General features: G+C 42.7%; 5 protein-coding genes across 11 annotated transcripts; 4 read left to right on the top strand and 1 right to left on the bottom strand.

The window, feature by feature from the left end:
• Positions 1-470: 470 nt before the first annotated feature.
• On the top strand, positions 471-2509 carry cxcr4b (chemokine (C-X-C motif), receptor 4b). Its single transcript, XM_056431686.1, has 2 exons — positions 471-522; positions 862-2509. The coding sequence occupies exons 1-2, from the start codon at positions 517-519 to the stop codon at positions 1984-1986; spliced, it is 1131 nt and encodes a 376-aa protein (XP_056287661.1). The 5' UTR covers positions 471-516; the 3' UTR covers positions 1987-2509.
• Positions 2510-5384: 2875 nt separating this feature from the next.
• dars1 (aspartyl-tRNA synthetase 1) lies at positions 5385-32779 on the top strand. 2 transcript variants are annotated; one of them, XM_056432270.1, is made up of 18 exons: positions 5387-5510; positions 9737-9839; positions 12285-12314; positions 12662-12719; positions 14072-14164; positions 15384-15486; positions 19046-19148; positions 19563-19643; positions 23870-23929; positions 25997-26108; positions 27717-27851; positions 29456-29603; positions 30332-30478; positions 30723-30765; positions 31125-31205; positions 31754-31865; positions 32040-32111; positions 32243-32779. In XM_056432270.1, the coding sequence occupies exons 1-18, from the start codon at positions 5488-5490 to the stop codon at positions 32332-32334; spliced, it is 1596 nt and encodes a 531-aa protein (XP_056288245.1). In that variant the 5' UTR covers positions 5387-5487; the 3' UTR covers positions 32335-32779. The 2 variants fall into 2 exon arrangements, with proteins under 2 accessions (XP_056288254.1, XP_056288245.1); XM_056432279.1 differs by lacking the exons at positions 32040-32111; positions 32243-32779 and adding an exon at positions 30930-30991 and having other exon boundaries at positions 5385-5510.
• A 458-nt stretch (positions 32780-33237) lies between these two features.
• Positions 33238-36624, bottom strand: LOC130205164 (protein lifeguard 3-like). Its single transcript, XM_056432351.1, has 11 exons — positions 36351-36624; positions 36173-36240; positions 35978-36042; positions 35816-35869; positions 35610-35660; positions 35429-35468; positions 35240-35277; positions 35025-35112; positions 34625-34720; positions 34464-34517; positions 33238-33407 (listed from the first exon to the last, which is right to left on the bottom strand). Exons 1-11 carry the CDS (start codon positions 36622-36624, stop codon positions 33258-33260), a joined length of 978 nt encoding a protein of 325 aa, XP_056288326.1. The 3' UTR covers positions 33238-33257.
• Positions 36625-37874: 1250 nt separating this feature from the next.
• pnkd (PNKD metallo-beta-lactamase domain containing) lies at positions 37875-47802 on the top strand. Of its 2 annotated transcripts, XR_008833886.1 has the most exons (10): positions 37875-38032; positions 38601-38716; positions 39003-39115; positions 39723-39781; positions 40118-40210; positions 41114-41277; positions 42911-42997; positions 43135-43250; positions 44387-44619; positions 46430-47802. XR_008833886.1 is itself a non-coding variant. In XM_056432336.1 (9 exons), the coding sequence occupies exons 1-9, from the start codon at positions 37875-37877 to the stop codon at positions 44558-44560; spliced, it is 1080 nt and encodes a 359-aa protein (XP_056288311.1). In that variant the 3' UTR covers positions 44561-47802. The 2 variants fall into 2 exon arrangements, 1 of the variants encoding a protein (XP_056288311.1); XM_056432336.1 differs by having other exon boundaries at positions 44387-47802.
• A 488-nt stretch (positions 47803-48290) lies between these two features.
• gmppaa (GDP-mannose pyrophosphorylase Aa) lies at positions 48291-57149 on the top strand. 5 transcript variants are annotated; one of them, XM_056432294.1, is made up of 13 exons: positions 48291-48395; positions 48854-48951; positions 49065-49168; positions 49571-49763; positions 49951-50010; positions 50112-50239; positions 50381-50395; positions 52192-52326; positions 52624-52721; positions 52805-52851; positions 52997-53089; positions 54397-54565; positions 55559-57149. In XM_056432294.1, exons 1-13 carry the CDS (start codon positions 48356-48358, stop codon positions 55657-55659), a joined length of 1281 nt encoding a protein of 426 aa, XP_056288269.1. In that variant the 5' UTR covers positions 48291-48355; the 3' UTR covers positions 55660-57149. The 5 variants fall into 5 exon arrangements, with proteins under 5 accessions (XP_056288269.1, XP_056288275.1, XP_056288291.1 ...); XM_056432300.1 differs by lacking the exon at positions 50381-50395; XM_056432316.1 differs by lacking the exons at positions 54397-54565; positions 55559-57149 and adding an exon at positions 53594-54390.
• The last annotated feature ends 2609 nt before the right edge of the window (positions 57150-59758 follow it).

Genomic DNA, 59758 nt, shown 5'->3' with positions numbered 1-59758 from the left:
AAATTATATGTTGTTGTAATGTCAAAATGTTTATCAAAACAATATATCAAAGATTTTTACAAAGGTATTTCCTTCCTCTTGCATTGAACCACCATGAAGAGCAAACCCAATGAATCTAAGTCTTGTGTCATTAAATACATGTTTAAGTGGCCCCATAACAATGGCACCTCTCAAACAACAGCCCTTCGCCATGTTGGCGGGTTTCAAGGTTGTTTTTTGAAGGTGACGAAATAACATGCACTTTTTTTGTTTTGGACAAAAAAGTTGCACCATGACGTCCTGACTCACCCCAGGCTGAGTCGTTCGTTTTTATAAGACGACCCGTTTTTGGTATGGAGCCGAGTGCATCCTGACGCTCCTCCTCATGGGGAGGGGGAGGGGTCAAGCGCACCAGTGGGATACCCATATATATCGGCCTATATCAGTTGTTTGCTTACAGACAAGCAACTGATCCCCCTGCCGCACGCACACACACTTACACGTTACGTTAAGCTGCGTTCTCAACGAGTGGTAAATATGGAGGTGAGTTGCTTTATTGGTATTTTTAGGACTGTTAGGTATTTTTAGGACTGTTAGGACTGTGCTTGAGGCTGTTTAATGGCAATTAATGTCGATTTATTTTAGGTTAAATTATGTTTCACTCCTGTTTACAGTGGTATATAATTAACTATATTCATTGTATCATTGCGTTGAAATAAATACATTCAATGATGAAGATTAACTTGAGGGAAGTTGAATTTAAACTAAACTCTAAAGTTAGCAGAATGCACCTTTAAAAAAAGAGAGGAATTCTGTAAAGGAATGTAAAAAACGATCTAAATCTCAATTCTTTTTTAACTTTTTGATTCTTTTCTCTTTCAGTTCGACATATCTTTTGACTTCTCTTACAATAGTACTGACAACATCTCTGAGGAGTCGGGAGACTTTGACATGGACGGCGAGGAGCCATGTGACAGAGTGGTGAGAAACCACTTCAACAAGATCTTCCTCCCAACAGTTTACGGAATTATATTCGTCCTGGGAATCATTGGCAATGGATTAGTCATCGTGGTCATGGGTTATCAGAAGAAGGTGAAAACAATGACGGACAAGTACCGGCTCCATCTCTCCGTGGCGGACCTCCTGTTGGTCCTCACGCTGCCCTTCTGGGCTGTGGATGCAGCAAAAACCTGGTACTTTGGGAGTTTCCTCTGTGTGTCGGTGCACATGATCTACACAGTGAACCTGTACAGCAGCGTGTTGATCCTGGCTTTCATCAGTCTAGACCGATACTTGGCAGTTGTGCGGGCCACCAACAGCCAAGCCACAAGGAAGCTGCTTGCGAGCAGAGTGATCTATGTGGGGGTGTGGCTGCCTGCAGCTCTGCTGACTGTACCTGACCTGGTGTTTGCCAGGCTGCAAAATAGGGAGTCATCAAACTTCCCCTTTTTAAACGAAAGCATGGAGTCGACAGACTCCAGGATAGTCTGCCAGCACATCTACCCGATAGAAGACAGTCGCAAATGGACAGTTGGTTTCCGCTTCCAGCACATCATAGTGGGCTTCATACTGCCCGGTCTGGTCATCCTCATCTGCTACTGCATCATCATCTCCAAGCTGTCGCAAGGCTCCAAGGGCCAGGCTCTGAAGAGGAAAGCGGTGAAGACCACGATCATCCTCATGGTTTGTTTTTTCTCCTGCTGGCTGCCCTACTGTGTTGGCATCTTTTTGGACAACCTGATGATGCTGAAAGTGATTTCTTCCCCTTGTCAACTGCAACATGCGGTGGAGACGTGGATTTCTATCACAGAGCCACTGGCCTATTTCCACTGCTGCCTCAACCCCATCCTCTATGCTTTCCTGGGAGTTAAGTTCAAGACATCAGCCAGGAGTGTACTGACAGCCAGCAGCAGATCAAGTCAGAAAGTAACTCTGATGACCAAAAAGCGAGGGCCAATTTCCTCTGTCTCAACTGAGTCTGAGTCCTCAAGTGTTTTGTCAAGTTAACAACGAGTCAAACTGCCTTTATACTCTCAGGAGTACAAAAAAAACTAAGCTTCAATTTCAAAGAACTTACTACATTTTGTACAGATGAAAAAAAAGAAAAGAAAAGAAGAGTTGTATACTTTTTGATTTGTTCGCAATTGTGTTGTCATTGCAATTTGTGCAAGTTTGATGTTCCTCAAAGCAGATAGTGTCCGCAGGCAGTGCCTCATTTCCATTCACTTAGCTTTACAAATTAAAATCTATTTTCTCTGTTTTCATCTTTACAATCCGCGCTGCTGTATCAAAGCTCAGGCATACAATGCCCTCCTCTGTTTTCATGGATGGTCGCTGCTCGTAGAAACCTGTACATAGTTTGTAGAATGTGTGTGTTCGCACTTAGACCGTGTGATTATTTGAAAGCTATTATTTATTGCCGTCATTCACACTGGATGTTTTGTTAAAGAACAACACTTTATGCTGCTTCTCTTTTTTTTACCATTTGTAATCTGTTTTATGTAAATAAATAAAAGAAATCTGTGCTTTTCATATTGTGTGGTGTGCATTTTTACCTTAAACCAGCTCCTCCCTCCCTGAGGGGGTGGGGGGTGAGTTGTGTGTGTTGGAGGGAGAGAATGTGGGGGAGGGGGGGGGGTCAACCCAAATGTCTCCACCTGATCTGGCTAGAAAGCAGAAGGAGGACTGAGCAGACCAGCCCTGTAATTGCAAGAACATCTGTGCACTTTTACATCTTAAGCAGCCATGACACAAAAGCTCACATCTTTGGTTATAATTAGCAACCATATGGCTCCTTAACAAAGGAAATAGCATGTTAAGTTCTCCTTTTAGTTCCAGTTTTCTTTTTTTCAGTTTGCAAGATATACTGCCTCCATTATGATTGGCTTGTAAACAAGCATCCTCATTCACTTTACACAGTGGGTCAGTGGGTCAATTTAGCAATTTCCCTGCTCCCAAAACATAATAGTATTCAGGACACAGGTTATATATTCTGAAGATGCAAATGGTCAAACACAGTCTTTGTTTAGCACTCATGCAATAAATCATTGGCAATAAATCTGGTGGAATTACATATGACACGATAAGACGTAAAGTTGACAAGTTTCGGACACGCTGACATCAATCTTTTTGTGGTCACTCCTATCTTCACTACGTACTAGACGTAATCTGGGTGGACTGGTGACAGCATGATGGTCAAGTTGGAGACCAAAGGGAGCTGGCAACAATAGATGTCAAGGAGAATGGAGTCGTTAAATGGCCACTGAGAAATGTAATGCTGGCATCCATTCAAAACTCCAATGGAGGGACATTTCCATTACTTTACATGTAAAAAGGTGTGAATTGCCCCCATCAGGCCACAAGGCTAATGGGTATGTTGGTGCTCTGGCCTCTCACAGAGCAACAGCATTAAACAAAAGGTTCTTTTTCAGTTGGAAATGTTCTCAGATGTTTCAGAATTAGCTTAAGAGCTGCGCTGCCTCTGTCTGTGAAGGGACCGATCTGTGATTAACACTTCGAGTGTTCAGATGAATGCACTTCAGCTGCTTCTTTCACCGGCATCAGGATGGGGTCGTTAGAGGCGTTATGATCATACCAATGACCATTCACACAGAATATGCAGGGCTAAACCGGGAACTGATTACAATTGTGGATTATTTCATGTCAGATGTCTCAAATACAAATGGTTGAAATGTACAGATATTAAGAATTATTTCAAAAATAATAACTGTTGCAAACTCAAAAGGGTCGAAAAATATATAAATTAAACTCGAAACCCTTCTTAAAAAATTGCCCTCGAGATATAAAAGCTTTATAAAGACAACAGGAAGGACGTTGTTCACAAACAACACAACAACATGAAGCCATTTCATTTGACTTCACCACATTTTAAAGTTATTTGTTTTTATGATTTTACTGATTATTTTGCTCCTGTGGATGTATTGCATACCCTTTTCTAAACACATAACCATTATCACCATACCAAAACATAATCCTTATATCCAAAGTGTCCACTTGAATGCAGAAAGAGTACTCACAGCCCCTTTGGGAAAAAAACCCTGGGTTGCAAGAAGGTGTCCGTTCATTTATAATTATAAAAGTGTCTCTGTGGGATGCGAAACTATTCACTGGCCGACAACATATATTGCCTCCTCCGTATAACGTGTTTATTTCAGACTTTTTAACACGATAGTATCCTCATGAGACAGCAGCCATCGCTGCATCAAATTCCAATGCAAATTTCTTGCAAAATTCCAACCTTTCTGACATCAAATATATTTGTTAAAACAAACTCATGTGATTGTGTTGAAGAAGTGAGGAGTCTCTTGTTTGTTGTGTGGGTTAAAGGGCAACGCTGTTGAAAAGAACAGGAACTGCTTTCTATTGGGGGTTCATTACCAGTCTGCATCTAAGTTTCTAACTGCAACATGAGACCATTGTCCAGAATCTGTAGGGTCTCATTTAAGTTTTGTTATTGAGATATCTTAAACTTACGAGAGGTAGTATAAGTACCAGTAAGTGCAGAGATTGGTTTAAAAGCCTATAGCTATGGATGAAAGGTAAATAAATACCACAGGTTCCTTTTGGGCATTGACCTGCTCCACTAATGGCTACATTGTTTTGGTTGGAAAGTGAGTAGCAGGAAGGCTGTTTCCTGCATCAGGAGCTAACTGTGGCCAACAGCCTGAGAAAAGCTTTGATGACCCCTCACTGTATTCAAACCACCAACACTCTATGCTCGGCCATTCCTGCAAAGGTCACTGAACTTAGTGCACTCGACCAAAGGCATGGCATAGGGGTGTTTGAATGCATGTTGTTGCACGTGGGAATTTGGATTTACTTACTTCCGATATTTAACGTTTTAAAATACTTTAGAGCCCAGCCTACAATTTTCTTAAGGTGGTCGATGAGCTATTCTTTTATTGTTGGTCATTTGTGAATTATATATATATTTACAACTATTTATTTGTGCTACCTGTATACATACCAGTTATATCAATGCTTTACCTTTATTTGTCCAGTTGTGTTATATTTTTTCCTAGCTGTTATATATATATATATATATATATCTTCACATCTTCATATATATAAAAAATATCATGCAGTCACTTGATTTGGATTTTCTGAAGGCTATGTCCTTTTTGTCATGCTATTCAGATATGTCATTCATCAAAATAGCCTACTTATTTCTATTTCTCTATCCCATTTCGTCGCAGTAAATATAAGTATGATCGAATTGACCAGAGATTGGGTTAAAGCCATTTTCCATGAGTTGTTTCGATGATTGTGTCTATCCCGCGGGCAGGCATGACCAAGTAAGGCAGTCGGAACTACTCTTTAAAGACATTCGTTTCGAGCCGAAACCCAAAGCATCCGGTATGCGGTGCTCCGTCAAAACAAGTCCTTCCTTCCGGTTCACGTCCATGCTCCGAACAGCTGATGTGGTCCTCCTCTCTGTCAAACAGCCGTGAAACACGTTGTCCACACTCTCCAAGAATATAGCTCGACATGACTCTAGAGGAAGCCCAGGGGTAAGAATAGTGGGGAAGGTTGTGCGTGTCGTAGCCAACGTCTCGCTTAGGCGCGTTTACGAGCGCGTGCGAGCGGTAGTGGGGATCGCCGCTCGCTCGCGTTACCTGCGCGTGCAGCGGATTGCATCATCTGACAGTTTCAAGCCATCGTGAAGTTAAACTCACGTGAACAACATGTTTAAATAGTAAACGGTATGAAGCTTAACGCGAGATTAGCCCACACGTCCAGGTGTCGCGGGAGGGCTTTGTTCTCTTCACACACGAAAATACGTGAAAGAGTCGTTCAGTTTCTGCTGGCCTTCTGAGTTTGTTTTTATACATATGTAATGGACGAGATGTTTCAAAGTCCCATAAGGTGTCTTAAACTCTATTATTATGAAGAACACTAATCATGTTTACTTATTCGACGTTGTTCTGAGTTGCTGACTCAAAAGCTTGAAGGGGGAATTAAGTAATTACGTCAAATATTGCTAATATCCATCATTGTTAACTGACTCTTATTATTCGGATTAACATCTTGAGTCATAGTCCTGCCGGCAATTGCTGGTTTACAACACCAGATTCATATATATACAAAGTACTCTGCAAATCCCAACCTGTCAGGTCACTTAAAGCACATTCCAGTGCTGTGCTCCTGTCATTCCGCCTCTGGTCGTGGACAAAGACGTTTTCTGATTTAAAGTTGGAGTTCTAGACAGAAAGATATGTTTAAGCACTGAGTGACTAGATAAAAAAATATTCTATGATATAAATACACACAATGTTTGTCTGGCTAGTTATATGTGTGTTACTTCATTGTTATGGTACAGAACAGCATTATAACAGAATATTTCAAACCAGGTGTGTGTCTGTATGTACACTACCGTTCAAAGGTTTGGGATCACCCAGACAATGTTGTGTCTTCCATGAAAAATCACACTTTTATCCATCAAATGAATATAAAATATAGTCAAGACATTGACAAGGTTAGAAATAATGATTAATATTTGAAGTATTAATTTTGTTCTACAAACTTCAAGCTCAAAGGAAGGCCAGTTGTATCGCTTAGATCACCAGCATAACTGTTTTCAGCTGTGCTAACATAATTGCACGGGTTTTCTAATCAGACATTAGTCTTCTCAGGCGATTAGCAAACACAATGTACCATTAGAACACTGGAGTGATAGTTGCTGTAAATGGGCCTCTATACACCTATGGAGATATTTCATTAGAAACCAGACGTTTCCACCTAGAATAGTCATTTACCACATTAACAATGTAGAGAGTGTATTTCTGATGAATTTAATGTTATCTTTATTGAAAAAACAGTGCTTTTCTTTGAAAAATAAAGTCATTTCTAAGTGATCCCAAACTTTTGAACGGTAGTGTATGTATATATACTCTCAGAAAAAAAATTAGATTATTGATGAGTTTTTTTTTTTTCTGTATTTGCAATAAAAAAAAAAAAAACATTCATTTCTTGGATTTTACAAAATCAACTGAAATATTGCAAGCTTTTTATTGATTTATTGCTGATTATGGTTTACAGCTTAAGAAAACTCAAATATCCTATCTCTAAATATTAGAATATCATGAAAAGTATATACTAGTAGGTATTAAACAAATCACTGATTTTGTCTAATTAACGAAAACACTGCAAGGGTTTCCTGAGCCTTGACAAACACTCAGCTGTTATAAATCTTTTTACTTGGTCTGAGGAAATATTAAAATTTTATGAGATAGGATTTTAGAGTTTTCTTAAGCAATAAAAAAATAAAAGGCTTGCAATATTTCAGTTGATTTGTAATGAATCCAGAATGCAATTTTTTTTTTTTTTTTTTTTGCATTACAGAAAATAAAGAACTTTATCACAATATTCTAATTTTCTGAGACAGTCCTGTATATGTTTCAACAATTACTGGAGAATTGAAGCAAACTTAGTTAACAACATTGCTGCCCTGGCTTGCATGTTAAAGTAAAGAGCTTTCTTTTTTAGGTTGGTGTTCTTTGGATGACTAAATCCTCATAAGCTTCATTTTGTGTGTGCAACTGTTCCATCCATGTATTGTTGTTATGAATACACCTGTTCGGCAAGTGTCAACATTTGTTATTCAGGAAAGGCAGTTTACTGATTGTCGGTCGTTGCCAAAAAGTGGGTTCACTGTTTATGTTTAACTGTGAAACAAACATATAATCGGTTTTTTTCTGTAAATTTTTACTGTTTTAGTAATTGACAACCCCACATTATGTTTTCATTTGACAGCAGTTGGTTTTTGTTTGTTGATCGCTGCAATCAGACAGTCATACTCTACTCACTTGCCTGAGGGGAAAAAAGATGGTTGATTGAGTTTAGCGAAACCAACCGGTTGGAGGAACATATGCATACCAGCCAGAGTGCATCTTAATTGGTCTTCATCTTAAAAGGAATACGTGTTCCTTCATAAACATACATATGAGTAGCCAAATTCGACCTTTTGTCGGGAGTGCTATGAACCTTGATTTTCGGGTAAATTAAAGAAATACCTCACCCCCACGATGATCATTTCTTTCTCAATTACTCAAACTTTATGAATGACTCACAAAGGAACCTTTGTTTGTGACAAACACCTTAACGGCAAATGGGAATTATTGATCAATTTAGGTAAATGGGGAACCACATAAAATCATCCGTTTACAAATTCAAGCAGTTTAATACTTCACAAACATGCGTTTTTGCTAAAATCTCACTAATTTTATCGCTTTCCGCATAAACGATCTCACGCGTGCACCTGCGCTACTCGTCCACGTGACAACTATTTCTTCAGAATTGTTTAAAATAGTCAGGATTTAAGCTGAAATACTGCTTCATTCACCTTGGAGGCGTGCGAGAAAACCAAGTTTCATGACTGATCATTTTGGGGGTGAAGAATTCCTTTAGTCCCGATTCCTAACTCTGCCACAGCTCGAGGTCGCACGAGGCTCCTCGTATGTACGTCGGGTTGTTTGCTCAATAGGTGCAGAACCTATGCTTGTTCAAAACGGTACATGTTTGAATGTACAACAAATTTATTTTCACGAGTGACCGAAAAATATGGGATCTTTAGTGCCTTGCATTTTGGTGTATCAAAACGGCTCATGGTAAAAAAACAAGTCAGTGTGTTATTTTTGTATTTGGCTGTCAGGGAAGTATACAACCTGGTGTGCAGTCGTCCTCCCTTGGAAGACAAGGACATGCTCTTTTGTGCCTTTTATTTATTGTTTCGGCTTTATTGCTATGTATAGTCGCCCTTTGGTCTTTGTCGTTTCCTGTGACTAAATAGGAGCAGCTCCCATTTTGCTCCGAGGCTTCCTCAAGCTCTGCACACCTGGTCTTTGGGGAAAACCAAACGGCACTCACTTATTGACCTGCAACCGTCACAAACAATTAGAATGACGGTGCGAGTACGTCTGGTTTGGTAAAAGTGCAACATTCAGACCATTTGTAATACTGAGTCTGTGTCCACCTGGTTTTTGCAGCTTCTATTCATTATTCTTATCTCTTCCTCCTCCAGTAGGCCACAGTTGTACGGCCCTAAAGTAGCACCAATGTGGGCCGGCATATGTCATTGCACTTCTTTTTTTATCTTCTGTTTGAAAAAGGCAGTCTTTTTAATACAGTTTTTAATTAACTAAATATGATGGTAAATATTTTTCAAATCATCAACAAAAAATATAAACATATTCTTGGTCGTTTCTGCATGTTGTATTGTGTGACCTGGTTGTCACATCTTGAATAGAGTGTTGCGCTTTATTTAGTCTACTGTCCTGTTGCTGCTACAAAACAAACGTTACTTTGGAGGAAGCAACGTGCTGATCAGCGATGGCATTGTGCTGTGTCTTGTTGCGGGGGCATTCAGCAAATAAAGACACCTTTACTTTCAGATGGTAAATGGTAACATAATCGGATGAATCTGTATTCTACATCAACTCCAGAATGGATTGGAAAGTGCTGCGTAGACTCCTGAGTCCTGGTGTTTTTCTAGCTAATCTTGCTTTCTGACGGCTCTGCTTTTAGCCGCTCCTCATCCCTCCAGTCGCACTCCAGGCTACAGCTGTTTTGTTTGTAATAACAATGGGATTAAAGGTACTGAGCCGACATAGAAGCTGGAGGTGGCGATGGCTCAGAATGAATTTTCCCAGGCGGTCAACTACTTCCTCATGGGATACAGGAGAAATAGAAGGTGGAAGTTGACTTGACTGTTTGTGCTGTGTACCTCTTCCTGTTTCAGGGCGACGGAGGAGGAGCAGCAGGCTCAGTCAAAGAAAGGCCTGAAGAAACAGCAGAAGGAAGCAGAGAAAGCTGCAAAGAAGGCTGAGAAACAGGCCAAGCTGGTCAGTGTTGTTGTTTAGTTTTTCCCCCCTCGTTGTTTCACATCCGCCTTTTACAGCTGGCAAGGTTGTGACGTGCGGTTCTGCAGGGCATTGTGGGTCCAGGAGGGTCTGTTAGCCGTGTGGGGGGGGGGGGGGGCAAGAGTATCCATTGTTTTACTATTCCTGTCATTTTAGATTTGTTTATTTCTACCCAAACAAAGTGCTATTTTCTTCCACGCTGAGTCCACGACATACCTGCACGTCTTCACACTCATGCATGTGTGAGGAGGTTCTGGAAATCCCATACATTGTCAGATCAGACTGCTCTCGAGTAGAATCTTCTGGTCATGCAGTATAAATCTGGCCAATATTTGTGCAAACTAATTACGATGTTTCTTTCTGTCCAACCAAGCATGTGGATCAGTAGCCAGTGTCAGACTACTTGGAGTGCCGCATTTCTCCCGTCTGTATCTCACAAGCATATATAATGTGATGACAATCAAAGCATGCGTCTGCATTTCATAATTCCGCAGATGTTACTGGTTTTGGATGTGTATAGTATGAGCTTTTAGAAGCTTTGAACATGAACCAATTTTAATTTGTTCCATCCCAAACACTGATACCTACAACCAGAGTCAAGGTGAGTGAGGAGTGAAGTTACACCGTTGGTCTGCTGAGTTGGAGCTTCCCCATTGGCTGTTCTGCTGGTGACGTCTCGAGCCTCTGGGATCAATCGGCTGATCTACTTCCTCATTGCATGCGTGGTTGTGGCTGCATAACTCGTTGCTTACTCGACCGGCAAGACTCTGAGAGATTCAGAGGGAGGCCTACAAGAGTAGAGAAGGCCCGCGCATAATGTTAGTGAAGAGAATAGAGAGTTAGGGATGACACGTACAGGTCTTGGTCATCAGAGCAGAAGAGAAATTAGCAGTGATGATTTCAAGTGGTACTTAATGTACAGTGTAAGTTTCAGACCAACTTTCTATAAATATATGCCACTGCTTCTCAAGGCCAACATTTGTTGGCATCTTCTAATTCCCATGAGATGTAGCCTAACCTATGTCTTTTTATCAAAGTGACATTAATTACATCCTCAATTATTTGACTTGAATCTCATATGATATGATACTTTAGTACACAAACAAATAGTACTGGGACAACTCCAGATGAAGGAGTAATATCCAGGACTTCCCGTTACAGCACTGCTGCCTGGCCCTCTAACAATTTGGTCACAATAAAGCAAATTGACCGTAGACGGTCAAGTCAGTTTCTCTCCAGACATTAATGTCACTTTGTTGATGCAATGTTTCCAAACACCTCCCAGACAAGTACAGAAAATGTACTCGTAGAACAACATTGACGGACTAATTGGCAACATTGGCTTTTGCATTAAATGTAAATTCCATGCTGGAAGTAATGAGTAAAAGAAATGGATTAAAGTATCAAAATAAGCTCAGTATGTATGGTGAATTGGTTAAGTTTGCTTGATATCCAATTAGCGCAATGAGGCCGGTGTCTGGGTGCATCGCCTCCCATGTTTCCTCAAGCAGTCCCTCAAAGCCAAATCTGCAGGATATAAATGATTAATCTGCATCCATTGTTTAAAAAAAAAGTGTCATCTAGTTTGACACCGCCTTATCCGAGACTAATTAGACAGCCTCCGCATCGGTGTGTCATGATTCAACAGGCTTTCATCGGTGGAAGCAGCAAAGTATCCCGTCCCCCTGCTGAATTCCATGGAAGTAGCAGGTGTTTAACACCTTGGCTGTTGCATCAATGTGGTCTAGCGAGCATCGTCGAGGGGAATACCTGAAAGTTGAGTTGAATGTTCTTGGGGTGAATGTCAGCTTGGTTATTTGCCACTGACACTTGTCACTTCAGTGGCTCATGTGAGAGTCGGGTGCTTCATGGCTATCGCCGGGCTGTATCCAGTTGATCACCCGATGCAATATCATCCATCATGTGAATGAATGATCATATCAAGGATGGGCGATTCCAATTCAGTGCACCGCCACAGGCCATTTCCATAGACCAATATCAATTTGCATAGGAAATGGAATCGTAACTTTGCCAATACACAACCTCATCGCACTCTGGGAGTCATTTGCCTACAAGTCAATGCAGAGATAAAGAATCTGTCCACTTACGCTGTTTATATTACAAAGCAATATCTCCTCCTGCCATTACTCATTGTCTATGATGTGTTCGGGCACCGAGTAGGAGAGCTGTGCATCCCAGGGCTCTAAGGCTCGGTCCCAGGACTGAGCTATGATTTATTAATTGTATTTCAAATCCCAGATGGCAGAAGAGGAAAACACAATTCACATGACTGCTGTAGCAAAACGTTTTTAGGTTGCTTCATTTGAAGTCAAATGTTTTAGTGTTGGAATTTAATAGGTTGTCCTCTTGTTATTTGCTGGCTATGTGCATTGCCCTTTAAATCCCCAGCATCTCTTTGTGTTGCAGGCTGCCGAACAGCAGAGCACAGAGGAAGATGTAAGTATCCCCTCCAGAGCACAGCACTCATCCTCTAAGATCAATTCCCTGCCTTTCTGTCTGGCTTCCTCTTCCTCTGACTTCACACTTTTTGCAATAGTTTGCATGCAAATGTCTGCACATTGACTGAACTCGGTTTTCTGTTTGCCAATTCTCTCCTAAAATCGAGATACGCCTACATATTTGTTCTTTCTGTCTGTTATCTCAGATGTGGTAGACAGACTGTCACTTCTGAAATCAAACCGGTGGGGTTGGTTTTGAGAATAATGGAGCGTGCCCATGTGCTCAAAAGTGATGTCATGTTTTATTTAGCTGTTTGATGAAATGTCACGCTCTTATTTTTTCAGGACTTCGCCAAGGATAGATATGGTGTGCCGGCGATGGTTCAGTCCCAACAAAAACTGGGTTAGTAAGAAAGTTACTTCCTTGACTCAAGAGCGAACTAAACACCCTCTCATCGCTGAAAACACTCTTCTGCAAGATTTGCAATGGTACCTATTATAAAAAGGCTACACCCTTTGCTCCCCTTGGCTGTGACGACATATTTATGTCCATATTGAGCCTTTTCTCTTCTCATGCCGAGATATTTGATGTTTTAAGAGGGGTTGAATGCGGCTTCACTTGATAGAAGTAACATTTTGTCCTACCGCCGCCTCGATTCATTCGACTAGCTACTCTTTAGATTTGTTTTAGTGTATTTCATTGTGTGACAGCTGTCCCTGTTTTTTTTATTTATTGGGTTAATGTCTTAAACTGGTGCAATTGTAAACTAGACCAGTGTAGCAAGGTCAAATCAAGATCACTCCTTCTTTCTTGTGTCAAAAGGACATTGCAAGTCATTCGTATAAAAGTCGCGCGTGCATCAGCCCCGTGTTTGGTAAACGCCGGTGGAACATGAATACTTTGGAGTAAAGGGTTAAACAACATATTTCACCTTTTAACATCCACTCTTGTGGTGAGGCACGCTGAAATGGAGAACGCGCCGCAACTCTCAAATTCTATGTTTTGATACAAGATGACATCCTGATCCACAACGTCTCAGATTACCTTAATCTGGCTGTCAAAAGTTTCAGATAATATGATTACAGCTGATAAACATCCTGAAAAATGCTTCTGGTTCTCTCAACACAGTTGCAGCAGACAGTGATAATTGCGGTAACTAATAGTGTGTCATCGCTCCCGGATGAAAGAGGCAGCAGGCGGACCTGTCGAGGTCGTCCATCTGTCTGGATGCTCTTTCAGCTCCAGTGGCAGCAAACAAACTCGGGCCTCCTTCACCTGCATGCCAAGCCCAGCCATTGGGACGGGGAGGGGGGCGGTGAGGGCTTTCATGTGGGTTGACGGAAAGTTCTCAGCCAGAAGGGCGGCTCTGTTTTCTCTGGTGTAGCCTCAGTGTCTGCGTCTTCTGCTCGCCGATAATGAGGAGAAAGCCTGCCTCTGAGTGACACAGGTGAAACTAGAGTCAATTAGTCATATAGCCCACAGAGAATAGGTGAGTTAGACAGCTTTCAGAAGCCCTCCTAGTGTGTCTTATTTATTAGGCTCGTCTGTAATTTGAGCATTTTATTGTGTGTATGTCTGCGCACGCCCGCTTATTCACATGCAGGTCACTTTCTGCCGTTGGGAGTGTGCAGGGGGGAGTTGAAGGGGTGTTAGATTCTTTACACAGGCGAAATCGAGGCAGGAATGCCCTTTGAAGTAATACATTCTGTGTGTGTGTGTGTTTGTGTGTATGTATGTATGTGTGTGTGAGACAGACAGAGTGTTGGTGCGTATCCAAGACTTTACTCCTGAGAAAGCTGACCAGCTGATCTGGCTGCGTGCCCGAGTCCACACCAGCAGAGCCAAAGGTGAGATCATAACCCTCCTTTTTTTCACGTTCACTTAAAAAAAGAAAAACACACAAACACAAACAGCCCCCGGTACTAATCCTCGGTGCGCTACGTGGTGAATTGTCTCCAACTGCTGCCCTTGAGCCAGCTCTCTCCGTCGCTCCCCTCTCTCAAACAACAAACCACACAACCGGTTGACTTTGACTTGCTCTTAGATTGTCATGGCCGAGATGACTGATAACGCTCTTCAGGCCGATCAACACGGAAGTTCAGAAACGAGCAGCTTTTACTGCGAGAATACAATCCAAACCTTAACCCAGTATAAAATACAAATTTGAAGAGACTTTGCTTCAAGTTCAACTTTTGATTCCTTTGTGGGATTGTGCAAATACTTGCAGGGGAGGTTTTTTTCTCCCCATTCCATTCACGTTGAGCAGAGTTTGACAACCTGAGGGTGTTTTTGATATCGTTGTCTTGACTAGCATATCACTCCCGACTGCAAACATGGATAACCTCTATTTGTACCATGAAGCTGCTCTATTTGAATACAATGAACCTCCTCAGCCTGGCTGGGTTCGTACAGCTCTGCGTCAGCCTTTTTTTGCTGCTGTTCTAAACCTGTAATTTACAAATACACGAGGGTCTCAATGATTATCTTGTTGCCATTTCCTTTCACGATAACTTCCAGAGTCAAGAGTCACTTCCCCTCCACTCATGTCTTCGTTCTCTCTGCTCATTGTAAGGATGTCCGTGTAAGCAGAATAACATCCTGATTTGGTCTGGGATGAGGTGCATCTGTTGGTGGGATTTTGGCATTGCTATTATCTCCATCACCCCCCCCCCCCCCCTTCTCACAGGCAATAGACATCAAAGTCCCTGGGTGGTCTGACTGTCTACTGCCCAAGGTTTTTGTTGGCTAACTTGTTTACACTCCTCCTAGGTGTTTGTTTGTTTGTGTGTGTGTTTGTTAGGAAGCTAGGATTCTCCACACAGTGCTCTTCAAAGAGAGGACTGTGTTCACATATGTTTGACACTTTACCTGTCGGTGACAAGGAAGCTTCTTGCAGCTGAGGGGGAAAGCCTCTTCATCCGGAGCCGCATGTTGACTTTTGACTGAACGAAGGCGCCGTTGCGTTCGAGTGCCCAAGCTTTCATTGTGACGCGTCTGTTGGACACTTGCGTAAAAGAGATGTGAACGGCCTGTCACGATGTATTGTTGTTGTTTTGTTGTCTTCAGGGAAGCAGTGCTTCTTGGTCCTGCGCCAACAGCAGTTCAACGTGCAGGCACTGGTCGCAGTGGGAGATCGTGCCAGCAAGCAGATGGTCAAGTTTGCCGCAAAGTGAGTACAGAGACTGCTTTTCCTGTCTGAGGGGCACACACAATGGTGGGAAAATCCTGGTCTCTAATCGCCCACCAATCCATTTTCACACATTCTGAGTGAGGTGGAGGTTGGGGAAATCAATCATTTTTCACTCCACAACAAAAGCTGGCTGTTAACAAGGCGGTATAGAGCCGTGTTTTAATGGAGCAGTTCCTGTCGAGATGTCGGATACAGCAGCTTGGATCAGCGGAGGAAGAAATACTTCAGAGCCCAGCATCATTATTCATGTTAGCAGCCAGATTGTATCCCATTACTGTTCGTCAATCTGCAACCATCAGCGGATATGCACTTTATTAAAAAGGCGGAAGGGGGAGGGCTAAGTAACGCTGCGTTAGGCGGACATTCACGAGGGGAGTCTTTTGTGTCTTTAAATATGACATAATATTGACATCATTCATGTGATCTACATGAAACATACAGTACATTCAGTCAGATGTGCAAATTCATCTGTTTTCCATCGCCACCATTATTTGATGAAATGAACATATTTGGAAATGGGGAAGAAAGAAATTACCGTGTAATGCTTAAATGGCACCTCCTTCAGATATTGCTAAATTAGGCAAAGGGCAACACCCAAAATTGTAATCCACCAGAGGAAGATGGCAGTTGGATAATAAAGAACTTAAGCAATGCAGAGATTGCAGCTGTATTCAAAACAAGCCCCTTAAGGAGCAGCTAGCCTTCCATTACAGCCTGTCTGCGGTTTCATCCTCCCATTAAATCCTCCAAAAAGTTCAGAGGAACCAGTGTGATTTAAAGCTTTTAACAGCGCATCACTACGGAGCAGTTTCCAACATCAATGGGATATGTGAGCAACCTTGTTGTTCCAGACAGTGACCTCATACACAGCACTGAGGCTACTGGGTTGACCAGAGGACCAGTGTCTCCACAGCTTCTCACTTCCTACGCAGCAACAGCATCGCAGCTTAAAAACGGCTTTTAAAAAGCACAAGTATACACACATGAAATGAGTAACTGATTAATATTGGAATGAATGTACACACGCCGACTTCGAGTTCCATCTCAACAAAGAGGTACTCAATGTTTGATGAAAATGTGCATAAATTGCTATTTTACACACATTCCTAATAATATTTATTGCAGTATGTTGAGTTTTACAGGATCCTAAACCCAAACACAAGAAAATAGTTCAAATGAGGGCGAGGTCACTGCTGCTCACAGCCAAGTCTTGACCTCTGCTGCCTGAACATACTGACCCTACTTTGTTAGAAGTGTCGGAATCTCCTGACTGCACTTGGCGGAGCTTCAGTTCCTGTTACCCTGCAGTGCTTTGTAGCTTTAGAGGGCAGCCGTCATCTCAAACGGCATTCTGTTTCGTGTCGGAGAGAAGTTTGTTGTATGTCGCAGGACATTGTGTTTTGTAACCGTCGGATGATTTAGTTTTATTCGTTGCAGTTTCTCAATCTGATTCTGTAATGTTGTGGTCGGGCAGTTAGATTGTTGGGCAACACGTGGCCACCTGACAACGGGGCAAGTGAAAGTGATTGCACAATCGCCAAGACGACACGGTCTTACAACAAAACTCAGAATGGGAAAGTCACGCTACAATGTAACAATTTACGACGGGGTTTTGCTACTTTGCTCCTGGGATCAAAACTATGTGCACTTTATGTTTAAATCTTTAACAGCTGGCACAAGCCGCTCCTGTGGCTCTCTGGCCCACGTCGAGTTTCACACACGTTGGTGTGATGATTGACAAGCTCAGTAAAACCCTGGATTACAAGTGAATCCTCTCATAATCATGCAGAGGGCAGCTATGACATTGCAGGGGAAGTCTCCTTTCACATAGTGTGTGTCTAATGTCTTCCCTCCTCGCACTTACACAATTTAATTGAGTGATCTTCGAGCTTTGCTCACTTAACTCCACTCAAGTACCTCAGGAGTGCCAACTGTAAATCAGAGGGGAACTGTGGTGGATTTGGCTTCTAATACCTAAATAGAAATAGACATGTCTAATGGTTGTGTATGTTGAAGTTTGTGGGTTTGATTCAATCCTGAATTGCCTCGCTGGTCAATAGGAGCAGCAGGTCAACATCAAATGCTGCCTGTAAGTACTTTCAATGGGTCAATTCACTCATGTTTATACAAATAAAAACATTTTGTCTTACCTCGACAGGTTTGTAGCCAATCAGAGACTCCAACCCAATGAAATGTCGTAGCCGCTGTGTTTAAAAGACTCTTCTTAACGTCTCTAACTGAATGTAGCAGGCGTCCTACATCATATTTGGGAAACCATCGCGTTGGAGTCTTCTGAACCTTTAATCGGTGTCCGTCTTTTTGTCTGCCTCTGCCGTGAAGCGGTCAAAAGTCTTTCAGGATAACGAAAGCTTGAGAGAGATCTCAGGTCCCGAGGGTCATATTTGGCACACGTATTTGTTTGTGGGCTTTGAGGACTGAAAACGACAGGATTGGGAAAACATCCACGACACGTCGGGTCTTTCACCTTTTTGGATTTGAAAAGTGACTCTGCTGAGCTCCGCTTGCCAGTTGGGTTGTATGTGGATGCTTTAGCAGCTGCGGTAATCACCACATGTGTCTTTCATGTCCAAAGTGTTTCAGTATGTGAGCGGCCTCTCGACCCTCTTTACTCTTTTTTTCTCATCTCCATGCGAGTCTGTCAGCTCCGTCTTGGGTTAATCAGTCGGTGTGTGCTGAATGTGTTGTCGCCAGCCTCCGGCCTGCAGCACGGGTTATTAATGTGGGGATTTATTTATCTAACAGATCTCCTACTCGTGGGGAAGGGCTATCGCGGCAGCTGTCGTGGGGCTGAAGGGACAGCAATACCCTCGTGTTCAATCCCTCATTACTGCTTTTTAATGAGGAGGAGTGAAGGATTACAGCAGGTTTCCCATCTGGCCTTGCGCTGCATGACAGTCGGTGTTGTTCCTCTCATGTCCGATGATGCTCTGACGCTTCAGTGAGAAAGCCGTGTGGGAAGATGCTGCTGCACTGTTTTGAAAACCCACAGTGACAACGTTTACAATGGGTTTCCTTCACATGCTGCAGTTTACTTTATGAACTGTACTATTGTCAAATGCCATCCCCTGGGGGTCAATACGTTGTTGACAAATCTAGTAGTCTAAAATAAGATGAGTTGAAACAGTGAAACATTTTGTACCTGCTGCCGCCTGTTTGTTGGAGCCCGACATAAGTTTGTGTTGAGTAGGAGTATCGTGATTTTATTTTGAAAGCCACAAGCATATCTCAACTTTCCCACCCACTTTAGTTTAGCTTTATTTGAGCTTTTTTATCAGTTTGTGGTGATTTTGGGGGGAAAGCTGCTTGTTGTTGTAACCCCAACAAAAACAATCACACAACCACCTGCCACACTAACCCATGAAAAATTAATGTGCTCGTCTGCATGCATCCATGCGTCAGTGTAATGGAAATATTGTTCTCAGGCGGTCGGCCTCCCACACAGACCAGTTTGTTTTCTAAGTGCTATCTGTTGTTCACACTTCACCCCCCCCCCCCCCCCCCCCATTGTCTCTACCAGCATCACCAAGGAAAGCATCGTAGACGTGGAGGCGTTTGTGAGGAAAGTGGAGCAGAAGATCGAGAGCTGTTCCCAGCAGGACGTGGAGCTGCACATCGAGAGGGTGGGCACACTTTGTTACTGCTCTCATCAAAAACACACGCACACACACACGCGCACAGAGTTCATAATGCGCAGATTATTATTTACTCCGACATATTACATGTGTGTTTGTTTTAATTAATACATTATGCTTGTTGCACTCAAGGTCGGGAAAACACTCAATTTGAGGAATAGGGGCCAAAATATCCGGCACACATAAATCAGTGCAGTATTGGAGCGCTGTCCGTGATCGTCAGCACTGTGGTACCCGACTCAGTCACACATAGATGAGGTTTTAACGGGTTGCGCTGCCAGGTTTCACTTTTCCGTTTGAATGCGGACTCCGGGGACCTTCCAGTGTCGGAACAGCTCATGAAAATATTGGTGGTGTATCACCCTCTGAATTGTAATGGCCTTTCTTTCTGTCTCCTCTCAGATTTTTGTCATCAGCCAGGCAGAGGCTCGTCTCCCCCTGCAGTTGGAGGATGCCGTGAGGCCTGAAGGAGAGGGGGAAGAGGTGAGGATGGATGGATGGATGAGAAGGTATGAAAAGCGTGCGTCACCCAAAATTCCCAAACCCTCTCATGCCATTTTCTCCACCGTGGCCACGAATGTGACGTATTGGTAGATCCAAGGCGGATCTGATTTGTTCCTTTCAATGAAGCAATGCACTGCACTGCACTGATTGCGTAACATTAGGGAGGGGATTAATGTCCTCGTAAGGATCCACTCTGCTTTGTTGCGTGGCTGAAACAGATAAACTCTAACCGCCAACAATGACAGAGGCTTGGAGTGGAATAGCAAGTCTGCTACATTCTCAGGAGGACACTTTGTACTGTCAGGTGAAAAGAATCAGAATATACTGCCAATGAGACCGCTCCGTGTCAGCCAGACAAAAGACAAAAGAGAAAACATCTGTTGCCTCTGCTCCAGACTCAGATTCTGACTTTTCAGTGTGAGAAACAGTAACTAACTGTGTGAGAATCCACATGGACCCATGACATGAATTCATAGATTTGGCCCGACTATAAAATGACAACAAAATAATTGCTTAAGAGCAAAAAGGCTCTCGCTGATTAACCACACATTCGGTGAGTACCGTCACCTCGTCTGACTCTCCACGCAAACTGATTTCATCACGTCGCGTTTGAAAGAGCCACCAGCGAGGCTTTAGGGCGCCTTCTGAATTCAGATTAAGGAGATTCGTGAATCGATTCTGAATCATTTGAGAGAATCGTGATCCTTTTAAGAAGTCATTATACAGTTAAGGTGGTTATTTATGGTCATTAAACTCTGAGCTGGTAGATTTGGAGTGTTAATTGCAGCCAGTCCATGCAGGTGTGATGGGTTGGGGATTCAATTCAAGGACGATTTTGGTTTTCATTTAGAATTCAGATTTGTGAACTTTGAACCAGCACGTCTGAAATAAGTGCAGCTCTGTGCAGGTAACTGTCGCGGTTGGCGGAGTCTTCTCAAACAAACTGAAGACATTAACAGCCGGCAGGTCAGCAGAGCTGCAGCCTCCAAAGTTCCCAGTGGACAGGTCGTTTCCTTTAAAGGGTACCTGTTGTGATCTCGAATGTGTAGCCAGATCAAAAGATAATGTGTTTCTAAAGGTTATTCATGCACTGACGGTCCAGTATTCAATAACAATACGTAGTTTAGGCTGTTCAAAGTCCCTCAACTCCGACAAGCTTCATTGCACTGGTGCTTGAATATGGCGCAGGTGGTGTGACGTCACATCGTTGATAGATCGACAGCCAGCCACAGCGGATGTGTTCAGAAACCAATGTAAACAACGTCGAGCGCTCGCAAACAAATGCTGAGAACTTGATAATAATATAGAAAACGGGCGAAATATGGACGATGAAAGATTGTCAGATTCAGCAACTGGATACTTGTATGAACCATTAAAAGCAGACTATCCCCATTTAGTTAATTGTGACAGCGATAGCGATGATTCTGATGAAGTTGATGCCGAAGGACCGCCGGTCCAGATGCTTCACCGTGCGGACCGTGCACGCAAGTCGGCGGACGTTTGGTGCAGTTGTGGGAAATGTGTGCCACAAAAAACAGACAGAGAGTGCATTTGTTGTAAAGAACACAAACTTATGTCCGATGATATAGTGTCATTAGACCTAATCTGCTTCACACAAAAGAGTGAGCTTGATAGCTACATCGCGCATAAGCCAGCGCTGGAGATGTCTTTCATTGATGCAATGTTCGGCCGACATGTTCGGGGGTGCTAGTGACTTTTTCTTTGCTCCGTCCGTCCCGATGCGCGCAAACCGGGTGTCGGGAGCTCCGCGGCGCACGAGACGGCAGGTAGAGGACTGTCAACACAACACGTAGAGACAGAAATGACGTGCTGCTGCTGTAATGTGGCGCTATAGAGAAAGTGACAGGGGGGCGGGCCAATTTTTTTTAATGTCATGCGATCTACCAATACTACGCCGCGATCGACTGGCAGGTCGCCGCGATCGACGTATTGAGCACCCCTGATATAGATTGTGTAATTCTTGAGGCCACCGATCTATCCCAAGAAGCAACGCGTGTAGAAGTGGCTCCGGATTGGCTGAATTCCTTTCAACGACTCAACGTCATAGTGACCTCTGACATGAGTAAATAACTGGCAAGATGGCTGCGCCCTGAAGCGTTCACGGACTCGGAATGTTGACAAAGAAATGTAAAGCCTCGGGCTATGCGTGACTTGTTGACAATAGCGGCAGGGAAAATATGATTTATTTGATGCGCCTAATGGATGTAGCACGTTGTTGTTTTTGACTACAGGTACCCTTTAACCCTTGTGTTGCCTTAGGGTCATTTTGACCCGAATCAATATTACACTCTCCCCCTGCCTTTGGGTCATTTTGACCCGATTCAATGTTTCACCCTCCTGTTACCTTTATATTTACTAACATATTTTATCCTTTGGGTTCAATTTGACGCCAGCAATTAAAACCTCCAGAAAATTATTAGAATTAATATTGTTTTCCAAGTTTAAGTGTGAGGCACTTTATGTTTGTTTGTTGACTACCGAAAGAACACCGACATTAAACATTGAATGGGGTCAAATTAATCCTAAGGCGGGGGGAGGGTGTAATATTGATTCGGGTCAAAATGACCCTAAGGCAACACAAGGGTTAAAAGGGTGACGGGATCCTTTAAGAGTGTCTGTGCGGCTTTATGAAGTTCACAGCATCTTATCAAGGTCTCCATCTAAATTATGAGAAACTGAAATGTTAATATAATAATTGTAATCTTTTTTTTTTAAAGACCCGATGACGGATGTTGAGCTGCATTTTGGGGGAAATATATATATTTTTGTCAAGAATCTCAATTTAAAATGTTCCTTAGTGATTAACAACACTATTTGTGTCACAGTTATTTGATGTAAACCCCTCCTAACAGATTGAAGCTGTAGAATCAACATCATTTGTAATGGATGCAGAAGAAAGAGCCCCTATAGCTATCGTTTTTCCAGAGCAGTGGATCCATCTTATTCAAAATGTAATAATATTGCATTACTTATTCTTAGTCAAATTCCTTGTACGTTTAACGGACTTGGCCATATTAAGCACTTCTGATATGGGTCTCACTCTACCAGGAACAGCTGAGAGCTGCTCCGTGTTTATCCAGTAAGCCAATCTGTGCAGCTGCAGCAGCATCCAAGGTGCTTTCTGTGAGGATTCAGCATTTCAGTCACACACTTGTAGCAGCACCTGTCTTCCCGAGAGACACAGGCCTTAACAGCCCTGCCTATCCAACTGTATGCCTGTCTAACCTTGTGTCCCTCTGCGTGGGGCTGTTTGGAGCAGGATGTGGCCACACAGGCTATTAGCTCAAACCCCCGCGGGTCCAGAGGAAGCCTGACATCCACGACCCTGGAAGCAGTGGTTCCTCCTGTGTTGAAACATTTATTTAGTTTGATTGTTTTTGTTTTCTCTTTTATTGCCCTGATGTACCACATTGCATCATGTCTTTTTGTTACACCTGATTAATGATTTCTAACAATTTGTTGGTTTAAGCCAGGGGTCGGGAACCTATGGCTCTTCCGGTGACGGCATATGGCTCCCAGACAATTTTGAGTTTAAAAATAAATAAAAATGTTTCTCTCTCGCGCCAGATTACAGCAGAAGTAATGTAAGGTCCCGTTTCTTAAAGAGCACGTCTTTGTTCTTTTATTAAACTAAACGTCTGTTATTGATCGTATCTAACCAGCAGCATGTCACTTCTGTCTCTATGTGTCGCGTTAACACTTCTCGGCTCGCCGTCTCGCGCGCCGCAGAGCTCTGATGCCGGCGTGTGCGGGGCGGAGCAAAGAAAAAGTCACTTGCACCCCCCCCCCCCCCCTGCATCATGCAGCACCAGAAATCGCATTAAAATGATACGTTAAAAATATTATATGGCTCTCAATGAAATATATTTAGAAATATTTGGCTTTTATGGCTCTCCCAGTCAAAAAGGTTCCTGACCCCTGGTTTAAGATGTACAAATAGCATGCAAGTTGTGTTGTATGCATGCTGATAATCTGCCAATAGCTGTTGTATAAACAAGGATTGTTTCTACAAAGAATGACTTGTATTGCTGGTATTGTATTTCTTTTTGAGATTTGAAAAGCCTCCAGAAAGCGTTCACACATCACTGGACACAAATGCAAAGAACAGGAGCTGAACAGTTGTTGAATATTTTATTGTCTGAGGGGTTTTGGTGATGAGAGGATGTTTTTTTGTTTGCCCTCAGGAAGGTAGAGCCACAGTCAACCAGGACACCAAGCTGGACAACCGGGTGATTGATCTCAGGGTGAGTTGCTACCAGAGCTGAGTATCTATATCAATGTATCTAATCTGGCAAGTGACATGTTCACATTTGAGGCTGGAGTGCTCGTCTGGTGAGATGAAACTTTCTTGATCTAGTTAAGGGACAAAATGCTCGTAAAAGTATTTTGAAATGCAAAGCAAACCACTTCACCTCGAAAGTGGAAACAAGACTTAGTGGGATCAATCGGTTGCAGTGTGGTCGATGTGCTACACCTTTGCCAGCAGCAGTAGAGACCGAGCCACGGAGCGCCTCATTGTTTTGATCTGTACCTCCCGCGTGTACGATGCAGCAGACAGGAAGGCACTAACACCACAGAGCCACGCAGCTCACAGGCCCCTCAACAACACCTGTTTCTGTACCACTGAGCCCTTTGAGCTCATGGACCCGGGTCTGTCATCAGCTTTTCACTTTGCAGCCCAGTGAAGCAACAAAGTGGTTCCCACACCGGCAGACAGACACTCCAAAAGGGAACCATTAACCTCCCCCAATAATATTGTAGTTCCTATAAAACTCCTCTTGTAACTTGGCCATCCTTGACCATAAGCGGCTTCCCAATGCAGGCCTTATTTCCCACTTTGTTTTACAGTGAGACATTTGGCCTGTAGTCATTAGAATTTAGTTGTCATACCGCTGCTGGATTTTTTTGGACAGTCAACCTGACGAGTTTGTTGGCGTTGAATCCTCCTCACGGTCGTGCATCATGTCACCCTCGCCATCATAGATATAAAGAAATACTGTAATTGTATCCAAGCATCAGTCCAACCATCTGTTTGTTTTAAAGCAACAAACTAACTCGATTTATCTGCCAAATATTTCATTGATTTATCATGCAGTCGTTTGGTCTATAAAAGGTCACAGAGTGTGAGACAGCACAGTCTCTAAAGCCCCCGGTGATGTCAAGTTGCTAGTTTCCTTTGAGTAACAGTCCAAAATCTAAAGATAGTCAGTTTACTATCACATAGTAAGGGTGTCAACCCAAGCCAATATTTGAACGTTGCTTTCACGCTTTGAAACCTATCTGTGGCGCACCGTCACCACAAGTGGGTTTCATGCCAGCCCGAGTGCCCCCGCATGTCAGGTTCAGGTCTATCTCACGGGGCTCCGCACTGCAGGGACCAGGACACAAAGTGCCAGTTTGAGAGCTCACTAACTGCCACCCACCCAGTGGCCCCTTCTCACGACAGATATGTTCATAATATGATCCTTTGCTGACTGTTTTTTACGTTGGATTTCCCAGGTTCGACACGGGCCACTGCTCCATGAGTAATACAGGGCACAGATGAGTCATAGGGGTGAAGGTGAACATGATTCATGTGGTTCTCTGCTCTTCAACAGTTTGGCTGAAAAAAAATTGAAAGCAGGAAAAGTCTAAAGTCCACTTCTCCACTTCTTTTTGTAAAGTATGCAGGATGGGGCTGGAGGAAAAGTTACAGCCAGACAGCCCTGAAGCTCTGTCTGCGGATTAATGAGCTTGCTACTCTTTGCACGTTATCACCTTTCCATTCTGCAAACTGTTCCTCAGGACTGGAGAGGCACTAGCAATGGAGAAGAGGGCGAAATGAGACCCTTTTTATTCAACCCAGACCGTGTGCATTCTGAATTGAAGTCTTCATAAACATGTATAATAAGTGAAGTAGAAAGCCTGTGAAGCTCAGTTATAGAAATCTTCTGGTCATTTGAGATGAGTCAGTAGCTGTCGCTTCACAGTTTAGGGGGATTTGGGGCGTACATTTTCCCAGTAATCGCTTGGTTTAGTTTGAGCTGTTTTTCTCCCCGCCTCAGTTTCAGCATTTACATTTATAATGACCGGTTAAAAGCACCTGAGGCTCGCGATGCGTTTGTTGCCCTTGCCAGAAGATAAATGGTTCACCCTCCACGTCGAGAGGAGTTGCACGGACAGAAATTGGTCTTGTCTTGTTTTCACACCTCCGTTCCGGTTGTGTAATAAATCCAATGAATCACGCCAAGTGTGGTAATGTCTCTCTGTGTGTGGCTGCGTGCGTGTGTGTGTGTGTGTGTGTGTGTGTGTGTGTGTGTGTCCTCCAACAGACGACCACCAGCCAGGCCATCTTTCGCCTGCAGGCGGGAGTGTGCATGCTCTTCAGAGACACTCTCACCAAAAAGGGCTTTGTGGAGATCCAGACCCCTAAAATCATATCAGGTACAAACACACTCTCTGTCACGCTGATCCGTGGGAAAACTGACACTAATATGCAAAGAATAATTTTCGATGTTTCAGTAGCGGTGTGTTTGTTTCTATATCGACACCCACAGGTGTCCAGTGAGTCATCGTGTGACGGTTGTAAAGTTGACTTCCCGTGTCCATTTCGTTTCTTTCGATACTGCAATTCATATCGGGTTTAAAGCTCAAAAAACACTTTCAGTGAGTAACAGAGTTTATTCACACACAGTCTTGCACGTCAATGCGAGACGTGCAAGACTGTGTTCAAGCCAACAGGAGACTGATGTATGAGAGAGAGTCTTATTGTTTTCAACCTATGAGGATTATAATCCAGCCCTGCTGAAATGTTGACGTATCGACCAACCCTCATATCAGCTCCTCTCCTCTTACATCTCCACACAATGCCTCTCTGATTTCACAGAGACCTTCCTTAAGCTGGCTCCCTAAAGGCCTTATCCTTCACTGAAAGAAGGCAGAGCTGGAAAAAAGAAACTACTTAAGATTCCAACTGAAATCTTCCAGACATTCACATGAGACAGTTATTTAGTGTGTTCCTTGCACAGCGTGTCTCTCATCCTGGGATCTTTTTCTCAACATCAGGGCTGAGAGATGACTTTGTATTCTCCATGTATAACGTTGACCTTGAGAACCTTTCCACTCTTCAGATGAAAATTACCTTCATTGTTTAAAGCCGAGGGAAAACGCTCGGTTATGTGTCTCTAGTTTATGATAAAAGCTGCACAGGTGTGATTAAGTACCAGGTTTGTTCTAAAATCATCAATTTATAGCAAGGTGCCCTCCAAATAGATGAAGATTCTTTGTATTTTTTCCAACAGACTACATAGTCGTGTACTCTAATCTCTCGGCCTCCCTCACATTGCAAATGAACTGTGATGAAACCTCTGACACTCTCACTTCCTGGTTTCTTCAAGCGCCAATGATATTGTCTTCGCCTGCCACGACTAAATTCAAAACTGCCGCTCTTTTATTTTGGCGGCACCTGCATAACAACACTGTGTGCTTTTTGCAAAAACCACATCTTCCTGTCTGGCAACACCCAAAGTGTATACAGGGAACGGTTTGTGCGGTGCGGACCCCCACCCACCCTACTACTGACGATTACATATCTGATAGTGCTCTGGCGCGTGTGTGTGTGTGTGTGTGTGTGTGCGGGCGGGTGGTTGGAACCGCAGATGTGTTTTGTAAGTCTAGCCTTGACTGAAGCCTGTGTTTTTTTGTGTTTTGGAAACTTTATTACACAAATGTTAAAAATCAATTAATTTTATTGACTCTCCAGCAGCCAATAATTTGCAGTTAAAAAATGTCTGTGGCACAGTTTCTGTTGGCCCGCAGCAATCACAGGAATATTCTTATTATCCAAAAAAAGTAAAAGGAGGACCGTCGGCTGGCTAATTAGAGTCTCAACTGACACGTCTACTGGTCAGGCAGCAGCTTATCATCATTAGGAGGGTGGATGAGTTTTTCAAGTGAGAAAACTCCTGCATTTGTCATAATAGCCACTTTGTTCTGTGTGTCAGTAAAACATATCTCATTCCACATCTAACAATTGCCTTTGTCCACTCCCAGCCGCCAGTGAAGGTGGAGCAAACGTCTTCACCGTATCGTACTTCAAAACCAGCGCCTATCTGGCCCAGTCTCCCCAGCTGTACAAGCAGATGTGCATCTGTGCTGACTTTGACAAGGTCTTCTGCGTGGGTCCAGGTAAGAATGTCTCCCGACTGGACACTCAAACATTTTCATTCACTTATGGCCGGCAGCATAACAAGTGGCAAGAGTGCCGTGAAAGCCCGTCGACCCCATTAACTGAGATGACCGTCTGAAAATGGCTGCAAATGCATTTTGATTGTTAAACTTTAACAGACCTCCCTCTGTTGCTTCCAGCGTGGTCCGAGCTGCTCTGGAGCTTTGTGCGTTAGGGACACGATGGGACTTGTAAAAGACTTCAACGGCGCTTTAAGAGACCCTTTCGTTCTTTAAGGAGTCAAACACTGCCACCATCTGATTGAATACATACATTATGTAACGCAACAGCCTACATGAATACAAAACATGCCATTCAAAGCCTTCCATTTGAATGTGCTGCTTGCATCTGATTTTAAGGTGAAATGTAATTCTTCGCCAAGATCAATAAAACATTTGAGGGAAGGGCCATTCGGTGTTCTACATACTGGACGGAGGCCTTTGTTTGCTCGTCGATGGCTCTCCCAGAGAAAACAAAGGACTTAAAGTCATCGCTGCTTCAAAGCAGCAGCAAAGTGCTCTCCACTGTTGCCTTAGTTACTGTCGCACCAATTCGCCGAGGAAGGAGGATTCGTATCAACTCTGCTCGACCAGAAGTGCTGTGTTTTTTTCTTCTTGTTTTAAATGTTCACATCTGTGGGGCCACGATCTGAAATCGGCTAAAGAAGTCCATCACGCGGCAAACGGAACACAAGACTGGTGTTAATCACAGATTAGAAGACGTCATGTTAATTACATCTGGAGTTTTATTCTCTCCCGGTAATGGATGCCGGGTCGGATGCGTTAAACTGTGCAGGTTCAAGATAAAACTCTGTATGCAAAAGCAGAAGTACAAAACATACATATGCATCGCTGTTGTTTTACAGCTCTCGATCATTGTGACATTGAATGCATGTGCACATAGCGGATCTCCACACCATCCGTGTGTGGGATGTAAACGCACTCTTAATCAACTGCTTGCATGCATGTGTGCAGACTGCTCCACCTGCCTGAAGACCTGTAATTCACCAGAGCAGACGGGCTCTGTGTCTCATTAGTGAGGCCCTCCGACATCGGCAGCGCAGGCGTTCCTCTGTGCAACACGGCACAACTCTGGCTCATTATGCGTAGTTCTCTCCTGCGTTTTAGTTCCTCGCACTCATCATGACACCGTTGACAAAGTGCCTCACAATAAACGATGCAATGACGTGAAAGATGAAAAGAAATGTATTTCCGTCGCTTCATCTTTGCAATCCGAGTGTTAAATGTGTTATGGCATCCGTGGTAAACATACTCGAGGTTTTAGATTATTTTACTTCCACTTTCCCCGCAAACAAAAACGTGATTCATGTTTCAATGATGCACGAAACATGAATTAGCATACTGTCCTAATTTCATGGGACACTGCTGAATTTAGTGGCTAGAGTGTTACCCGTGAACTTATTTCTGACGTGCACGTTTAAGGATTCAGCGCACCTTGGAGGGGACGGCGCTAAAGAAAAGGCCGTTTCACTTGAAGATGTGTCGCAACCCTCCACCTCCGTTCACTTTGTTTGGATGTTGATATTCAATCTGCATGGTCTCAGTTTTCAGGGCTGAGGACTCCAACACTCACCGTCACTTGACTGAGTTTGTGGGCCTGGATATTGAGATGGCTTTCAGCTACCATTACCACGAAGTGATTGACTCCATCACTGACACCATGGTGGAGATCTTCAAAGGCCTGAGAGACAAGTAAGATTAGGATTCATACAGTAAAGCTCTCAGGAGTAATAGTTTTGTAATATTCTTGCTTTGTTCGTTCCCCTGTGGTTCGTGAGGTGCGGGGCCAACTGAAACGACATGACATAAAGGCTCAAGTTGTTTTCCTTCTCGACACAAGTGGGGGATAAAAAAAAGATAAATTCCAGGGGAGGAAATTCAAAGGATAACAAAAAGTAAAATATTGTGTTTTTCTTTAGCTGTTGAATACATATAAAGTGTCGTCAGCCACGTCCCGTGTCGATCTGTTGGTGTGGCTTTATTGCCTCCTGGTGGTGATAATCTGTGCAGCATGTGTAGAGAGCTGTTAAAGCGGAATGAATGGATACATAAGAACTCGTGGTTTAAGCTCTTCTGGCATGCATGTTTTTGTGTGTGTTTTTTTTTCACCCCACCATCCCTGACTGAATATGGCACCAAGAAAGGAGAGCCTTTGGAGCTGCCATCCAGGCTCATGGCTTATTCTGCATTCTAGTGCCAGTTTATGGTTACACATTTCAGAGTTTGTTTTTGTTCACATGATGAAGATTCTGTATCTTTACATTTATTGTCATATTTTTGTCCTGTAAAGCACTGGACGTGATTGGAAGAAAAACATTTTGAGAAATTTGGTTCATGTGTGGGAACAAATATTATGTCTGTGTCTGTGTGTGTGTGTGTGTGTGTCTGTGTCTGTGTGTGTGTGTCTGTGTGTTCATCAGCTTCCAGACAGAGATCCAGATGGTGAACAAGCAGTTCCCCAGCGAGCCTTTCAAATTCCTGGAGCCCACTCTGAGGCTGGAGTACACCGAGGGCTTGGCCATGCTGCACGAGGCCGGGGTGGAGATGGGTGACGAGGATGACCTCAGGTCAGAATACATCACCTCTTGGTCAGATGATTTAATTTGATAAAATAGACACAAGTTTAAAGAGAGGAAGTGAAATATCAGACCAATAAATTGGACTTTCTCCATATAACACTTAATTCTCATGCTATCGGTGTAAAGTCACACAAGATAATGAAATTATTTTATAATGTTCAGGAAAAACAATGCGACACAATAAGATAAAAGGATCAGTTATGAAGTTTATGTCTTTTTGGTTATTCTGTAGTACGCCGAATGAAAAGCTGCTTGGACGTCTTGTCAAGGAAAAGGTATGGTCAAGCGTTTTCATTAATTTATCTATCATTTTGCGTAAATACAATTTGAATATTGGTGATTGTAGAAAATGTGACTCGGTAAAAAACTAAATACAACTGATTTGGATCTGTGTGGGAGAATTTGAAGTAATAAAAAGCCATAATTTGATGGGTTGCAGCATTACAGTCAGTATTTATCGGCTGCCTTCGTCAAAATACTCCAATTACTGAGTCATAACACGTGAGCGACATTGAGTTTTTCAGGAATTTCAATTAAAGTAACTCATGAGATATCATTGTCTTGGTTCATTCACATGCATCTGTTAAATCCCAAATGAGGATTTAAAAAAAGTTGTGACTGTTTTCCCCCTCAGTATGACACTGACTTCTATGTGCTGGACAAGTACCCACTGGCTGTTCGGCCCTTCTACACGATGCCTGATCCCAACAACCCGGTGAGTCTCTCCCCGACTCATACACACCAACAGTACACACAGTTATTGGCTCCATAATAAGAACCGTGACAAATGTTATGTTCATTTTTGCCAATGAGTTTTGTGGTTGACCTGTGGTTAAACTTGCGTTGCGGCGGGAGAGCAGCTTAAGACTCCTGCTGAATGTAATGACTTAGAACTGCATTATAGACATGAAGAATTTAATTTAAGTACTAAAATAAATTGTTTTAGTATCACAATAAACCTGTTTTAGTGTCACAGAAAAGCCACTGTGCTCCAAATGTTTGTTTGCTTTTAATTGTCTTTGTCAAACCACTATGTGGAGAGAGAAAAAACTCCATTTGGCTTCTGGCACCAGTTTGTCAACCAGTTCAGGTTGAAGGATTCAACCGTTTGTCGGCTTTGACATGTTTCTAGAGTTCTGGACCACTGCGGTCATTCTTTTACTTTTCTTCATCAAGTCTTCATATATTGTCTTTTTCTCTCCTTTCCTTTAAAAGAATCTCAACCCTTTTATATGAGAAATGTCCTTTTGTGTTTTTGGCCAGAAATACTCCAACTCATATGACATGTTCATGAGGGGCGAGGAGATCCTGTCTGGAGCTCAGAGAGTCCACGATGCTCAGCTGCTGACCGACAGGGCCATCCATCACCAGATTGGTAAGAGCAGCCTGGAGAGCTGTTTCTGATAGAGGAGCATTAAGGGAGGTTCCTGTCTCCCTCTCTTGGTGGAGACTTTGAATTACAACACCAGGACATTTGTTGAATCAGTGGTCTGTAACGAATACATGTCAAGTTTGTTGAGCAATCCCTTTTTGTTTTTATGGCACACAGATCTGGAGAAGATCAAGTCATACATCGACTCCTTCCGGTATGGAGCGCCCCCACATGGTGGTGGAGGCATTGGTAAGGAACATGTGTCGTTTGTGTGGAACACGGAGGACGAAGATCGTGTGTTTGTGTTTCATTGAACACGGATGACCTGCATGAGAATAACATGCTGTCTGTGAATATGTTCTGACTGAACTGTCTTCCAGGTCTGGAGAGGGTCTGCATGCTGTACCTGGGTCTCCACAACATCCGGCTGGCCTCCATGTTCCCACGTGACCCGAAGCGCCTGACGCCTTGAGCAACTTTAGATGAAGCAGATGCTGTTAATGGGGAAAACATACGAGAAAGGGGGAGAATAGAGGAGCGAGTGCCACCCTTTGACTTTGACGTGCCACAATGATTAACCAATACAATGAGGGAATGAAGCTTTTGCAACAGGGGGGTGTACTTTATTGTTTGTCTAATAACAGAGAAACGGGGGTTAGCAAGGGTATTGTTTAATTAAGTTATGCTCACAATTTAACTTTCGCTTAATCAAGTCAGTGTTTGTTTAAGTTCTTTTCTATGGAGATGTTTGAGAAAAAAATAACTACTGTACTGCAGATCTGAGCCCCTACTACGACCAGCACAGACTAAGTACTAATGGTTGTGGTCTCCAGCACTGAGCCTGTAACGGCAGGTGTTGTACATCATTAGAGGACTAAACACAAATAATAATAAAACTTCTGAAACCATCAAACTTACTTTTTGCTGTTTTTTGTTGTATATTTTTCTGTGCGTACTGTTTCTAAATTCATGACATCTGATAAAAGTAACAGTTTACAGACTAATGCATTCTATAAAGGTGCACATTCACGTCCACTCCAGTGTATCTCATAGTAATCTCTCTTGGCGACTTGGCGCACGCATGATCCACTAAAATAGCACAACGGCAAGACAAAATAAGAAATGAGATGTACACGGGTTTTAGTTTCTCTCCTCATTCCCAGTTGGGTCAGTCGAGGACTAAATATATGCCCTGAGTCACACAGGGAGGAATAATAGTGTTACTGACATACAATAACAAAGCATACAGTAACATGTAGCTTGGCATTTCAACATTGACAGATAGCTGGTATTGAAACACCCTGACTGACACATTTGTTTACATATAGCATTGTGGTCATTGTCAAGCGATTCCCTGTAAGTAGGAACCGGCAAGACGAGCTCCAACCGAGAGGCTTAGTCAGTAGCACCGCCACTGACCTGGAGGATGAAGAGGAAGATGTGAACAATGTCAATATAGAGAGAGAGCGCTCCGTAGACGTACTCCTCTGGGCTGATGGCCGACTCCCGATTTCCAATAAGAAGCTGGGTGTTGTATACTAAAAACTAACAGAGAAAGGAGATTATCATGAAAAGAAGGAATATATATTTGTTAAGTGCATGATGGGGACGGGATGCACACATTGTTGTTCATCTCGAGCATAAAGCATCAGGCAGAGCCGTGTTACGACTATGTTCCCCATCTAAGCATTTATGCATATTAATATTTGCTATACAAAGTGCACCTGAGGCTGATGGGAGTGTCATTATTTGCATCGGTAATTTTTCATCAACCATAGAAAAAGATTAAAAAGTCAGAGGCCTCCCAAAGTTATTACAAATCGCCCTGGGGGTAGATGTCATGGCCACACACCCAATGCCTGTCGAGACATTTCACTTAAAACTACCAATAATCTGAACTTCTTGTGAGGCTAAAACACGTCAAGGGACCACCACAGCCATTTGATACGAGCTGAGAACTTTTAATATCTTTGAATGTCAACCCATTCACTGGATTTTGAGTTTTATTGGACAAGAACACTTTGACCTATACTGGTGGTGTTAGAGGGAAAGTCGAGGGATAACCAAAGTAATTTAGGATGCACCGCCTTGGAACCGTGACGGTCTGGACACAATCTGATGGCATTCCATCCAATAATTGTTGAGTTATTCCATTCTGGACCAAAGGGTTGGACCGACATGAGCCATGCCACAAATATACAAATCTAGTGGGTGGATTGCAATTAATTGAACTGATCATGTTTAATATCCCAGAGAATGAACCCTTCCTACTTTGCACCACTCTCTGAACAAAACATGAATTTACCACAGATCACATCCCATAAACGGAGAGGCAGAATGCTTTGAAATGTCCGGAGCATCGTCATGGTGCTGTGGTGACTATCCATTTCAATTTGAGTAGCCGTCTTTCCTCCAACGGGAACGTCTAGACGAGGCTGATGGATCTAAGGCTCTTGAAATATCGGATTATCAGCATGTTGTTGTGTCTAGCAAACTTCTATGTTTCCCCAGTGTTGGGACCATTAAGCCTCTTGCTGTTCAACTTGTTATCAATACCAGGCCCAAATCTTCCCACTTAAATTCACGTGAGCGTCCACTCACCAGAGTATAAACGATGGCTCCGATTGCGGCGTAGAGCATATGCAGCCATGGGACCTGTTGAGGGACATGAGAAAGGCCTCTGAATGTGAGAGAACCTCCACAACACTTCTACTTCTCACACTGAGAAACACGAGTGAAGAGAATCACATGGGAGGCCTCACATATTGGAAGGAGAGGACGACAGCCGTAACGATCCCAATGATCATGAGCGCAACGGAGGCGATGCAGAGAAGTCCCCCGCAGGAGGTGAAGTCCACCTGCAGCCAGAAAGCAGTCATTCACGGGAGGAAAGGGAAGATAACATGCAGCAGCAGGCTTTATCATTTGAAAGAGGATCAGATTTAGGCGAAGGAAAAAACAAACGTTGGGTGGATGGATTTTTTACTTATTTATCTCGAGTTGCATCAGACAGAGAAGTCGGTTGCAAATCGTATCCCAAAATGTGGATGAATATTTAAAGGAACTCAGTGCCCCCATTGTAATGTGAGACAAAGGTGCTTTTTCAAACTGACAACAAAGACATCCTGTGACACAAGAGACACTGTTTACATCTCCTTCTACCTTGGTTTGGAAGCAGAAGATTGTGACAGCTATGCAAACTAATGCGGTTATTCCCATGGCGAGAATCACTGCCTTTGTTTCATAATAGCTGTAAAAGATACGTATAATTATTCAAACAAACACCAAGGATGTCACAGGGTTTAATGCATCAACAACAAAATGTACAGTATTTGTATTTTGTTGGTGTATTGCCTGAGTTTGAGCCAAAGACTCACCTGGAAATTGTCCCAGACATGTAAGACAAGGCGAGAGTCTGCAAGATACAACATGTAAACAATGAGTGGGTTGGAATATCTTTCAGTTTTTTTCTTTCTTCTTACTGGCTGTCTTTGTTTTGTTCTGCTTTATTATTCCAAGACCCAATATTGCCTTCTGACCTAATGTCCATAACACAGAAGACTTACAAATATTCCCAGCAGTACAAGGTTCCATGGGAAGCGCCTCCTGAACACAAGAAAAAATTAACATTAAAAGATATATACACACTCAACTATGATGATGGGTTATGAATATTTATACAAGATGTAACATTATCAAGAGAAAAACTGTTTCCAACTTCTTAAAAAAGGCCAGGGCTATGCTCACCTCGGCTCTTTGCAGCAGACGAGAATGCAGTAAACCATAAAATAGACCACACTATTGAGACATAAATCACTATGATTGTTACTGGATATAACAGAATGTCATGAGAGAAATAACACTGAGAATAGTGTCGCTTCTGGGGAGTTGCTCAGTCTATGTTTAATTGCACTGAAAGTATGTTCTTGGTTTGTTCCTGCAGTGTAACTCACAAAGATGCCCAGTAGATGCCTGGGTATTTGATGACGAATAGCCTCACTGGGTCCCTATGGAAGCAGAGACATGAGGGGTCACTCGGCGTAAACTGTTCCTCTCCCTCCACCAGATACATCCAACTCTGGCATATTAAACCGTGATGAACAGGGGACACTTACACAAAGGTAAAGACAGCGACAACTGAAAAGGTGACGGCGAGCTGTGCTGTTAGAATTAAGTAAACCTGCCCACAAACACAAAACCAAGCAGGTCTGTTGAACACATAATACATCATTTCAGTGGCTGCACATGGTTTTCATCAGACATGCAGAAAAGGTCCTGTGTGTTGTCTGACCAATGATGGGAATCATTACCTTTCTTATGAAGGCATGCCGGACAGATGTGCTCTCCCACTGGGTGCTCCGAAGATCCTCCATCTCTCCTGCAGAATTGGGAACAGCGAAGTGGTAATTTATACTACTTTCACCGAGAAGCTAACTTGTTATAATGCAAGACTTGAATAATCTTAGTCCTGTGTCATCTCCTCAGAACCTTGGTTGGATTGAGGCACTCCAGCAGACAGAGTCGGTATTGTGGTCGCCATCCCAGACGCAGAGTAGCCAGAGGCTGCCCTCATCCCAGCTGGTGGGTTGACGCCCTCCTGGCCCCAGTAGCCCGGCGGGCCGGGGTACATGCCCGGACTGGGGCTATAAGACGGAAGTGGTGGAAGAGGGGAGCCACGCTGGGGCTGGTGGGGGTAGTTTCCATACTTAGGGTGGTGCAGTGCATCGTCGTAGGGTGGAGGATTATCAGTTTTGGACGTCATGATCTTTCCTTGAAGAGGGGATGAGTGAGCTGGCATATTGACAAGAGAATATACATATAAAAGGTAGGAACATCCATAATTTACAACTCAAGTCTCAAGTCTGGTCAGTTTTCTCAAAGACAGTTGTCTAATCAATTACCATGTACTTATACTTTTCATTGTCACACTTACTAAAATGGAATCTGGTTATTATATGATTCATATTATGCAAAAGCGACAACGATGAATCCGCCTTGTCATTTGTAATTACAGTCCAAAATGATGTAGTTATCTGCGGGAAAAAGACATGCCCGTGCACAAATAGATACATATCAAATAACCTGGTCGTACTAGAATCGTCTATAGGAGCAGAGACACAAAGTGAGAAGATAAACCAATAAGATAGTAAAATAATAAAAAAACATATTACTCACCGGGCAGTTTCAGCCTGAAATGGGATCACTGTCCCGTTCGGTCCTTTCTCTTCTTGGAGGTTTGCAGGCTAACACCACAGGTGTATATCATCTTTGAAATAGGATATGTCCACGGAAACTTACACTGATACTGATGTGTCTCAGAAAGCATGGGGACTCCGGTTGCTCAAGCTCCTATTCCAAGTAAAATAAATTAAATGCAATTGTGCCCTAGATGCATTTAGTAGGGTCGGGTATAACACTACCAACATTGAGTGGATTTTTTAAACATTCATCCTGAGAATATTTTATTTCTAAAGGCCTATTGTACTTTCCCCTTCTCATTAGACCCACATGTTATGCATATAACTATCCAGCCAACCGTAGCGGTCTCAGAACATTAGGCGGTGCAAAATTATTTTTGAAGTTTACCAGAACTTGGTTCTGTGTCGATGCAATATACAATTGTGTCCAGGACACTCTTGTAAAGGAGATTTTTAATCTCAATGAGGCATTTCCTGGTTAAATAATTAACTCAGGTGGAATTAAGTCATATTTGTCACAAAAGATTGAGTAGTAAATGATGGGCTACATGTATAACTTCTTAGTAGGCCTATATTAATATATTTGTGTGGAATTGGAATTAGAGTAATTGTGTCTAAGGCACAACACACAATCACAGAGTACTTGTGTAAAAGAGTAGAGTAGATGTGAAATTAGTTTTTGTTCCAAATGTTTTCTACAATGAACGCTATTCTATTTCTATGGTGGACAAGCATATTTTTTATTTGTGTCGCCTATATATCCTCGCTTCCGGGTTGTGCGTCGCGACACGTCATTACGTCACGCTCAGAAGCTATGGCGCTTCCTGATTGGACTGTAACTCTGGTTGCCACCGCATCCTTTTTCTTTTTCGCTTTTGTATGTGTTCGCCACACACGCAAAGGACACGCACTCTGGAGGAAACTGTTGTGCAAAGTAATGGCCCGCACGGAGAAGCCGCTGTTCCGAATTGCGTGAGTACGACCCGACCTTCCTCGACAGCACCGGATTGTGTCGCCTCCGCGGTGGTCACACGCGCGAGACACAACATTCTTGCCATTCCTAGTAACAGAGGCCCAACAAAACTGTAACATATGCTCACATTATATGTTACTTTGTCAGTCAACCAAAGTAGGCTACGTATGTTGGCCCTGGAATGTGGTCCAAAATATCCACTGTTTTATTCAGCATTCCGCTCCACAGGAGACACCAACATATTTCGACGACGTTTTTCTAATTCTTTTTTTCATGCCAACCAACTAATGTTAGTTGTCAGCTACAAGTTACAATGTTTTTATACTTGGTGCCGTTTCGCGGAACCCTGTTTGCACAATCTAGAACATTGCTATTGTGATTGGTGGTATTTTAATTGAACGCTAAGCCAGTCAACACTTTGTCCACGCCATAGTGGCATATGTTTATAAAGATGGTGACTTGTTGGTGTTATCGTGGGAACACACACCTACACGTACACACGCACACATACACATATATACGTACACACACACACCATGTTTCCTAGCTCTTTGATCTATTTCCCAGGTACACACTGTACACTAAGACCAGACTTGGCTACATGTACTACAAGAGGCAAATGAGGAAAGCCAGAGAACATTACCCTGCTGGACACTCCACAGCTCAGCCCATGGAGATTAACGGTATGCATCGTTCTAGATGTCACTGTTTACTATGTTCATAGTTCAAATGTTCTGAGATATGAGATGCTGAGTGCCCAAAGAAAACAAAGACCCTATTAGCTGGGTCGAACATAGTGCCTATGATTTACAGGATTTACACATTTTATTACCATCAATGCAAAGGTGCGTTCATGTCAGGACACACCATGAGCATTATATATCTTTTAATACTACACTATCATTCTGAATGACATTTGTATTGTTATTGTCCTGAGTAGTTCATTTATACTTGTCTGTCTCCCCACAGGCATCAAAATAGTTCCTATTCCGGTCCTGTCCGACAACTACAGCTACCTTATAATTGACACAGCCTCTAGTGTGGCAGTTGTTGTCGACCCTGCGGACCCCCAAACCGTTCAGGTGAACTCTACTGTCTGTCTGTTATGTGCATGATGTCTCGAAAACACTTAAAAGACCTTGTTTGGTTATATGCTGTGTTCAGATCAATGTTACGATGCAGATAATAACATTTTGCTGCGCAATAACTGTTGCTGCCTTTGTTGCTAGAGGAGATGGATAGCTCGACAACACATTGCCTCGGTCAAACGCCTAATATTCATTTCATTGACATTTTGTAGGTGTACCCCACCTTAAGTGCTGTAAAGTTGTATTTGTATTAATTTGACCTGAAACAGACCAAATATAAAATCTCTCATTATGAGTGTTATATGGCACAATATAAGATGAGATACAGCATGGGTCTCATGGATGCTTTGACAATTGGGTTTATATGACAAATTATTATGACAATAATTAGCATTTTACTCCAGCGTTTGAGTGTCAACAGTTGTGCTGAATGAGTGCGTTTGTGCCTTCTCAGCAGCATCTATCACGAGCACAAAAGTAAAATTGCTAAAGCTATAGTCTGAAATATTTTGCAGCTCAATAGTTTTTTGAAAATGCTGCTAAAGTGTTGTTTGATATGGTGATTAAAGTTGTGACCGCTTCTGGATTTTTTCTTTTTCAGGCAGCTCTTAAAGAAGAGGGAGTGACTTTAGAAGCCATACTCTGTACACACAAGCATTGGTGAGTTGTATAGATGCATGACACGTGTTGTGATGGGCCTTAATGAACCTCATATGACAGGTTATTAGAACTGTATACAGTGTCAAGTGAATATAGGTAAACGTGGTGTTGTCATGCACATAAATGCTGGTGTACCTATTTTAACACGTATTCTACCTAATCCAAAGGAAACACAGACACCAATTTGAATACATTCGAAAGTTACGTGGGATATTCTCTCCAGACTTTATGTTGAATAAAGAGTTTGTGGTTGTTGAGGTCGAGTGTTGATTAAAGGCAATGACACATTTTCTAATGTGTCCACAAAACTGACATGCCTCTGCTTTGTGTTTCCAGGGATCACAGTGGGGGAAACAAAGGGTTAAAAAGGATTCACAGCTCATGCAGAGTTTATGGAAATGCGGCTGATAACATTCCTGGCCTCACGCAGTAAGTTCCTGCTTCCCCACAGAATGAGTCTGACTACTCCATCCACTAATGTGTTTTTTTTAAACGACCTCCGTCCATACGGGCGATTCAGCATCGTTTGCAAAATGGTTTTGGTCCATACTTGCAAGCCGTAAAACAAATATCACATGATTATTCAGGTAGACTGGTGCCAGTGTAAATAAAAAGTAGATTGGTTGCTTAGTTATATGAAATGTGATTGGTATTGCATTAGTCTTTAATAATGAAAGGTTATGCTTTATACTTAAGATCTTCCTCTAAAATCTTCCTTTTTAAACATTTCGTGGAGTTTTGGAAGTTATATTGTTTAGACTTCGTTACAAGTCTGCAGGTCTTACTGCACCACAGCTGCTAGTATAGACAACAAGGCCAGTAAATAGTTAAATTAATCAATCAAGTGTCACGTGACAGTGGCGTGCCCAATCAGGGCAGGACACGTCGTGACTGAAGACCCAAACAAATAGCGAACGCGGGTGTCTCCGTCATCATTTTAATACTTCCACCGTCCACACGAGGAAGTCAACCCCAAAGTGTTTAGACGTATCCGTCTTCGTGAGCGTTTTTTAAACTTTTCGGTACTCTCCGGCGTAGTTGCGGACGCTCAGTGTAAACGTAACGAAAGATGTGAGTTTTCAATTGGAAACGTAGTCGTGTGGAGATGGCCTCGGGCCTGTTCCCTCTGTCAGCACTAGGAGAAGCTGAATGCACGGCGCATTATCGTAGTACGATAAACTGTCAGATTATTCTGTACATCAAGATGTTTTTTATTGATCTATTTTTTGTTCCAAAAAAATCAGTTGACTATGTTTTAGAAATGTACTTCCCAATGCCCCTTTTTAAACTTATTAGGTAATCTGGTCGTCTTAAAAACTCTTCCGTTCCCAGCCCTCTCTCACACAAGGACTCGGTAACAGTCAGCCGGATGCACTTTAAGGCCCTCTTCACTCCTGGACACACAGTGGGCCACATGATCTACCTCCTGGAGAGCCAGGTGGTGGACGCACCCTCCAGCCTCTTCTCTGGTGACCTGGTGTTCCTCTCAGGATGTGGTGAGTCTTAACACGGAGATAATCACATACAACCTACAGTGTGTATCACAGCAACACAGAAAAGACAGAAAAGAAGTGAGACCTCTGTGTTGCTGCTGTTTGATGTGAAGTCACACTGCACATCACATGGGCCTATGATTCACGAAGGAGATGAGGATAATCAGATAATAAGGATGAGGAATTGGCTAGAAATTGTTTGCTAATGCTGAGCTAAAGAGGCATCTGCTCGGTATGGTTAGTGAAAAGAAATCCGGAGGGTGGGACGATATAACTGACTAGACACGCATATGCTGCAATACCCATAAGTGGCCACAACGTGGCCACAATGTCGAGGCAATCAACACTATTTGACACACGAGCATCCTGCGATCAATAGACCAGATCGCTCAACTGGTAGAAACTACCTTTGCACAGTCTTACGATCATTTCATTTCACCTTTTCATATTGAGTTGCCTTTGCAAAAGCCCCAATGCTTTCGGGGTTGATTGCTCACCATGATGGGAGTTTTGCTCTGTCTGCTCTTTGAAAAGACTGTACAATTCTTTTGGATTGTGAGGTTTAAGATTGCAGCAGAGATTTGTGGTGTTTGCATCTTTATTCCCGACTTGTTTATTGCACAGCTGACAAATAACGTTGTTCACATCCTGTGGCTCTCCTTTGTTGTTTGGTTTAAAATATTTAAAGCATTTTCCATTCTCTCTGCTAAGGAGTTCCAAATAGGTCATCAAAGTTGACATTTGTATTAGTAGTTATATTGCACCAAACAATAACATTCCGTGCAATAGTCTTCCACCTTCCCCGCCTCTCTTTCTCAAACACACACACACACACACACACACACACACACACACACACACACATAGTGTGGGACATAGCGTCTTCGTCTCCATAAATGTCTGTTTTTTGTTGTTTGTTTTTAATCTCACAAAATGTTCTGCTTCAATCCATATTTGTTGGCATTTAGCTCTTCAAAAACTAAAGTTTCCCTGCAGTCACTCCTGCATGCACCTGTGCAGCAATCTAAGAGCACCATACATTACGTTTATGAAGCATGGCGAAGGCAACAGGAGGAGAGAGATCGGCCATGCACTCAAGAGCAACATGTCCACTAAACAACGAGCGCAAAGTAATGTGAACATTAATGTGCACATTGTACCTCTTTCTATTTCCATCAAGAAAGCCAATTATTTTTTCATTGCCAAACGCAATGTTGCATAATGTGTGTTCTTAAAAATGCAAGGCACTGTAAATGACTTTAAAGCGTGGCTAATGTTGAATACTTGCCGTGTTTTAATCTCCTTGTTACTCCTTTTGTTATTGTTACTTGTCCCCTGGAGGCTTTAAGGAAGTTAATTATAGGAAAAGTGCAGGTCTTTTAACACATCATTAAAATACAAAATTATTTAAATACAAATGACTACTCCCTCGCGTCTAAAGGGGTCAGCTGAGGTGGTTCGGGCATCTAATCCGGATGCCTCGTGGATATCTCCCTTTAGAGGTTTTCCAGGCACGACCGACTGGGAGGAGACCCCGGGGAAGAAATAAGATGTGATTCCGAGCAATTGAGCAATAAAAAATGTGTACGTACCCCGTTTGCTTAACTGAAATAAAAGCTGTTCTTATTGTTCTCAGGGCGGATGTTTGAAGGCAGCGCCACAACAATGCTGTCGTCTCTGGACACGGTGGCCTCCCTGAGTGATGACACTCTTTTATGGCCCGGTAGGTTTCTGTGTGATTTAGATGTGGCGGTGCTGGTGGTCTGAATGTGTTGCTGTGGCTGCATGTCTGTACTTTATGGACACGCTGCAGAAGTCGAAGTCACAAACAAGGTTGTGTGTCCGCTGGCTGTCCTTCAGGTCACGAGTATGCAGAGGACAACCTCCTGTTTGCGGCCGAAGTCGAGCCGCACAACACGGCCAGAGAAAACAAATGCCAGTGGGTGCTGCAGCAGCGCGGCCAGAGGCTGTGCACGGTGAGCATAATGTACTGCTGTCGTTCTGCCGCTGTGCCACGTCGTTCCAGAGAGGACGCTGTCACCTGGGAAGAAGGGTTTATCACCTGCCTCCAGTGCATGTGTCAGGCTCTCAGTCTGGAGCAGAGCAACGGTTCACTGTCGAGTGCTCTGGCTATCCGGAATTTAGATGAGTTTGTATCTGCCATCTATGCAGCGTGGCACTGGAGGCAGCGTCACCCATCGGTGACGACAATAGACGTTTTTTTTTTTTGCTTGTCGGCAGGAAAAGCTCAGATGTTACCGGTGACATGACCAACGGCCCAGTCAGCTGCGATAGCTTGACAGTGAGGAAGCGCAGACAATACCAGGACTCTGAAACTGAAGCAATGGAAGTCAGCCGTCTCAGTGTTTACCTCGGTGCTTTATAACAACACATTATCAACTCTCGGGGTGCCTCTGGCCTGCTGTGATGCCGCCTCCGTGAATTTTTGACACTGCACAGCCATTAGCTCCAACTGGTTTTGTAGTCAGAAAGGAGAGTTTTACAATAAACGATATGTTGGCAGATTCCCATTAACACGTCAACTCTTTGATTTGGCTGTTTTTAACTTGTGTGAGCACAATGTCCGTTTGGAACGCGTGTTTGTTCGGAGCAGTATGACTGCTTTGCCCCCAACGGCTGCACAGAGCACCAGCATTTGTTTCTTGAAAGTGCACCAACTTCAACACGGCTCTGGGTCCAAAACAAGGCCTCCGACAAGTGTGAAGTGGATCTGATGAACTGTACACGCGTGTCCAGACGTACAGATTCCTTGCTTTACAGTTGGATGATGCTCCCACAGCGCCACCTATTGGCCAAATGAGGAAATGTGACATTTCTTTCAGTTGGTGTATGCAAACGACAGACAGACCGGGAGACAGACGGATATCATTGGCTTAATTAAATGCATAAAATGGAAAGATAAAAGGTGATTTATTGTTCATTCGGAAACGTTTTGCCTGATTTGAATTGGGCTTTGAGTCGGCGGCATTCGCTTGTCGCCCACAGTTGTGTTCCTTAGCTGAGCGCGGGTCAGGTGGTTCAGTGTGGCTGCTGCAGTGAGAAGACGCACATCCATTTTGAGGAGGGCTGCTTCTTTGCTCTTCGTTGTCAGAGTCCCTCCACCATCGGGGAAGAGAGGCAGTACAATCCGTTCCTGCGCAGCCACTCGCCGGATCTCCATCTGGCCCTGGGCGTCCAGCAGTTCCAGGATGAAGACTGGACCCAGTTCCGAGCTCGGGTGCTGGAGGAGCTGCGGAAGCGCAAAGACCTCTTCAACAGGAGGTAGTGTTCGACCGGATGGCCAGCTCGACAACGGAGGAATGAGCTCGCCTGTTCTGGCAAGTGGTACGTTTTTAAAGTAACAGCGAGCGGAGCTACGAGGTGCCGACTGAAAGGTGACACATGTTCAAGGAAAGCCGTTTTGGAAATTCCAAAGGGAGGGAAGTCATTTTTTGACCTTTATCCGAGACCACTAGGAACATAGGCGCAACTTTAATTTTGACATGATACGAATCAATAAGCCCATTACCTCTCCACGTTTATATCGAGTTGATTTTGTGTTGATAGACAGAAGAATGATAAATGATTCCCCTTTAACGTAGAGAACTAAACATGTAGATTTGCACGAGTAGCTTTCTATCGTTTTACAAGTAGTTATGAGCAGATTTCTGGTGCGTGAAAGAATAGGATAGCCGGCTGCCTACTAAGTTTAATTTAGCATGTTGGGTTCTGTATTTCTACTGCATAGTCTGTTGTTGTTTTTTAAGTAATGCATTGTTTTAAAAACCTTTCATGGAGATCTTTGGGAAGCTGGTTTCACATTCACAGTGTTGCTGAGGAGCGATTCACTTCTCCCTGGATGTTGGGACTTTTTGGACTTGAGTATTTAAATGTGAATATTTGTTTTTGTTGTCTTGTTTTCAACAAGGATGGTACGGTTAATCTAACAAATATCACACAGACTTCTTGGTGTTGGCACAATGCACAAGGAAGAGAAGCCTTTCCTGTGAATTGTTGCTGAACCCATGAGCCAGTTGTTTTGTAAGGAGATGTCGCTCACATTCATTATTTTACCATGCTTGTAGTTGGTCTAATAGTTTTTTACCAACAAGTTAACTTTCATTCGAGGTTAAAGGTTCAGCCTTTGTTTGTAGAGGCAGAATAAATACACCACTCAAAGTCGCCCCCTCCTCCTCCGGGTTCAACGACACTAGAAGCGCCCGCCCCCTGACCTGGTTTAGGTTTTTTGTTTTTGTTTTGCCATTTGTGTCCAGACACATTAGAATTATTGTGCATGGCTCTCTGTCAACAGTTTAGGAAATAAAAACACTATAATATATTTTTTATATCACTATACAGAAGGTGGTGATGTGGACCAAATCCCAGATTTGCTGTCTGTTTGGAACGAGCTTTGTCCGCTTGGCGTTTCGCCCAGTTAAATAAATGCGCTTGACATTTCCGCAGCTTCTTCTTGGATGCAAGCTTACGATGTGGCACCTGGTCGCTTCATTTGGCGCCCAGAAAAATCTGAAAAAAGTAAAATAAGAGAATACGTCTTTGCCCTGCTGCACACCTCGAGGGGGTCATACGGTATATATATATATATATATATATTTTTTAGAGGGATTGTTTTGGAGTCGGCACATTGTTTGTGAGGAACATCCTACTCATTCTGCCTTTTTATAACAAATTGTTTCACATTCAGAGTTGTGCTGTTCAAGTCTGTCGCACTGCGAGACCATGAACAACAAGTGTGAAGGATTCGCATTATAATGTATGGGATGGAAATACTGTTGAAGAGATCATTTCTTATGTTAACCCGTAATGGAGATAATAAACATACAGGTGATGTTGAATCAAGCACTCTGTAGAAAAACACTGTTCTGCCATCAATAAAATTTATTATATTTGAGCGAAAGATGGTGATGGACAGATCTCTAATTTTCGTTCTAATATGTGAATACAATGTGAAATAGATTCTGGTACTCACACTTCAGAAGGAATTTTTTTTATAGCCAATTTGGAAACTTGGAAATGTATATTATTAAATATATTGAAGGAGTTGTACTGTGACGATACAATGGATGCAAATGATTTCAGTATAATAAACAATCTTCTTCCCATACACTTTTTTTCTGTTGTCATGTTGTAATAGAAATGTGATGCAGCCTCTGTTTGGGTGGAGACGGACCAGAATGCAAAGGAATAAACCTTTAAACTTCTGAGGAGCTGCGAACACTCCTCAGATTCCTCCGGTGCTCCTGCACTAGTGCGTGTATCAAAGCACCGTGTCCCCTGGTGATTTTTGAATAAAATGTTATTCTGTTTGTTTGATGCCAATTCCCATCTTATTTGCATATGTTTGAGTTATGAATACCACCACATGGGAGACTGTTTTACTGCAGGTTACGTTTTAATGAGGGGAAAATGAAAGTAGACTCCTTCATTAGAGCTGTGTTATTTGTTGTCTTTGTCAGTGTTCAAAACTGACAGCTGAGTTATTTTTCTTATTGCTGTGACTACCCTAAACTCAAACGAGAGAATAACCTACTTTATGCACATGCAGTAGATACTCGGGGAAAAGAAAAAGGTGAAGTGAACTTTCTGTTGACAAAGCAGGGCAATGGTACAGCGCAACAGGCAGTGGGTCCACAGACCAATGGACTATAGATGTCACGTCTTCTGGATAAATCAGAGGGACACTGATGAATGTAATGTAACTAGTAATATATTTAATATTGTTTGAGTTTGTTCTTACCAACATCAGAAGGCCCTTGAAAAGTCAAAACCTATGTTGCACTAAATCCAGTCAGAAGCCAACTTGCATTGAAACTTACAATCACTCAATGCTTTTATAATAAAAAGACAACCACAGACAGAAACTCCTGACAAACACAAACTCAATCTATTATAAAGAAATGTGCAATCAATGTACAATTTACTATGTCGTTTAGGTCAATAATGATACTATTCCCACTGTATTGTTTTTTATTTTTGATGCTGGCTCATAAAGGAACATCATTAAATGAATGATGGCTGAATTCCACTGAGCTGCTTCATTTTGGAGTAATTGTGAATGTTCATAGTCTGAAGTCACACTTGTGCTTCTCTAGCCACATCAAAATGTCTGTTCTGAAAATGGCCTATTATCTATAATCTTTATGTAAGTCAATCATGATCATGACCAACAAGGCCCTCATTAGACTCTTATTACACTCATTTACACATCCCTGCACAACGGTATACTTTAATTACACACATTACATTGCATTCTTTTTGGGATTTTCATATTTTAATGTGAATTTTATTCATACCAATGTACAATGTTTATTGTTAGACAAAAATCCCCAATTAAAATTTGTGTATGTGCAAACATACAATAAACTGTTTGGGCTTCTGAATACTTGTATGATCGGACAAACATATCACTCACAACTATAAGTGGTCATTTCACATCCCATGGGATTGCTTTATATTGTGTTGTAAACTTAGATGTACAAAAATAAAATAAAGCATTCATAAAATATACTTGTTTAATCTGTCTGGTTATTTACAATTTACAATTCCACATACAATGCACTTTAATGTGTTATTCTACAGCGAGACCATGTTTTTTCTTTAATTAGCAAAAACATTGCCATTTTTGTAGAATTCTGTAAGTGCGCAACAGACAGTGACCATATAAACTATGTTTACACGGTTGTCTGGTAGATGTTCAAATAGGGAAACTAACTATGGAGTTGTCTTATAAAAACTATTTAGTTTCAGCATCTCATTCAGCCTTTTATACTATACTCCCCTGTATCCTAAATGATAGCCCTGTCTCCTTATTACTGCCTCTTGTGATGATCATAAGATTCTGCATGTCACTTAAATATCATCTACTAACCAAACAACACGTCGTTGTGATCTCCTTCGCTCCGTTTCATTACGTCACTCCGCTCCGGGTTTTACTTCTGATCTCGGTGACGTCACAAGTAGGAAGTGGATCCGGAAACACTAAACTCGCCCAGCTCGCTGTCAGTCTCCAGGCTGGACTTCTCTCTCTCTCTCTCTCGCGGGTCACAGCTTCTCGGTCAAAATGTTGAAGGCGGTTATTCTAATCGGAGGCCCCCAGAAAGGTGAGAACACGTCTCGTGCTCGTCTGGTTCCCGGTGTCGGCTCGGTCCATGCTGAGCCCAATGATGACCGGCTGAGCCCTCTGACGTGGCATAAACAAGCCTTCAGTGTCTTGTGTTTTATAACAACGACACTTACTGACACGGTGTAAATAACAACACCGCCTCTGTGGGTAACCGTTCCGGAAATAGTTGTATCTATTAACTTGTTATTGTGTCATTTAACTTAAGATACATTATCCCCCGTGAAGATATTACAGGGATTATGTGCAACTTTATTAACGTAACACGCACAGTTGACCACACCCCCAAATATGAAGATGGACATTTAAAATAGCGATTCTAAAAATAAAAAAGAGAGAGAGAGAGGACATGTCGTCATGTATGCTCACGAGATGAACACATAAATAGTGATCTGCATTGTAATCTGATTTGCAGTAATCCCCAATAATGCTTTGCAGGCACGAGGTTCAGGCCGCTGTCATTTGAAGTGCCCAAACCCTTGTTCCCCGTGGCTGGTGTGCCCATGCTGCAGCATCACATCGAAGCTTGTGCCAAGGTGAGTCTCCTTGTTCGGTATCAGGGTTGAGCTTGACATAAATGACATTTAAATTCAGTCCATCTTTACGTGTTGTGATCCAGACCAATGATGAACATCTTTTGTGTTACAAGGTACCGAATATGAAGGAGATTTTGCTCATCGGCTTTTATCAGCCAAATGAACAACTGACCAGGTTTCTGTTCAATGCACAGCAGGAGTTCAAAATTTCCATCAGGTAAACAGCACAGCTCAAAAACAGGTAAACAGCACAGCTCAAAAACAGGTCAACAGCAGAGCTCTTAGCTACGTCACTCAACGAGTACAGGCGAGATAGTTACTTGTATGCAGATCATTTATAGCAATGACTTATAGCTTTCTCATATAAAGGGGGGGGGGGGGGTATGAGACTGCCGCTAAGGTGTTGATTTCATTAAAGACGTTCTCATTGTACGAGAAGGTCAGTTTTTTTTCAGATTTACATTTATTCAGTAAGAATAGACACTGTTTGCAGAGAAATATCAGTTATATGAATTATTATTCTCGACTCAATGTTGGAGTGATGGTACCTTTCTGCCGTGGTTCACCGCCAATGCTGATCGACTGCAGGTCTGCTGTTCTTCCCGACTCTCCACCTCAGGTATCTGCAGGAGTATGCAGCCCTGGGCACAGGAGGGGGAATCTATCACTTCAGAGATCAGATTGTCTCCGGCAGTCCGGAGGCTTTCTTTGTTCTGAATGCTGATGTTTGCGCAGCGTTTCCGCTGGCAGAGATGCTCAGCTTCCAGAAGGAACACGGAGAACCAAACAGCTTTGTGATTCTTGGGACGACGGTGAGAGATCATTCTTCACAATTACTTTCTTTCATGCTCTTCTTAAGAAACACTCCAACAAATTGCGTCTTTCTGTCATTTATTATTTAGCTTTTGGCACGCCGAATATAATGACATATCAGATCTCTGTCTTTCAATGTAAAACATGTATGTGTCCTAATCTTGACTGCCATTCTTCTCCTATCAGGCAAACAGAAAGCAATCCATGAATTACGGCTGTATTGTTGAAAACGAGGACACACATGAGGTATTTCACACTTCCCTATTTTATTTCCTGGAATTGTCACTAATTATTATTCCACCTTTTTGATAACAACTACTACTCTTTATTTTTATTTGTTGATTCAGGTCTTGCATTATGTGGAAAAGCCAAGCACCTTCGTGAGCGATATCATAAACTGCGGCATATACCTCTTCAAGCCAGACATCTTCCAGCATATCGGCGCCATCTTCCAGAAGAACCAACAGGACATGTTGTGAGTTGGACCCCCTGTGGGGGCCTGTGTGGGAATGCGGGTGAATTCCATGTATTCCATTTCTTTGGTTCTCTTCATTTGTCCATTTTTCCTTCCCTTCTCCTCCCTGCCATGATTTCTGTTTGCTCACACAATCATCAGAAATCCATACGATGGGTAAGTCGGTAAATTTAGGCGGCACGGTGTAGTTCTAGAGCACTCGGTGTGAGCTGTCGAAAGACGACCCATGAGGAGTCCGAGTGCACAGGCCGCTTGGTGAATGTTGCCTGTCTTTGCCGAACGATGCACCTTCCGTTGAGCGAGCCGCTTGCTTTAATTAATTAATTGTGTCTTTTGGCAGATTTAATCCTTGAAACGGGCGCTGCATTGTTCTTGCCATTGCAGAGTTAGATGAGAGAATGTATGCCTCTACAGCACAATAATGAACCGCACACCGAAGTGTAACAACTTGATCTAGGTAGTCTTCACATAACCGGTTCTTCAACTAGCTGGCTGTAGCTTCATATTTAATGGACAGCTATGAGAGGGTTATTAATATATAATATACAAGATAACCATATTTGTAGGTTTACAAAAACAAAAGTTTGGTATTATTATTATTGCTTTCGTCACTGTTGTTTCTTTTGGTCGGCTCGCAAAAATGAATTAGAAAGCTTCTGCATTCGGTGAAACTTTAAGTTCCACAGATGCATGTTACGTTGTGAATTCTTGCTTCATTTTGAGTTGCTCCACTTCCAGCGGTGCTTTTCGTCTGAACATTAGAGAACGCATCTTTTATGATCACGGCCTAAATATGCATGTGGACGGACAGCGGCCTGGTCACTCACTGATGGGATGAATCACACATTTGGGATTAAAACATGGATTTTTATTTGATCATATTTTTGAAGATTGTCCTCCTTTTTTTTCTTTCTCACTTCTTTGAAAAAAATGTTTGAATGTTCACTATGGTGTCGTAGATCTACCATTGGGCACCACAAGGACACCTGACATGTTTCAGAAGGTTAAACAACACTGCTTAATTCACCTGCTCACATCAATAGCACTTAAATCAAGCTGGGCACTGCATCAGCACAATTATTAAACACATGAGAGATACTTGAGAGAGATGAGATGGTTGTACTGCGTAGTCTCTAGGGGAGCACTTTGCCTCAAACCACATCCCCTCCTTTTTGGTAAAACATCGATGCAATCCTTTAAAATATTCTTTTCATCAATATTTAACACTGTTTCATCTTGGGGCTCTCACAATACACCATGCCAGAGACCCTGATTTAATATGGAACGCATACACTCCCCCTCCTTAAGTTTTGGATCACTACTAGGTAATCAGCTTTGGTAGCCCAGCACTGACGCCATCAAAGTTCGTATCATTGATGCATTTTCACTCACTCCTCTGATTTAATTCTCGGGGCTGGATTGCAGGGCTTTGTCTTTAAGGAACACTTTAGAGTTTCTGGTGCCACTGTACAAGTGGGGTAAAGAGAGATCAAACACTTGTTTTCATTACTGGCACACACAAAAAAGACACACTGTTTATTTAAATTGTTCATTTCATAATTGGGGAGACCGGGGAAGTCATAAAGACATACAGTGGGTTGTTGTTCGGGACGTCTTCGCTGTGAAGGGAGAACCCTTGTCTGCCGTGTCTTATTCGTATTTAGGTGATCATATTGTATCAGCACTTTAGAGGAATCATGGGGCTTTATTTTTTTGCAAAGTAATGTTTCACTAAATTTAGTAGAAAGAACATATTGATTTTAGTCACAACCAAACCCTGATAGAATTTTTAAAAAATCAGTTTATAGTATATTTTTTCAGTTTATAACCCAACTTTCTTTTGGCTTTCATTCTAACCCCTAACTTTGTTTACATGATTGTATTAAAAATAAACAAATGAGGCCCCCTTGCGCTGGTTTGTGACTGCCGTGATGATGGCCTGTCTCTTGCAGAGAGGAGCCGACCAACGGCTGGCACCGAGCAGCGGTCATCCGGCTGGAGCAGGACATCTTCACTGCCCTGGCAGGACGGGGGAAACTCTACGTGTATAAGACCCTCGTCTTCTGGAGCCAGATTAAATCTGCAGGGTGAGTGCACATGCCAAGAATACAATGTACCCTGTATCCCAAAGGTGGGAGGAGAAGAGGCATTGTACATGCATATTGGCTCGAAAAGTATTTAAAAAGAAATTGGTGTGTTCAGATTGAACACAGTTTGACACTATTTGGTATTCTTTTTAAAACCTTTAACATTGAAAACATTACGCTTGAACCAACACCATATAATACTACCATTAAAACCATACAATACTGCCATAATACAAAAGAGACTGCGATATAGTGATAGCATATTCAAAAAGCCCTTTATTGGTAATCTCTCTCTAGGTCTGCAATTTATGCCAGTCGGTTGTACCTCAACCAGTATCACACAACTCACCCCGAAAGACTTGCATCAAACAAAGAGGGAGGGCCCAAAATAAGTGGTAAGATGTATTCAAGTTCTGTAGATTTAGTTCTTTTCTAATATTGGAGACAAATGTATTCCTAATTGATCTCATCTCCCTAGGTAATGTCTATATCCATCCCACAGCCAACATCGACCCCACGGCCATGGTAAGCAGCCTTCCCTCTTGTACCCGACGCCATGAAGCTTAACGAGTGCCTTTTTAAGATGCCACTCTTTTTATATGCTGCTGTTATTTGAGGGGGAAGTGAAATAAAGGCCTATATTACTTTGCTGTTTCCGCTGTTGATACAGTTGGGTCCCAACGTCTCGATTGGCACTGGAGTGACTATTGGTGCTGGGGTCAGAATTCGAGAATCCATCATCCTTCACGGTGCAACACTCCAGGTGAGCCCCTGTAAAGAAGGACCCGCCAGGGCTCGTTGCAACACAGAAATGAATGAATAAAAGCCCCATTTTCAACCTATTGTCACATAATTAGGTGAACTAACTGTTACGGTCAAGCTTTTGTTAAATAGGAGTGGCCATTGCTGAACATATATACTCTCTCTCACATAATAACCTTCAAGTTTGGAATTTAATAGGAACTTAAAACTGAGTACGCGGAAATGTCCCATCCCCAAAAAATCTGCCCTTCCACTGCTGGGGACATCCTAACATTTTATTAGAAACATTAACCACACTTCAACAGTGACGGTGTCTCTGATTTATCTGTCCGCTCTTCTGTCACACTAGAAATATGATCTGCCTGTTCCTCTCACAAAGATGTCATTTTTAACGATTTGGGCCCTGCCATAAATTAATTCCATGTCTCCAATGATCACTGGGGGCCTCTGAAGTGGATTTCGAGTGCATGTGACTTACTGGCTCTCATTGCATGCTGCCTACAAGGACAATTTGTTCATGGAACTAAACAGTACTTCTAATATATCCACTACTTGGGTTCCAACGGAAAATGTAAGTACTTTGATTTGGCCACACTCAGTTTTTCATTTGGAGGAATAGTATATAACACTGTTATGAACACAGCTGGGATCCAAATGCAGTACATGGTGGTGGTAAGAGAGTTTTATTGGAACTGTATGGAGGATCAGGATGAAAGGCTTATTAATTAGAAGGGGAATCTGGTGCCAGCGGAGAGGAATGGAGATGATGGAGACTGGGATTGCGACTGGGACTAGTGCGATGAGGGGAAAGTGTGGCAAGCAGAGGTAGCTTGGAAGCTAGTGGATTTCTGGCTGGCTGGGAGAGAGCCGAGCAAGACGGACCGGTGGGCGATGCTACCGAGGCACAGGAGGAACTGGTTACTGATGCGAAACACGGGGAAAAAAGCTAAATCGCTGGGAATATAAATCTCAAGTTGGCCTTTAAGTGTAGCTGACACTGAGTTTGAAACGGAATTCTGACGAGGAGCATTTGAAGAACCGGGGGAGATGTACTGCTGAGCTGGCGTTGAGCTGACTGCAGTAGCCGGGAGAGGGAGGAAGGAGAACCACGCCAACAGGCAGACACAAAACAGGCAGAGGGGCGAGCACTGGAAACACTGGGAAACGCCAGGGGGACTTCTGGGGCTGTGGCTTCTGTGGTACTTCTGGAACCCTTTGATGAAATGAATTTAATTCACAGTTCTCTGCTGAGTGAATGACTTTCAAACACTGTTAAGGCCAGATGTGTATCTGTTGTGTTCCTGGTAGGATCACTGTTGTGTCCTGAACAGCATTGTGGGATGGGACAGCACGATTGGGAAGTGGGCGAGAGTGGAAGGAACTCCAAGTGACCCGAACCCCAATGATCCCTTCGCGAAGATCGACAGCGAGAGCCTCTTCAGAGACGGGAAACTCACTCCCTCAATTACGATTCTTGGTAAGTGGGCTCTGACCCTAAATTGACCTGGCATTCCTCAAATGCATTTTGAAAGATTCATCGGAGTTGTAATTTTCTTTTTGCACATTTAAAAGCTTTTTCTCAGAAAATAAAAATGTGTGTATTAATAAAGGGAATTGCCTGGGCTGGGATCAGGCCCAGCAGCTGTCTTAAGCGTGTACTTAAAGACTAATTTGACATCTGTAAGTGGCATGCATTGGTCTTTACATTTATCTCACAATAAGTGGCACGCATGGCTCAATAGCGCTACAGGAAGCATTATTGGATTCTACAACTGTCCTTGTCTCCATCTTTAGCGTTGAAATTTTTCACCACACTTTCCAGGTGTCCTCGGTCTGAAGAAGAATACTAGAGGATCTTTGTATATTATTGTCTCCATTATAATTTATTTCATTAAAGGATGCTCTTATTAGCCCAAACAGCTATTCTAAACTGTGTGTCAGGTCTTTGTGACGGGGTGAGGCTCAGGCGCAGAGAGACAGGCTGGATGCAATATAAATAACAAAAAAGCACTCTTTAATGAGGCAAAACAGTTTACAAAAAAACAAGGTCCAAAAGGGGCAGGCAGAGGATCGTCGGTCAGGGCAGGCAGGCAGGCAGGATCAGATACGACAGACAGGACGACGGGAAAAAGACACGGAACTAGAGACGACAATCCGACAGCAGACAAGGGAAAGACTGACACAATATATAGGGGGGGAAACACAGGTGTACGACATCAGACAGTAACGAGACAAGAGTGGCTGAGGGCAGGTGCAGGGAATTAAACAATTAAGACAGAGAAGACACAGAGGAGACATAGAACAGGGTGTTACACTGTGGCCGAAACTAAAAGGTACCTTTGGGGGTATCTTTTTCTTAATTCCAAACATACCAGATGTGTAAAGTGCATCACATCCTGCGAACTGAAATGCTTGGACGCATTTCCTCTGTGCTGCACGGACTGAATGCAGCCTTGCTTCTTCTCCTCAGGTTGCAACGTGACCATCCCTTCAGAGGTGATTATCCTCAACTCCATCGTCCTCCCGCACAAAGACCTCAACCGTAGCTTCAAAAACCAAATTATTCTCTAGTTCATCTTCCTCACTCTTCTGTCCACTTACTGTCACCGATGAAGGATGCAGCTGGACGCACGTCGGCACCGCCTCTGAGTTACTGTATATAAGATGTCAGAAATGGCGATGCGGTGCATTTATTAAATAGTTTGGAAAGATAGATTTGTATATATTTGTCCTCTAGCCTCTATGCATCATTGGGTGTCAGCAACATTAGAGAGAGGCGAATCACGCATGTTGATTCACCTTGAAACGTGCTGTCATTCCAGAGTGTTACATTGTTTTTTAAATTAACTTTACCGAACTAAAATGACTGACACAAGTGTAATACATTTGTGATATAATAGTTTGATGTAAAAAAGACACGTTTATAGACCACCACTCTGTGTTTCCTCAAGGGCATCCATGACAACGCGAGTCTCGTTACGTTCGGTGAGAAGAGGAATTATTAGAAAATATAAATCCCTGAGCGACTGACTGGTACATTTTTCGAGGTGATTATTTGTGTGGAGCGCTGATTAAAAATGTTTAGCGTCTTCATTGTTTGTCTCAAATTGACTACCACTAACATATATCAGCAGGATTGAGATTTACTTTGCAATCAAGTAATGTTGCCTTTTTAAAATGTGAACCCAGCAGGGGGCCTTGAGACTCCGCATAAACGGCAACAGCAGATACTTAAATTGTGCATCCGCAATCACTGGAGGAACTGTTCCAATTTATGGATACAGCACATTAACATTTAATTATTAAGCCCTCGAGCACTCATGATCACTTCAGCACTTTTGTTCCAATTATTGCAAAGAGTGTGTCTATTAAGGAGCGATGTACATTGCGACACAGGTACTGCAGCATTATATATTTTAATCATGTCTCCTAACAAACTAGCCTCCAGTGAATGTGGTAAACAAAACAAGTTCATGTACATTATTTTCAAAGATTGTTGATTTGAGGTTTTGCATGTCGGCGCCTGTGTTTTTATTGTTGATGCAGGAGCCCGAGTGCCTCATGCCGTCTCGGGCCCCTCATCAGTGTTCTCTTCCTCTTGGTAGGATGTTCACTGCTCTGCTCCTTTAGGTTTTGTGACGGCTTCCCTGTCTTTCTTTCTTTTTTTAAAGGTTTTCATGGATTTCTTGATTGTTAAATGTGTTTGTTTATTATCATCTGTGGTTACACTGACGCAAAGTGGTGCAAGGCTTTGTCTCGTCGAGCGTAAACAAGACATCTGACGGATAACGGAGGTAAAATGTCACTCATGTAAAATAATAGTACATGTGACACCTGACAGTGAGTATAAAGACACATTCACAATAGTCTTAAGGTAGGAATCTGAAGTCACGAGCTGAGACAAAAATGAAGAAAATGTCATACTTGTATAGTGTTTATTACAAACAACGTTGGACATGATTTAGTTTTTCAAGAAAATTACGAGTCCAGGATGGCAATGAATAGTTTTGAACCAAATAAACCACATAATAAAAGTTTTAAAAAAAACATTTGTGATATTATCTTTTTTGTTGTTGTAAACTGTTCGTGTGTCCTGTGTGTTGCTAAGCATTTGGACAACATGTCAAACTGAGAGCCAATGGACTCGATAAAATGCTTCCAAGACGTTGTATTTTAAGGAAAATTCAAAAACAGATGCACATTGTGTCCCTTGTAGGATTCAATCATGTCTTGCCTTTGATTTACAAACTGGGGTTACTTGCACACGGCACTCTGGGGGGTAATTGGAAAGAAATAGTCAACAAGGCAAAATGAATACATCTTCTTTGCTCATTGATGGTTCAAAATGAATAGATGGTGTCTTTAACAGGGAACATCTGGGAGGCCTGGCAAACACATGATGAAGCAGTTTGGTCTATTTGACACGAGTCCTCATGGCTACAAAACAACTCACAGAACCACACAGTTTGTTTGTTAAAGGGCAGCTGGATCAGACTGATCTATATTGTAGGCGTGAACAGCTCCCATAACCTAGTTATACCAGGAGAGTGTTTAACAGGCGCCAGTCAGTACAATACAACAGGTCTTTAGTAAATGAAGAGTGAGACTCCGCCCACTGTTGAGACTCCGCCCACTCCTCCTCTCTACCTCCATCTGCCTGATGGATCGTGGAGGTCTCCATCGTGGAATATGCCTACTATGAACTATTCATACACTCTGTCATATTCATTGAATGTATTTAATAATAATAATAATAATCATTAAACTCTAAATCTGTCCTTCTGTACACATGACATCTATTGTTCTGTCCATCCTGGAGAGGGATCCTCCTCTGTTGCTCTCCTGCAGGTTTCTTCCCTTTTTTTCCCCCTGAAGGGTTATTTGGGAGTTTTTCCTGGTCCGATGTGAGGTTTTGGGACAGGGATGTCTATGTGTAAAGCACTCCGAGACAAATTTGTAATTTGTGAAAATGGGCTCTACAAATAAACTGAATTGAATTGAATTGAAAGCCAAAGTGTCTTATTAGCCTGTGGAACCTCTCCAGATCCTCTTCATAACAGGAATCTCTGGTGATGAAGACACATGTTCGAGTTATGAGGGCTTCTGTAACTTGAAAGGGCAACGCGGGCACGCAACTCCAGCCATGGTGCTTGTACGTTTCCATACCAGAGGCAGTTTACGAAGCCAGAGCTGTGGGAGGTGTCAGAGTGTGGTCTGACCTACACATCAACATGGGATAATAAGTCAAAGCATGTCAGCAGTGGAACTTTGGGCAACTTAAAGTTTTGTGTCTTGTGGATCCATGGTGCTCCTGGTGGAAGATGCTGGTTGCTGAGCTTTTTTTCAATTGTCTTATTTAAAGGATGAAGTTCCTCTGAAGGCTGTGGAAAAAAAGGGCAAGGAGTATGACCTTTATACTATTTTAATGTGAACTTCTTTTGCGCTTTAGCATTCAGCTCTTCAGATTGCTGCTTTTTTTTCTTCCTCCAACCACTGAAAATATTGAGGTCACTGCTTCACTTGCAAGGCTTAAAAAGATCTCAGCATAAAGGCGTGCAGTAACTCAATGTTGTCTTTGTGCTCGTTTCAAACGGGCTGTGAGAAAGCTGCAGTCCATGTATTCTCCTCTTGAGAGCGAGGTGATCTTAGAATGGCATACAGCTTTTTTTAAACCGCATTCCTCAGCTGATCCCCTTAAGTTTCTCGGTGAAGTCTTTTCTCACATGTAAAGGAAAGGAGATAAGGATCAGGAGAACGAGATCAAACACTATTATAGCTGTCCTAAAAGAAAGAAAACCATAGTTTATTATAGGCCTACTCAAGTCTGAGTGAAGCAAAGGGTTAATCATCCCAGTAGGTCGCTTGTCACACTCCATGACAGGAGATTGAGCTAATTTACTGCATGTCTTCAACAGTAAACACATGTTGCTCCTAGATTACAAGCTTTCAAAGGCACTAAAAATCAACTAGATCTACTTAAATGTGGAGAACGCTGTATAGGACTGCATTCTCAGGAAAGAAGGTCGCATGGAATAAAAAAGATGATATCCGACAATATTATAGGAGGTCAATACTAAATCATTTTAGTAGTCCAGAAACAAACAGACGGCATGACTTGTGTCCATATCTTTCCTTCTTTGGTAAATTCTGCATTTTGCACATGTTCCCATTTGTGATCGTGAACATTCAGGTTAAACGTTTGTTTTTTTAAAGCATGAAGGAACAATCTGAAAGCTTTAAAACCTCACTGGACAAACCAACGTCTGCATTTATTTCATAAATGAACAAGATAAAAACAGTTCATTATTTTCTCCCAGCTGTGTGTGTGTGTGTGTGTGTGTTGGCCAGACAGACTGACTATGGGCAATGGTCGAGGAATGTTTCCAGGTGGAGGGTTTGCATGTCTGTACACTGAGAGGATGACGTCTATCAGAAGTCTAAAGGACTAACAAATGATCTCTCAAATAGAAACTGACTTCTCACACACAGTTCAGATTCATATGGTCAATAAAAATGTCACTTGGCTGTTATGCAATACCAGTGAACAGTAGTGTTGTGCTAAACTGTGCTCTGAAACCCCAAAGAGTGCCAGTTCCCCTGTTTCTCTAAGCGGTGTAAAGCTGTCGTTTGTTTTGTTCCTCATGCAGCAGATGTGCTGTGTTCCAGAAAT

The sequence above is a fragment of the Pseudoliparis swirei genome, chromosome 2 (genome assembly GCF_029220125.1).
Source record: "Pseudoliparis swirei isolate HS2019 ecotype Mariana Trench chromosome 2, NWPU_hadal_v1, whole genome shotgun sequence".
NCBI classification, from domain to species: Eukaryota; Metazoa; Chordata; class Actinopteri; order Perciformes; family Liparidae; genus Pseudoliparis; species Pseudoliparis swirei.
This window is presented reverse-complemented; position numbering and strand designations above follow the sequence as displayed.

What these genes read in the sequence shown, in the direction of transcription:
- dars1 (XM_056432270.1), top strand. Translation starts at nt 5,488, where the DNA reads ATGACTCTAGAGGAAGCCCAGGG. An exon ending in ACTCTAGAGGAAGCCCAGGG is followed by an intron (nt 5,511 to 9,736) that starts GTAAGAATAGTG and finishes TTCCTGTTTCAG; the next exon opens with GGCGACGGAGGAGGAGCAGC. An exon ending in CTGAAGGAGAGGGGGAAGAG is followed by an intron (nt 19,644 to 23,869) that starts GTGAGGATGGAT and finishes GTTTGCCCTCAG; the next exon opens with GAAGGTAGAGCCACAGTCAA.
- LOC130205164 (XM_056432351.1), bottom strand. Translation starts at nt 36,624, where the DNA reads ATGACGTCCAAAACTGATAATCCTCCACCCTACGACGATGCACTGCAC. An exon ending in GTCGCTGTCTTTACCTTTGT is followed by an intron (nt 35,870 to 35,977) that starts GTAAGTGTCCCC and finishes CTGCTTCCATAG; the next exon opens with GGACCCAGTGAGGCTATTCG. An exon ending in GGCATCTACTGGGCATCTTT is followed by an intron (nt 35,661 to 35,815) that starts GTGAGTTACACT and finishes ATGTCTCAATAG; the next exon opens with TGTGGTCTATTTTATGGTTT.
- pnkd (XM_056432336.1), top strand. Translation starts at nt 37,875, where the DNA reads ATGGCGCTTCCTGATTGGACTGTAACTCTGGTTGCCACCGCATCCTTT. An exon ending in CGGACCCCCAAACCGTTCAG is followed by an intron (nt 39,116 to 39,722) that starts GTGAACTCTACT and finishes TTTCTTTTTCAG; the next exon opens with GCAGCTCTTAAAGAAGAGGG. An exon ending in TGACACTCTTTTATGGCCCG is followed by an intron (nt 42,998 to 43,134) that starts GTAGGTTTCTGT and finishes GCTGTCCTTCAG; the next exon opens with GTCACGAGTATGCAGAGGAC.
- gmppaa (XM_056432294.1), top strand. Translation starts at nt 48,356, where the DNA reads ATGTTGAAGGCGGTTATTCTAATCGGAGGCCCCCAGAAAG. An exon ending in AGCCAGATTAAATCTGCAGG is followed by an intron (nt 52,327 to 52,623) that starts GTGAGTGCACAT and finishes ATCTCTCTCTAG; the next exon opens with GTCTGCAATTTATGCCAGTC. An exon ending in TCCCTCAATTACGATTCTTG is followed by an intron (nt 54,566 to 55,558) that starts GTAAGTGGGCTC and finishes TCTTCTCCTCAG; the next exon opens with GTTGCAACGTGACCATCCCT.